The 71,651-nt window shown below is 35.4% G+C and overlaps 4 protein-coding genes and 3 long non-coding RNA genes across 8 annotated transcripts; 5 read left to right on the top strand and 2 right to left on the bottom strand.

Moving 5' to 3' along the window:
* Positions 1–9,648: 9,648 nt before the first annotated feature.
* Positions 9,649–13,800, top strand: LOC104908756 (uncharacterized). The gene has a single exon (XM_048637184.1). The coding sequence runs from the start codon at positions 9,649–9,651 to the stop codon at positions 13,798–13,800; it is 4,152 nt and encodes a 1,383-aa protein (XP_048493141.1).
* A 2,996-nt stretch (positions 13,801–16,796) lies between these two features.
* LOC104904044 (chaperone protein dnaJ A7A, chloroplastic) lies at positions 16,797–26,548 on the bottom strand. Of its 2 annotated transcripts, XM_010692219.4 has the most exons (8): positions 26,355–26,548; positions 23,802–23,912; positions 21,667–21,811; positions 21,473–21,530; positions 21,136–21,178; positions 18,489–18,537; positions 18,285–18,371; positions 16,797–17,941 (listed from the first exon to the last, which is right to left on the bottom strand). In XM_010692219.4, exons 2-8 carry the CDS (start codon positions 23,900–23,902, stop codon positions 17,117–17,119), a joined length of 1,308 nt encoding a protein of 435 aa, XP_010690521.2. In that variant the 5' UTR covers positions 23,903–23,912; positions 26,355–26,548; the 3' UTR covers positions 16,797–17,116. The 2 variants fall into 2 exon arrangements, with proteins under 2 accessions (XP_010690521.2, XP_048491923.1); XM_048635966.2 differs by lacking the exon at positions 26,355–26,548 and having other exon boundaries at positions 23,776–23,912.
* Positions 26,549–27,746: 1,198 nt separating this feature from the next.
* LOC125493465 (uncharacterized) lies at positions 27,747–29,442 on the top strand. Its single transcript, XR_007270039.1, has 2 exons — positions 27,747–27,978; positions 28,218–29,442. It is a non-coding gene; the product is annotated as an uncharacterized LOC125493465 (long non-coding RNA).
* Positions 29,443–32,611: 3,169 nt separating this feature from the next.
* Positions 32,612–35,473, top strand: LOC104904045 (lysine-specific histone demethylase 1 homolog 1). The gene has a single exon (XM_048636329.2). The coding sequence runs from the start codon at positions 32,738–32,740 to the stop codon at positions 35,225–35,227; it is 2,490 nt and encodes an 829-aa protein (XP_048492286.1). The 5' UTR covers positions 32,612–32,737; the 3' UTR covers positions 35,228–35,473.
* A 1,846-nt stretch (positions 35,474–37,319) lies between these two features.
* LOC125493288 (uncharacterized) lies at positions 37,320–43,784 on the top strand. The gene is made up of 2 exons (XR_007269802.2): positions 37,320–39,752; positions 42,838–43,784. It is a non-coding gene; the product is annotated as an uncharacterized LOC125493288 (long non-coding RNA).
* Positions 43,785–53,123: 9,339 nt separating this feature from the next.
* Positions 53,124–56,834, bottom strand: LOC104904046 ((R)-mandelonitrile beta-glucosyltransferase-like). Its single transcript, XM_048636504.1, has 2 exons — positions 56,255–56,834; positions 53,124–54,257 (listed from the first exon to the last, which is right to left on the bottom strand). The coding sequence occupies exons 1-2, from the start codon at positions 56,757–56,759 to the stop codon at positions 53,308–53,310; spliced, it is 1,455 nt and encodes a 484-aa protein (XP_048492461.1). The 5' UTR covers positions 56,760–56,834; the 3' UTR covers positions 53,124–53,307.
* On the top strand, positions 53,599–55,816 carry LOC125493292 (uncharacterized). The gene is made up of 2 exons (XR_007269804.2): positions 53,599–53,732; positions 53,949–55,816. It is a non-coding gene; the product is annotated as an uncharacterized LOC125493292 (long non-coding RNA).
* Positions 56,835–71,651: the final 14,817 nt, after the last annotated feature.

Raw genomic sequence — 71,651 nt, forward strand, 5'->3', positions numbered from 1 at the left:
AATTTTGTGAATGTTTTTGTATGTATTGACGTCCTAGTATATTGGTTTTAGTTTGTAAGTTAATTTTTAGTTTTTGTAAAGTTTCCTCATCATTTGAGTGGTTTGCGTGATTTTTACAGCGTGATTTTCTCAATTCTATGAGTGATTTGTAAAGTTTCCTCATATAAGTGATTTCTGAGTGATTGTTGAAAATTAATTTCCGGTGGCTTTGTTTGACCCCCATTTTGATATTGAGATTCCTTTTGTAATTTAGAAAGGGAAGGGGGGCAAAATAGTCAGTCCAAAAAAGGACACCGTTGCTCCCCCCTTCCCTTATGTAATAGAGATTTGTATGATGTAGTCATGACTCATGAATTTTATCCGCTTTTGCCGGCTCTTAAGTAATTGTCCAACGCTCTTAATATCTTGAAACAAATTATCATTACAGGCCCACTGTTAAAGTGTTGCAAACAGAATACAAATTATATCATATTTCCTCCTTTCCGAAAAAAGAACAAGATTCTTGAATTCGACACATGACCTATTGGACCCATTCATCCTATGAAGCTCAACATGTTTTAGGTGACACTAACACCATATTTGATAATGCACAACAATTAAAACAATCTTACTTTTACGCTTTTGGGAGGGTACTTTTTGAGTCATTTATTCCATTTACTGTAAAATAATGAAAAAAAGTAACAAATTAATACTTTTAGGTGGAAAAAGAGAAAAACAAATATAATAGTAATACTTTATGGTGGGGCAAGTACCTCTAATAAGGAAATGTAGCAATTGCAAGTAAAAAGAAACACTCATATATGAAAAATATAGCAAATTAAAAAAAAACGGAAGGAGTATACAAACAGTTATGTTACAAGTAAAAAGAAATGCAGGAAGTACAATTATAGCTATAGTTGTCCAACAATCAATACCAATAAATTAAACTAACCCCTAGTTGTCAAAATATAATAAGAAATCAATCTTGACACTCCATTTTCTTTTCCTTGTTTTTTGTCATCTTTCACCACTCTTCTATCAGTGATCCAGTTGCCGACAACTAACATCATCGTTTCGAACACTTATTTGCTTTACACTAAGCCTATCGAGTGGAAAAGATTTAATGAGTACGTTTAAGGAAGTTATAATATTTTGTAGAATAAAATGATTTCCCCATAATCTGGGTTGTCGCATATAATTTAAGGCCCTCTGCTATAAATTAAATTATAATAAGGATTGAAAATTTTTGGTAAACGGAAAGAGATGTCGGAACAGTCATTAATGGTTTTTTTTAGAATAGGGAGAAAAGAAATTGAAGGTTAGATAGAGATTAACCTATTTGAAATCTATTTTCCAACATTACTCTCAATTATATTAATTAGAGAAGAACAATTTATAATCATATTTAGTTACTTTTTTTTACTTAAAGAGAACAACTAATTGAATTGAACCCTTATATTTTAAGGGTCTTGTGCACTTGTTCACCTTCATGTCACTACTACCACCAACAACAACAACAAAAATTTATGATGAAGAAGACGAGAAAGAAGGAAGAGAGTAGGAAGTGCGATAGTTGTATTGAAATATATTGGGCTACTCAGTTGTTAGAATTGTTATTTGGTTACTACCATGAAATGTTTCTTATGGGCATCTCGTTACGAAGACCTTGAGTTTAGCACTTCAGCCCGTTGATAATCTGTATTATATAAGTGAATGGGAAGACATGGTATCCGCCTATTGAATGACTATAATACCTTTATTTTTTTAATTACATCATTTTGTTTAAATTTTTAAAATAATAATGGGTAATAAATCAATCAAAATATTTGCCATTTTCAAAAAACTAAAATTAGAATAACCGAAAATTTTAGTGTTAGAAAATATGAAAGACTAAAAAATTTGTTAAAAAAAACAAAGATAACACTTTCATTTAAGAATATCAAAATCTTCCATCAAAATAAAAGATTGTCAAAATAAAAAAAATCAACAATATACTTCCACAACATTATAGTCATGTAAAGAAATGATCATTTTAGGAATTTACATAATTTCAATTTGTGTAATTCAATTACATAGCGGATAATAAGGTCAGATCAAGACAACGTACTATATTTGAAGTTTTAGATATTTTATCAATGATAGATAAATAAGAGTTATAATTTAAAATAGTTCACAATCAAAATTCAAAAGAAGACAAAAGAAAAACACAAAGATATGAAGGTAATCTTTGCAATTATGGTAAACACAACAATATTTGAATCAAATTTGGGATTAAGAAAAAGCAAAAAAAATAGAAAATAAATATTCTTTTTTTAATATGATTTCCATGCATAAATAAAGATAAATATATTTTTTGCAATTATGAACAAATTTGCTAATCAAATTAGATAAACTTGCAAAATAAGTGATTGTGGAATATTCTTATAGACATTTTTTTAGTACTATGATTAAAATATTAAATAGAATTACATGCTTTTTTTAATTACTTTAGTTCTGTTTTATTTAACTCATTTTTGCATATCTGAACTTATTTTTGTTGAAAATAACTTCTAATAAGTTGAATAAAACAAAGCCTTTACTGAAAAAACTATCAACTTAAACTATAGTGAGTTGTCGCTACATGTATTGCGTGCATGTAAAGCTACCAACTCGACATTATAAAATATCACAATGAAAAAATTGTTGTCCCACGCATCGCATGCTTAAAAAGCTAGTTATAAATAAGTGGAGTATTGTTGTACTGGACATACGTTCAATATAGTGTTTGGTAAAGTGTACATTAAACAAAAATTAACTTAAAATAGTATATTTGACTAATTAATTTATCATTTATAGTGTTTAATAATTACATATATGATTGGGTCATAAAATTACATATCTAGAAAACTAAAACATTTGACTAATTAATCCATTATTGATGGTGTTTGGTTAGATCATAGAACATATCTAGAATGTAAAAAAAAAAAAAAAATTGTATGTTTATATCACATTATGATCTTTTTTAATATCATTTATTTATTAAATCGGTATTATATCCTATTACCATCACCTAAGTGAACAATCAATATTTAAGGTGATCTTCATCATATAACTGGGTGTACCTTGCACCCTTTTAAATTTTACTTATTTGATCATCAAGACATCAACTCTAATTCCTAAATCGACATTATATCCTATTATCATCAACTACATGAAACAATCAATATCGAGTTCATCAATCATATACCTGGGTGTAACATGTGCATGGTACACTGAATTATAATTTTGCTCATTTACTCATTTGAAACTACCTTTTTTAGTATATTTTGGTATATTTTGCTCATTTGGATAATTTAAAATGAGCAACGAGCAAAAAAATAATCTCGGGTGTACCATACTTACGGTACAACCGGGTGTATGATAAAATCAGATCGGGGTACCCATAAGAACGGGTGCTTATTGTTTGCTAATCCCCGTGCAAACTCCTGTAAGAGCATTTTCAATGGTGAACAAAAAGTTCACCAAATTTCCCTCCTTACTCATGTTTCGTTCATTTCATGAATAAAAATATCACCTCCATTCCACTCATGAACAAATAAATCATCACTATACCTCATTTCATTTTAAAAAAAATATTCCGAAATATGTTAATATGGGTAGAGTTTGTCTTGTAGGAGATCGTCTACTTTAAATTAAAATTAGGCAATGGTAATCTCAATATTAAAAAGAGAATCAGCCCAATGGTGACTAAGTTAATTTCTTTCGGTGACTAGTTTAATGCATTTAGTGACTAGGTCTATTTTTATATTAAAATTAGACCGTCTTTTTTAATAATTTTTGATATGGGTATCAGTTTAGAGAGGGACACAAATTAGGAATTTCGGTATTTTTTTATTTTTTTTGATAAAGGAAATTCCATGGAAATTTCCACAAAATTTCCCAAAGTTACCCAAGACATGTGGCAACTTGTCATTAGCTTGTTTTGTGTAGTTTAGGATGAACAATGAACAATTTGTTCATGTCATGAACAATGAACAAATTATTATTACCAATGGGAGAGGTGTTTTTGTTGTTCACTCAAAAAAATTGCAATTTCATAAACAATTGTATCACCATTGGCATTATTCTAATTGCACCTTGGTTAATATGGCTAAGCTTCCATAGGTGATAGATAACCGATCTTGGACTACTATTTTGTCTAACCATCCTTAATTCTAAACAATTAGTGTATTCCTTCCATAAGTTGGATCTAATAGAAAGAAGTTCCGTTCACTTAGAGTTGGCGGTAGAGTATGTGAGAGAGGGAAAATGGTGTAGATACTATTGGGTATCTTGGTGTTGATTGCCTCCAAAACTTCACCTTCAAGAGCATCAAATTTATTAAGAATCATGCAATTGATATAATGATTAATTCTCTTTCCATTTCCAAATAACTGCAACTATTTGATTTTAAATACAATTGATATATTGAGAATGACCAGGATTTATTTATAAATATTTAACAATTAATTTTATCATGTAGAATTTTGAATTTGTCTCTATTTACATTTATGAAATTTATATGAATTATCTTGTAAAATTTTGTACTGTTAATTCAAGATATTTAAGGTAAAAATTGTGTTAGTTTAAGAGTGTAGAAATCAATTTATACTAAAATGAATATAATATCGAAATATCAATATAATGAAGGTATCTTTATAAATGACTAGAATAATATAATGTTTGGTTTTGTTATCGAGAAAACAACTCAAATTCTCATTTGTGTATATGATCATTGTGTATTTGGTTGGTTTAATTAGGACCCCCAAATTTAAAATCCTAGATCCGCCTCTAGTGACATATTCTAATCAATCATGTGCACTGTGCAGTGGACATGAGTTAGTTCATCCGGTAGAAAATATGTTGTGATATAAAAGTTACACCCAGTTGTATTACCACAGGTCCCCGAATGGGGCCAAAAAAAAAAAAAAGTTGTAGGACTAATATTCTAGAAACTGAAAAAAGGCTTACACATTTAATAAGTCTGATGCATCTTAAATGTTGATGCATGTAACTCTATTAGTAATGTCATTAAATATGTATGTACTGTTAAGTAATCTCTCTATATATAGCTTTGCATTAGTAATCTCATTCAAGTATTGACAAAGAACCCTGTTGTAAAAGTGGGTTGAGGTGTGGTGGCTAGCATCACTAATGCTAGCATCACCACTAAACTAACCACCCCCTTCACATTCTTACTCATTTCCATCTTAATAGCTTATCACTCGGATGTTTTTTTGTTTGTGTTTTGTATGGAAAGATGGAGGGTTGGTGTCCTTTTTATAGCCAAAGGGTTACATGGGCAAATTGGTCATTTTGCTGTGGCTTTTAAAAAAAAAATTCGTTAGATAGCTGGTCTTCAATTCTTATCATCTATTGATGGTCTCTCATGTCTCAAATTATTAATTCTTTAATATGTGATCTGACTTTAATTAATTTACGTCACAAATTGAGAAATATGATTCAAATGAAAGTTACCATAATTGTAAATCATATGTGACGCAGTCACAACCCATCCTAACTACGTACTTAAATGTTTTAAAAGTAAGATTATCTGAGTCACCCAAATCTTTAGGGTGAGAAGGTTGCATTGAAATTTGAGACGTTGTATGAGAAATCTTCCCAAAGTAGCTTTGGCTCAATGGTATCATGCTCTTATATTCCTGCAGAAGCTAATAGGGTCCGATCATTGATATAACCAATACTATATATGGGAGTTGAAGGGAATAAGGTGTTGAGATTAGGGATGACAACTGGTTGAACTTGGACTAGTTTATGCATAATCTGGCTTCCATCCTACAAGAAGTCGGATTTTTAAATCTGATTTCATCTCCAACTCTAACATTCGAGTTCAAGACCTAGGGGATATGGTTAGGGCCTATTCTTTTTGCCATAAAATAACTGAATTGATAGCAACTGAAATGAACTGAACTGATTGCAACTAAAATGTATTAAAATATAACTAATAGAAATGATGGAGCTGAATTGGACTGAACTGATTGCAACTAAATTGAACTGAATTGAACGACTAAACTGATTGACCCAAATGAACTGAATTGAATTGAACTGAAGTGAAAATAAGTTGGGGAGAACAGGCCTTAGAGTATGAGACATGGTAGAATTTGCGAGCATTGTACGTAGAAAAAAAAAACAAATTACGCTTCATATTATGTATAAAAGATGTGAACATTATCTGCTTTCACTTTTCACCCTTTGAAGTCATTGTCTGACTTTCTCAACATCTGAACAAAATTAAAGTTGTAGTTCTACTGTCAAAGTGTTTCAAAAAGAAAATAAATTACATCATATTTCCTATTAGCGTACTATTTCTCCGTTTTTTAAAGATTCTCTCACTTTGACATTTTTCACTATTTATAAATTTTGATTTAACTATCGTTTGTGATTTGTGATTTTCTCTTTCATCTCTCGCCATTCCTCTTGTCAATGGTTGTCATTGCCGACAACTATCACCACTATGGCACTATCTCGCACATTTGTCACCACTGTAATCGTTTCCACCTTCGGATCTGCTTCAATCACTAAGCCAATCAAGTGGATACGATTTAGTAAGTTTCAAGAAGTTCTAATTTCTAACACCTTACAGGCTTATATGATAAAATTCAATAAATTTTAATGACTTCACATAAGTTCCAATAAGTTCAGAACGAAAAAAGAGTACAAATACACATGCTCCCTAAATATATGATTTGAAGTTTCGTTCTTTCATTTTTGGGTTTTTCTACATTATGCCCTTGTGTTTCTTCAATTTCTACGTTTTACCCCAACTTTTTAAAAATTCTACACGGTACCCTCAAACTTACCTTTTTTGATGCATGATGCCCAAACTACTGATTATATGTCATTAATTTCATTTATTTTTTTAAATTTATTGGATCTAATTTAACTTATACATAGTTTAGCCCTTAGAAAGTTATTCACTAATTAGATTCGTTCCACCGGAATATAAAAAAAAGACGAAATTAATGATGTATAATCAGCGGTAGGGGCATTGTCCGTTGAAAAAGGTAAGTTTAAGGGTACTGTGTGGAATTTTGAAAAGCTTGGGGTATAACGTAGAAATTGAAAAAATACAAGGATATAACGTAGAAAAACCCTTCAATTTTTTTATAGGTTATGACACTGCGACTTTGATTAAGGATGTTTATCTACCATCATTTGGTACAACTGTTGATTCTGAGTGTTCTTAGTAGAGGTCCAAGTATGCAATAAATACTTCTTGTTGTCTTATAATCTTGTTCGAGTTTCCTCCCCTTTATTGAGAAAGGAAATTAATAGCGAGAAATTCTCGATTCTGATTTCAGAGTTATTACAAGGAACGACCCTTCTTTTTTTTTGACGGTACAAGGAACGACTCTAACAAAGCAACTCTAACAACATTCCTAAAATGTTAATGCTCAGAATAGAGAACCCACTTTTGGGTGGACAGTACGCAAAGAATTATTATTTTTTTGGACATATTGTGGGAATTAAAACCCATTTTTGCATTATTTAAGGAAAAAAATTCAAAATAATAGAGGAAAATAAAATAAATAAAGAAAGTGAAAATAATACTCCCCCGTCCTAAAATATAGTTCCCATTTTTATTTTGGGTGTTCCAAAATATAGTTCCCATTTACATATATAGTTCCACATTAAAATAAATTTTACTCCCTAGAGAGAAATGAGAGAGTTTAGTGAGAGAAAGAGTGTCTTCCAAAATGAGCAGCCTTGGACCATTGTCAATCGCCGGAAGCCTTCATCCAAACCACCCTCAGCCTCCAAAACATGCTTTGTTGATTTCCTCCCCATTAACATATGCCAGTATGACCTAGCCAAAACCTTCGGCCGATATGGAAGCATTATCAACATCCACATCCCAGAAAACCTAAGACCCAACCGTCATCACCGTTTCGCCTTCATCCACTTTTCAATGCCAGATTCTCTTCAAAAAGCCATCCATGGTGAAAATGGGAGAAAACTTAAAGGAGGCAGCCTTCGAGTTTTCCCTGCTAAGTATGATTCTCGCCCTTTGAAAACCAATCCGAAACCAAAAAACTCTTCAAAGCCATCTCATGCCAAGCCTAATATCTCTAACTCAAACCCTCTCAAACACGAAACACAAGCAAACAAATCTACACCAATCCGTGACAATAGATCATATAAAGATGCCTGCACCGCCCCAAAGATTATACCTTCCCCTACCCCAGCGGCTAAAAGCCAACCTGGACCACCACTGCCCTCTCATAAGTCGAAGAATCAACCAATTCCCCACCAAGATCCGGAACCTATCCCCGACTGTTTCCATTTTGAACCTTGCTCAGCTAAAAGATTAAGCTCCAGATTATTAGGTGAGAATGTTGAAAAAATTAGAGATGAACTTGAAGTGGATAATTTTGAAGGGGAAGAGCTGATAGCCATTAAAGGGTTGAGTTTCCAGGGGAATGATGACTTGTTTAGCAGGAGTGTAGTAGCAGTATCGTCGTCATCGCAAACCTCTGCCCAAATCCTTGACCATATTCTTGCGGAAGGTGTCACATGCATAAACATCAAACCAATTGGGGGTTTCCTCCACCTTGTCACATTCTCATCTCTAGAAGACAAATCAGCCATTATTGAAAGTAATTGGCTGGAAAATTGGTTCGATGATATAAGGGAGGTTTATGACTCTTGTGCAACAAAATGGAAGGAGACATGGGTCAAAGTTTATGGAGTCCCCATTAAAAGTTGGTCATATGAAAATTTCTTCAACATTGGGAGTGTCTTTGGCAGAGTTATATCAATTGATTACTCTAGTTTTGAATATGCCAAAATACTTCTTCTTACAGATTGCCTTTTCAACATTAACTGTAAAATGATTTTTCAGTTAGAAGGTAAAAAATTCAGAATTTTTGTTGCAGAAGACGTCAGGCACCATGTACAGCCTGACTTTCCAGCTCAACTCAAATCTCCGCCGCCATCCTCTGACGAATCTGAAGCGTCAGAAGCATACGATCTCAACAGTCCTTTCGTTTCATCTCCCAAGGCCAAGGAAAGTAATTTCCCACCTACCCCCACTAAATCATTGAATGAAGTGCCAATCATTAATGAAATCATTACTTCTCCTCCCTCTGCTGCTAGATTATATACCAGGGGCCCCATCCCAATTCCTGACAAAGTCAATCAAGCCCAAATTTCTACCAAACCCTGTGAGCCAGATTTATATACCCACTCCAAAGCCTCTCCAACCATCTCCTCCCCTATCCCTATCCAGAATAAATTTGGCCCGCTACTCCCAAACTCTAAAACAAAACCAAAATCTCAAACCTCTTCTACATCCTCCCTCTCATCAGGGCCCATGTTCCCTCCTGGGTTCGAAAATATAATTCCTACTGAAGCAAAAAGACGCCATGCACAAAAAAGAATCCGAAAACTACAAAAGAAAAACAAGAAGAAGCCAAAAATGCTCACTTCCACTCCACCTTCCCAACCTTCACCTCTGACAATTACAACTCAGGATGTACTAAAACTTGCCTCTGACCTTGGACTTCGTGTTGAAGGCCCACTCTCGTGTATTGAAAACCTTATCTCTGCCATTCTAAAACGCCAACAAGAGGACTGGGATGCTTCTCTACAGTAGTTCTCTACTTCTCTCACCCCTCATCTCTGGTAATTATGTCAGTGATATCCTGGAACTGCCGTGGAATTGGTGCTCGTGAAAAGCGATCTCAATTCAGGAAACTAACTAATACACATAAACCCATCTTTCTTTTCATTCAAGAATCTAAATCTGAGATTGTTAATCCCAAAACCATCAAAACCATATGGCCTGAGGATGATATCGAATGGCTATGCAGTCCTTCAAATGGAAATTCGGGGGGTCTTATTTCCCTCTGGAAAAAATCGGGTTTTCAAATAGAATCGTCCACCATTCAGCGAAATTGGATTGCTATTCAAGGATTATTGCCATCCTCTAGCTTCAAATGTCTACTCATCAACATATATAACCCTTGTAGCATTGAAGGAAGGGCTGTTGTCTGGAACGACATTGTGGATTTCTGCAGAAATAACTCTTTTCCAACCCTAATTATGGGTGATTTCAATGAAGTTCTCTCCTCCTCTGAGAGAGGCAGTGGACTTTTAACTCAAGAAGGTGTTGATGACTTCAGAAATTTTATCCAAACCATGAGCCTAATTGACATCTCCTGCTCAAATGGGATCTTTACATGGTTCCATGGCAACCGAAAGAGTAAGCTTGACCGATGTCTAGTTACATCTGATTGGATCCTTCAATATCCGAACCTCTCAATCCAAATCCTCAACCGAACAATTTCCGATCATTGCCCTATTTTTGCCCATTCCCCCAACTCCAATTGGGGCCCGAAGCCCTTCCGGTTCCTAAATTGCTGGGTCTCACACCCAAATTTTCTACCCACGATTTCACTCGCTTGGGACAACTCCCAACATCTCCCCATGTCTGATAAATTAAGGCAAGTAAAATCAAGCCTCAAAAAGTGGAACGAAACTGAGTTCGGGTTCATCGACACCAAAATAAAAGAATTGGAGGATCAAATCCAATACTTTGATAACACTGCCAATGACCGCACCCTCTCAAACACTGAACTTGACAAGAGGAAATCCGTGCAGATTGATCTATGGTCCTGGCTGAAAAAAAAAGAAGTTTATTGGGCTCAAATCTCACGGTCTAAATGGCTTAAAGAGGGGGACAGGAACACCAAGTTTTTTCATACTCTAGCCTCAATTCGAAGGCAAAAAAATTTTATTTCATCTGTGCTTATTGATAACACTAACATTGTTGATTGTGCAGGAATAAAATCTGAAGCAGTTTCCTATTTTCAGAAAATCTTTCAGGAGGATGTTAAAAACAGACCTAAGTTCGAAAACCTTGAATTTCAGCAACTACTCCCATCTCAAAGGGATATGCTGTGTGAGCCTTTCTCTTATGATGAAATTGATGCGGCTGTTGCATCATGTGATGGCAATAAAGCTCCCGGGCCCGATGGATTCAATTTTAATTTTGTCAAAACTGCGTGGGAAGTTATCAAACAGGATGTTTATGATATGGTTCGGAGATTCTGGAATACAGCCAAACTTCCAAAAGGATGTAACAATGCTTTTATTGCCCTAGTTCCGAAAATTGAAACTCCCACAAGCTTCAAGGATTATAGACCTATTAGTATGGTCGGGTGTCTCTATAAAATTGTATCAAAAATTCTTGCGCGAAGATTACAAAGGGTGATGGAACATTTGGTGGGACCTCTACAATCATCCTTCATCGGGGGTCGGCAGATTCTTGATGGAGCTCTAGTAGCGGGAGAAATTATTGAATCTTGTAAAAGATTCAAATCTGAGGCAGTTCTTCTGAAACTTGACTTCCATAAGGCCTTTGACAGTATTTCATGGAGCTATCTGGATTGGGTACTTGAGCAGATGGGCTTTCCTGACCAATGGCGCGAGTGGATGAAATCCTGCGTAATGTCAGCTTCAGCTTCCATTTTGGTTAACGGATCTCCGACGCAGCCTATCAAGTTACAGCGGGGCCTCCGTCAAGGGGACCCCTTGTCCCCTTTTCTCTTTAATCTGGCGGTAGAGCCCTTGAATCTTCTCATGAAAAAGGGGCTGAATCTTGGACTATGGGATGGAATTGCTTCTCGGCCCAACGGATGCATTGTGTCCCATCTCCAGTATGCGGACGACACCATTATCTTCTGCCCCCCCTCTATGGATTATCTCTGCAACATCAAGAAAACTTTGATTGTGTTTCAAATAGCCTCAGGCTTGAGTGTGAATTTTCATAAGAGTGCTTTGTACGGCATCAATGTAGACCAAATATGGCTCGAATCCGCGGCCAAGGCTCTCCTTTGTCGAACGGGCTCGCTTCCTTTCAAGTACCTTGGGCTTCCAATTGGAGGTAATTACTCTAGGATTGATACTTGGAACCCTATTGTAGATAGGATGAGTAAAAGACTAGCATCCTGGAAGGGTAAAATGCTTTCGATTGGGGGACGTATTACTTTGATAAAAGCTTCTTTATCAAGTCTTCCGTTGTATTTCATGTCCCTTTTTCCCATTCCCAAGGGGGTCATTGCAAAGCTCGTCAAAATTCAGAGGGACTTTCTTTGGTGTGGAGTAGAAGGAAAGCGAGCCTTTCCTCTAGTTGCTTGGGAGAAATTGGAACGGCCCATTTCCCTTGGGGGCCTGGGTATTGGCAACTTATTGCAAAAAAATGTGGCCTTACTTTTCAAGTGGTTATGGAGGCTTTTTAGTGAGCCCAAAGCATTTTGGAGAAATTTTATTATGGATAAATATGAGTATCCTTCCTCTCTCACTTTTAATGATGTTAAAATCCCAATTCGTGGTGGGCCTTGGAAGGCCATTTGCAGCTCGGTCTTAAAGCATCCTTGTGCAAGGTTATTTGGGCCTCAAAAAATCAGGAAATTTGTGGGGAAAGGAACTCAAACTTTCTTTTGGAAAGAAGTGTGGATTGGTGAACTGCCGCTAAAAGATCTTTTCCCTCGGTTACATCGGCTCGCTATTAACCCTTTGGCTACGATATCCTCACTGGGAATTTGGGATGGGCATGAATGGCAGTGGATTTTGGCATGGCGAAGACCTCTCAGGGCCCGTGATATAGAAGAAAGGGATCACCTTTATGAGTTGCTAAAAAGCGTTGTTCTTGATCTCTCATGTGATGACTATTTAGTATGGGCTCCAAATAAATCTGGAATTTTTTCTGTGAAATCCGCATCCCTCGAGCTTGCCAAGGGGTCAATTTCAACATCCCACGATATTATTAAAGGGGTATGGAGAGGTCTAGTTCCCTATAGAATTGAGATATTCTGTTGGTTGGCTCTCTTGGAAAAAATTAATACAAAATCTAAGTTGGGCCGACTTGGAATTATTCCAATCGATGAAGCGAACTGCGTGTTCTGTAATGCTGAGCTTGAAACCACCAATCATCTCCTTCTTCACTGTCGGTTCTCTTGGAATCTCTGGTCTTGGTGGCTGAATTTATGGGGACTCTCTTGGTCATTTCCAGAAACCATAAAAAATGCCTTCCTTCAATGGCAAATTTACGGGAAGGGAATTTTTTTCAAGAAAATCTGGCATTCTATTTTCTTCATCATCATATGGTCTCTTTGGAAGGAAAGAAATTCAAGGATCTTCAATAACTCTGCCTCTTCTCTGGAGGAAATTCAAGACTTGATTCTATTGAGGCTATGTTGGTGGATTAGAGCTTGGGATGATAGATTTCCATTTACAAGTTCTGAAGTTATTCGCAACCCAGCTTGCCTCAAGTGGGTTCAGTCCGATGGCTGCAAATCCGGTACTGCTATTGTAGTAAATCCGCCGATGGTCCCATGGTCTCCTCCAATGGTGAATCAGTTGCAGTGGAATGTGGATGCTTCTTTCAAGCCAGAGTTGGATCGTGCAGCTGTAGGTGGAGTTCTGAGAGACGATAAAGGCTTTTTTATCTGCCTTTTTTCCAGCCCCATTCCCAAATTGGAAATCAACTCTGCTGAGATTTATGCTATTTTCAGAGCTTTAAAAATATCTTTCAGCTCTGACCGAATTAAGGGCCATCATCTTATAATAGTGTCTGATTCCGCTAATGCTGTAAGGTGGGTTAATCAAGATGATGGAGGACCTTGGAATCTTAATTTCATGCTCAATTATATACGCAATGCAAGGAAGTCCTGGATATCTTTATCGATAGTTCACAGGGGCAGAGAATCAAATGGGGTTGCTGATGCCCTTGCAAAGCAAGGGTTGAGTAGAGCAGATGAATTCCTAGCCTGGTTATAACCCCCTCCCATTTATCTCATCTCTCAAAGTCTTGTACTTCATCTTCTAGACTCTCACCTGTATCCTTTCAATATCTAGTGCCCCTACTGTATTGGGCCTTGTAATGATTTCATGAGCACTCAGCTCCTTTAAATAAAATCGTGAAACAAATTATCAAAAAAAATATATAGTTCCACATTTTTTCGTAATTTGTCCAGAAAAATTGTGTCCCATCATTTATTTGCTTCTTGAATTTTGTTTTTTTCCTTTATTTATTCAACCACAATGTTACAATTAATGCTCTTTCACCAATTATTCTCCATTCTCTCTCTTAAAATCATCTTTTCCCATACAACATTTATTTAAATAAACAAAAAAATCTTTACTACCCCTCTTATATTCTACTTGCATAATTACCATAAAAAAAGAGAAATGGACACTTTATTTTGAGACGGAGGGAGTATCTAATAACCCAACAATTCTATTTCAATTACCGAGGATGTCTTAGCCTAGTGGTTAAGATTGAGGTGCTGCGAACGATAGATCACAGTTTCAAATGTCCCTCCCCTTCTTTGTACTTTATACTGCCTTCGTGGCTCATATGGATCAAAAAAAAAACAATGCTATTTCAATTAAACCACTTTCTTCAACCTATCATTTCTCACCAAGTAATTTGTTTTTTTAGCATAAGAAAATAACGAAAAATCTTATACTATTCACTAAGTAGATAATTCACTAAAAATAAATACACATTAACATATGATAAAGTGGAGATTGATATACATCTACCAGTTGGGTAAGCAACCCACTAGAAATAGACAATTAAAAAATTATTAAGTCTTCTGCATTGGACTCATCAATCATATAAATATATATAAAACAAAATGATTTTTGCCACATGTCATTACACATTTATTTGCACACGTGCCATTCTTACAACTAGCTTTTTAAGCACGCGATGCGTGCGATGATAATTTTTTCATTATAATATTTTGTAATATCGAGTAATTAGTTTTACATGAGCGCAATACATGTAGCGACAACTCATTGTAGTAGTTTAAGTTGACAATTTTTTCATTAAAAGCTATGTTTTGTTCAACTTATTAGAAGTTATAATAGTTTATAATTAGTTTATAATTAGTTCTCATAATTCTAATCTTATTTAATTTCTCCACACTTCAAAAGCTCTATTAAAACGACTCTCTCTTATAAATGACCGGAAGGAAGAAAATGTACAATTCATACTTTCACTTAAGAGTTCTACAATATAATCTCAGAAACATGATTAGAAATTTTAGTTATGTCACTTCGGAAACTAAAAACATGCACTGTTATTCTCTCTCTTGAAACCGTTCACCTTCCCTCAACCTCCCTTAAACCCTTGCTTTCCCTGCGGCGGCGCTGCCGTCCGCGTTACTCTTTCCGGCGTGCGTCGCCGTAGGGTCATCCCCGGTTTTCATCCTCCTTTCACTGTTAACTAATGTCCCCTTCACTTCCTTCCCCACTTCCCTAGTTTTCTCTCTGCTTTAATTTCCAAAACCTCTCTCAATCAAATTTCTCCAATTTCTTCTATCCGGGTTTCTACCATTTTTAGGGTGTTTTGTTTTTGTTTTGCTGCTGCGAGACTGCACAGGAGTCAAGGGAGGTGCTCGATCGAAGTTCGAATATGGAAATTCAAATCAAAGGTAAAACTTTTCATTTAGAATTGAGTAATGGTTTTTTAAAAATTGGTGAGTTATACAACAATCGGAAAAGGTGGATTAATTTTCCAGTTAAATTGATTGATTGGGTTTCTGTTACACTTCAAGATTGTTCAGAATTGATTGAATTTGAGCATTGTAGACGATTTGGTTGTCTTTGGTGGAAAATTCAATCTGGTTGTAATCGTTGGGGGTGGTTTTTGAAGTTAAGTGTGAAGATTAAAGGTTTATGGTATTTAGTTTTTGTCCCTGCTTTAGGTAGTGATAATCCTTGGAAAATTTTTATTCATGCCTTTTTTCATGTTGCTCAAGAGGAATTGAAGGTTTTTGGTTTTGATGGTGACTACCATAATGCCTGTTTGGATTCCCTTTCTATTCTTCAGCACGATATTTCCCCCCCTTCTCATGATAGTGAGCTTAAATTAGAAGTGGATGCTCTGCTCATCTTAAAAATATGCAGATTGGTTCAAGTCATCCTAATTTAGAAAGTGAAATTCTTCATGTTAAGGAACCTAGTATATTGAACTGTGTCCCTTTAGAGAATGTTGGTGTTATAAAGGAGAAGATGTTGGCAAATCCGGAGAGGTTGCCGGGAAGTGTTGGTGTGAGTGGCATTGCTAGTGCTCTTTCATTTGCAAATGAGATGTGCATCAATGGAGGAAGTTCATTTTGTATTGACGGAGATGGAGTTCTTCTTGTGCTAAAGGAAATGGCACAATATTAGACTCAGTTGGGGTTGTCAGTGAGATTTCAATTTTATCACCGAATTTAATTATGAGCAACGTTGTGCCGAAGTCTTCTGCTCGGAGGCTAGCAAAGAAAAATCAATGTTCATTGCTTAATCATCTTGGTTTCAATCGTAGCATGGAGAAGAAAAATGGAATTCAAGTATCAAAGAGGCGGTGTATGTAGTTATCCCAATGGTTAATTTGGTGTCGTTGATTCGAAATCGTCTTATGGAGTTCATGAGTTCTTTGATGTTGTATTAGTTTGTTGTTTTTCAATCAATAGGCTTGTGTGTTTCTCGGTTCTTCAATGTGGTTGGGGTGTTGTTTCTTGCTTGTTGTGGTGGTGATATTGTTGTGTGTTTGTTGTGTTTGGAGCGTTTTGGTTGGCATTTTCATGTGTTTGTCTTTCAAGATGTTGTAATCTTGACTCTTTATTGTATGCCTTTTAACTCTATTTTGAGTTTTAATGAAATGAACTAAATTATAAAAAAAAAAAAAAAAAAAACGACTCTCTCTTTGCAAATTCGATCCTTCTTACCCTGCTACATTGTTATGAGGTTTTGCTATAAGTTATATTGACGAGTGTACGACGACCAATCAATTGTCACTGTGTAGATGCAATTATCTTACAACACAACAAAAATGTTAATGCATAAAAAATTATGGAAAGAATGATAGGAAAGAACTCCAGAAAAGCCCCTATTAGTATCGGCTATCAGGCTATCACGGTATATCCCAGCATCCAAAATTCCAGATCACATTCACTTGTGGCCTGTGGGTTGTGACTTATGAGCTGAAGATGTTTAAGCAATTCAGTCATCTTCTGGTGAAAATTTCTTATTTACTGTAATATTCTGTTAACCGACCATATAAACCCAGAATGCAGACCCAATAATCGTGAACCTATCTTTAGCTGCTTGGAGCTTTGGCCTTGTTGATGTTGGCAAGTTTCTCAATGAGCTTCCTCACTTCACCATCCAACCTTTTTGGGATCTCAACTTGCACTTTTACCAACTGATCACCTCTCCTGTTCATCCTATTGAGAAAGGGTACTCCCTTTTTTGCCATAGATAATGTCACATCAGGTTGGGTGCCGGGCGGGATCTTCAGATCAGACATTCCATCAACTGTTGGAACTTTTATTACCGTCCCTAAAATCGCATCAGTGTAGGAAACTTTGCACGTATAGAAGATATTATTTCCATCCCTTTTCAAAACGGGATCCTCACGAACTTTAAATACAACAAACAAATCACCAGGGGGGCCTCCTTTTCTCCCGGAATTTCCCTCGGCTTCAAACCTCATCTTGTTCCCAGTATCGACTCCTGCAGGAGCTTTTACAGTAATTTTCTTGGGTTTTTTAACTCGCCCTTCACCGCGACATTTGCTGCAAGGGGTGCAACTCTCGCCCATTCCATCACAGTCAGGGCAGGAGAGTGCCTGCTGAACTATACCGAATGGTGTTCTCATTGATGAGATAACCTGCCCATGGCCATTGCATGTTCTGCAAACATAAGACTTGGAACCTGGCTTAGCACCTGAGCCTTCGCAAGTGGGACAATCTTCGAGCCTAGTTATCTCGATATCCTTATCTACCCCAAACACTGCCTCTTTAAAATCAAGCCGAAGACTGTAGGCCAAGTCCTCGCCCTCTGAGAATCCATTCCTAAAGCTTCCCCCCATACCCATGCCATCGAAGTTGTTCAGTAATTCGTCAAAGATGCTGCTGAAACCCTGCAATACATAAAATGCCATATGAGCAGAAATTATTAAGCAGGAGACGTGAAAAAAGTCAGACAGATCAGCTTCAGGCAGGGATTTAATTGTCATGAAATGGTGATTAAAGTTATAACTCTGAACTTCAGGTTAGTTTCAGGGTGAAATTTCAAAACATACTATCTTTCAGTCAGTTTCAGGTTAATCTGCAAGCTATTTCATGTCAAAAGTTTTGTGTCTAAAACCAACTCAGACAAATTTAGGCAACCCTATTCAAGTCGATTTTAGACAAATCGGAGAGCTGCCTTTTGCCAGCTCTAGCAAGACAGACAATTTACCCAAAAAGATAAAAGAATCTTACCCCCATCCCTGGGCCACCTGGCCCACCTTTAAGACCATCTTCTCCATACCTATCATATATGGAACGCTTCTCATCATCTGATAACACCTGCAATATTGCATTGCGTTATCAATTAACTACAGCCACCAAATAGATATCCCAAAACTGACATGTATATCAGATAGATCAGCTTAAGCAGGAACTGTACATAAAGTGAAAACTTACCTCATAGGCATTGCTAATGTCCTTAAATTTTTGTTCTGCTCCTGGCTCTCTACAGCAAGGGGGGAGGACGGAGAAAACTTATAATTTGTACTATACAGAGAAAAGAGATTCTAGAAAGAAGTAAGAGCAACACCAATATAGATATCAGTTAAGGTACAAAAGGATATAGGAAGCAAATGCATAAGAATAAAGTAATTTGAACATTGTAGTCCCAACTAATTGGAATAAGGGGATCTAAGCAAGTGCAACAGATCTCTGTTTATCTTTTTTCATCTTATTTTGATCTACTGAGAACAGTCTACCACAAACTAGACCCATGGGTGGTTTACACGGCAATGGGAATAATAACTTAAACCTAAATAGCCACAATCAGTCCCCGTGTGGCCATGTCTTAAACACAAAAGTTCGAAGACTTCTTAAATGTTATTACTCCCTCATTTTAAATAACTCAAGGCCTACTTTACTCAGACCCACGGGTCCGGTACAAGTAAATAGTTTAGTCGGTTCAGAACTTCAGAAACAAGACCCTGACATAGAATTGGACATGAGTGCGGAAACATGGCATTCATGAACCTGATCCTGATTCTAAGATTTTGTATGTCTTTTCATCACATAAACACATGCGAATATTTTAGATTGACTTGTATTCTAGTTCTGGTTAAGTAACTTATCTCAAGCTCGTTATTGAGCACATCTCGGATCAATTTCTCTTCAACTTCCTTCTTTCTGTAATTTTTTTCTCTACAAATGTACGGCATAAACATAATTGGAATGCCGGGAACTCAGGGTTAAGATTAAAGTGACAGGCAAGGATACCGTACCCTTTCCGGAGGGTTGGATGTCCAATACGAGATTATTAGAAATTAGAATAGTCAAATTAGCATAGCTTAAGGCCTATTACAATATATTTTTCTTATTTCAAGATATAAGTGAAGAACAACGCAGAAGTATTTAATACTACAAATTTTCTAGAAATACCTTCCTTGGTTCTTCTATTTAGCAGTTAATGCAACATTCAAGAAAGCTTTAGTCAACTAACCTTCTTTTTCTGAAGAAATCAGAGGATTATGATTTGTCATTACAACCTTAAATGTCCTATAACAGTATATTATGAAGTAAAGGGAGTATTGAATCACACAAACTATGACATTTCTTGAGCAAATTGACACCTACATAACCCTTGCTCCTCAATAACATGCATGTCTCATGTTCTTACTGAGAATGCCACATCTACCCTATAGACATAGACAATAAGAATATATTTTATGTAGTTTTGTTGGATACTACTAATCATTTATGTCTATCTCTAGTGGGTGATTCACCCACTAGGTAGATAAGAGTTTTTTCCATGTTTTACTACTACTTTTCCTTTATACTCCCCCTGTTTGTTCTTTCTTTATGATGTCTTAGGCATTTGCACGAGGATCAAGCGTTGTTGTTATGGTTGGCTTCTCTCTCCTACTAACACTAAACCTAACCACATACAATTTTTTTTTTTCAACCTCTCCTTTTTATTTGCTTCCCCTAAAGTGGGAGGTTGGACTAGTTATGGCTTCCATAGGGACTCTAATGACAAGGAGTGCCAGATTTATTTTCTGAAACCTTAAAACATCGTTTATTCAGCAAAACTCTTTGATTATAATATTTTGATTATGAACCCACTTGTCTGAGGTGAACTCTTTTTTTTCTGTAAGAGGGTTAGGTGATTCTGATGAACAATTTCATACTTGTTGATCTGCAAACCCCAGCTTCTGAGCTGAACGAGGGAAAGTTTTCAAGATTACCATCATAACGCAGTTGAGGTTTGAGAATAAAGAAAATTAGTATTAATTGGGTTTAGAACAAGCTACTGTTACTCACCTTATATGAAAAAAGTGACATGAACAGCCCGAAGTATGGCCCTTGTTTTTGAACATCCCCAATAATTGATCAACTCACAATAATCCCAACTTTTGGGGGGTGTCTTCCCAACAGGCCAACAACAAATTAAAAAAGGGAGGTGTTAATAGCCAAAAGGGGAAAGAAAGCAGGAAAAAGAAAAGGGTAATCATCCTCAACATAGAAGATTTTTTTCCATGCTCAACAAGTTATTACTTACTAGTAATAATACCATGACTGTCATTCAAAGACACTCCTAAAGTCGGGAATATTCCAAGTTGATCAACATCTGGGACTAAACAACGAGAGGCCATTGGTGAGAGAGTGAGATTCGAGATTGTTCATGTCATTAATTCCCACATAATATTGTTGCAACAGAAACTACATTGTTGCAGAATAAGATTAGCATAATTTTAAGAACTATGAAAAAATTTACAGGTCAGAATAAACGAAACATGTAAATTATATGTGAATATGTCGGATTGGGTACCACAAAACTGAACCAACAATAATTTCAAAGAAACAGAATAGAAATTGCTTTATGTGAGTTTCTAGTTAGGTCCATTGCTACATCTAGGTCTTCTGAAGGCAGCCATTATGGGAATCAAATAATTCTAATAAGTTTTAAGCATGCAGTATTGCAGATCAATTCAGAAATTGGCTTAAATTATTATAGGATTTACTCAGATAGCCTAATGCAGGACTATACAAGAAATAGGGTAGTACATCAGTATACATCATTGTGCAGGCTGGTTAAAAAATAACTTACTTGTTTACATCAGGATGGTAAGTTCGAGCAAGCTTCTTATAAGCTGCATAAATGAAGGCCATCAACCATATGTGCTTAGTTAAATTACTCAGAGAGAAACAACAAAGTTCAGATATACAAAGCACAACATGTATACTAAGGAAATTCTCAATTCACTGCCTCACAGCGCCAATTATAAAGCAGCTTTCTGTCTAGGAGCATACAAGCAAGGGACATGACAAACACATGAAGGCACTAAAATTTGAGAACCAAGCAAGGTTTGTTAAAGTCATAAGATTGAAATAGTATTGCTGCATCAGAATGCAGGGCAACCAGCATCCCCTACAGAGGTACTCACCAGTTTTTATTTCAGACTTCATAGCATTTTCTTCAACCCCGAGGACAGAATAATAATTCTGCAAGTTCAAAATAGTCGTTCTCAATATGACAATATATGCCTGCTTACTGAAAAACAATTGTGCACTGCCATAAATACTATTGCAAGGAAAAAGAAAAAAAAAACGAGCAAATACATATCAGAAGAAATTCAACCCTTTCGGCTCTGGCAATGAGATGGGAATGGGATCGCTTGTAATGATATGAGTCTTTAAGTTGTCTCGAACATAAAAATGAATGAGAATAGTCTGCGGAAAATATGGTTGAGCATGATGAAGTAAGCATCCCCTTCCTTGTGCAACTGCAATAATTATAATCAATATAGCGAATTTTTCAGCAAAGACAACAAATGAGTATGCCAAGCCATATAATGATGTCAGAAATTGCATGCCGTCCTTTTACCATGAACAAATAACATTATCACATACACTAAACTTTTCATTTGGAAGCCAAAGCTTCTACCTTTTTTATGTTTAAAACGTTTGCTAGGTTCTATTTCCTGATAGAAAAGTTTTAACTAAATAACTATTATTTTTAAATAGAACTAAATAACTGCTTCTTGTTACCTCCCTCCGATTCCTTTTCCTTTGGGCCCGGGGGGGGGGGGGGGGTAGAATTGTATCGTTGAATCGTGATTCATCTGCAATCTGGTTTACCAAATTAGCATCTGATTCAAAAATGCTTGTGACACAATCCCACTGAAGTGATAGGGGACCTCCAAAGGATCAAGGTAAGTGACCTTTGAGCCTTACACATATCATTGACAATATAAAGAACGATATCAACAACAATTAGTTATAAAAAGAGTTAGAAAATGGTGAACAAAATTTTGTTCTGATTCGATCTGCTTAATCAATCCACAGGTGATTCAAATATATGGTAAATTAGTGAATTCATATCTTACCTATGGTAAATATGGTGGCATACTCTGCAGCCCTTTCCAAGACAAAAATTTAACACGTTACACTCAAAATACATCAAGATAGATGATTCAAATATTCATAACTTGGATTAGGTGTTAACAGTGTTTATGTGTTTTTACAATCAATTTTTACTTTGCATCCACGTCTATCCATCTAGCTCCTTTACAATAACAGAACTGAAGTCAAGCGTATACCAGTGTCATCAGATTCAAATTCTACATCAGATCTAAGTTCAAGCACTTGTTCCATCATATAGAAGCGAAGAAAGGAACATACCACCACCACCCCCTAGCAAAAAAAATGAAGGGAAGAGGAGAAAGTACACAAGAAAGTCAGGTTTCTTATTCTGGAGACTTTGAAGTCTTTCTATAGCCAAGTTAATTCTATTATTAAAGCTAATTTACCTTATCCTACATTATTATAAATAAATATAGATATTCGCCATAGCTTTCAACATCTTGGTTCCTCACTTTTCCTCCTTCAGGATGCCTAGCACAATAACTAGTACACTAGGTCGATTTCAAACATTTTATAGTCTTAAGGCCCGGGAACGATTTCACCGAGGAGTTCTCTAAAGCTCTACAATCTCAAAAAAAAAAAAAAAAAAGTGTTCATGTACAATGCCTCTGCTTCATGATCTTTCCATTACATCCTTCTTTTTCATTGAGCCCTTGCTTCCTTTGCCTCTCTTGTTGTGCCATGCCCATCCACAACCTCTAGCATTGAACAGTCTCTATGTCAAGATGCTTTGCTGGTTACATAGTACCTCCAAACTAATATTAAGCGCAAAGTAAGATCCATATAGGGCCAAATTGTGTGCACAAATTCAATTTTTGTAAAACTTGAAGCAAGATCAGAGCAAAAACTCCTTAGTTCTAATCTAATCACTTATTTTATAGCACTCTTGTCCCCATATTCTAGTCTCTGCCAAAGCCTCAATAGCTAGCAAGAAAGCAAGACTTAATGCTGTACACATCATATCAATTAAATATAATGACCCATATGCAAAGCTATTGCTTTATTGACAGTGTAAATTTTTTTTACTGTATTAAGAAGACGTAACTAGGAAATTTTAAAGGTTAAAATATGTTAGTTGATTGATTAAACAAGCCCACTGTCTATGTGATCCATAAGGATGTCGAACATAAAAATATCTACTACTGAAAGGCTTAGTATAGAAAAATCTCAAATTTAGGCTTTATATAATTATACATATAATCCATGTCCATGTACAAGAGGTATTTACACAAAAATGACCCAAAGTAAGCCATTGTCACTTTTAGGAAATCAGACCTAAAACAAGCCAGAGAACAGTGATAATAAGATACCAACGAACAAATACCTTCCAGAGAGGCAGCAGGTTCTTACCAATGTGAAGACCGCAAATCAGAGATTGTAGTATATATTCCAGGTGTTTTACTTTGCAAACCACAAGAAGGGACAAACGTTCCACATGGCATGGTCGCCATGTACGAAAACCTATATGTATACAAGCAAAATTATCGTGTTGTGAGTTGTGACTATCAGAGGTTCAAAGTTAACACTTCTAATGTAATTTATCATAATGCATAGATGTAAGACAATGTTTAGCAGCACATCCATGATCCATATGTCCCTTAGTATTCATGCATAGATTCCTTCTTCGTTGCCCTGGAAAAAGAACTTCAATACCAAGTACCCCCCCCCCGAGAATCACATCAACCCCTTTGTTGTCTTTTCCCCCAACACTCTCTTACTTCTTTCTATATCTATCTATCTATCTCCACAACCAAATCTTTTCTTCGCATATAACATCCATTCAATATTTGTACTACACCAAGATGTGAAGAATATTGGAGGATGGAGATCATCAGAATAAAAGGATCACAAGGTTATTGATAGCAGGCCGTATATATACAAGTTAACAGTAAAGAAGCAATAGCAAATCATCTAGAGTACAAGTATCCCAGTGCAATACTGCAATCACCTGTAAGCTTCATGCAACATACATTTTCTCATAGAAAAATAAAAGGTTATTTATGCAGATCGAGAAAAAGGCATAGCATTTTACAAATAAAGAGCATTGAAGGAGTTTAACATAGAAATTTGTACCAAACGGTTGAAGGGCTCCATTTCTCTATTGCTAAGTGAAAAACAGGTATCTCAAAGGATTGGTAAACAACGTGCAAAATCTAATTCAGGTACCAAAGAACTTACAAGTTATCAGCTTGTTAAGTAATGAATACTAACAAAAGATGCCCATCAACTCAGAACAATGACTGCTACCAATACATTCCAACTCCCAAGTAAACAAAATGATTTACAGTTCAGATGCTTTCTCATTTTGCTTCATTCAGTTTCAAAACTCAAGCATAATAAGACTATATACATATGTTCTATTGAGTATTGACAATGCAGGAGCATCACACATGAAATGTCTATATCTTTCAGTGCCAAAGAATAATCAATGAAGTTCAGGATGAACGTGAAGTTAGCCAAAATCACTACTGAATGCAGAGAAAATCCAATAAGTTGCAAACTCATAGCCATATGGAATTCACCATTTTGAGAGGATTATGCCTTTGATGAGGGTAAAAGTCGCCATCAAAGAGCTTTTGGCATTATTGATAATAGCATAATGCTATGTTTGCTAACCTCTGAGCCCCATTTATGCAACAACTAATCATTTCAGAGGTGCTTCATTGGGTGCACGTGGAGAAAGCAAATAATTAGTGGAAATTTAAAGCTAAAACAGGATACGAAGTCGCGCAGTTTATTTACACTTCCAGTAGCCCTTTAATGCTAAAAATCTTCCATCGTCACGTAGGTGCATGAACCTACGGATCCATTTTAGCATCATTAGATCAACCTATTACCCTCAACTCCCACAACTTTGCATTTACTAAAATCATGGCACCTTCTAAATCCACTCAAAAACTTTCTTCCTCGATATCCTCTACACATTTACCTCAAGAATATCAATTACATATTACTTAACTAACCAAAAATTCTTAAACATACACTTAGGGAATGTTTGGTTCAAATAAAGGAATGGAAAGGGAATGGAAACAAGTAGAGGGGAGGAATGGTAACATAATTGTTACTTTTATGGTGTGTTTGGTTCAACAATGAAAAGGACCACTTGTAAGGGAATGGAAAGGATTTTGTTACTCCTCTAATTTGAAGGATAACATTTTGGGGGTTCGGGTTATCCTCAAATAAGGATAATGGTTAACCCACTACCCAAGTCAAACAAGGAGTAAAGATTCAAATTACTGAATTCCTTTCCATGCCCCGGAAAAGCTCACCCAAACAAGGCCTAAGTTGAAAAGGAAGTTCCTAGACATAGAAGCAGCCAAACACTTGCCCATCTCACCAGATAGTCAAAATTCTGCCGCAAGAGCATCAATCTCAACATATGCCTTAAAGATTAAACATTCAACAGTTCTTTCTAAAACTTCATATAAACTCATACCACCGCCGCCAATTACTATCGGCGCATTGGCCACCAAACGAGCCGTTAGTAGTTCTTTGTACTCAACCTTATCACTTTTCCACCCTACCATAGTCCATACATATAACCAAAGATTCATCTCAAGCAACACTAATTTGTCCCACAATTTCATAACCTAATCTACTCCCTTTATCAAATTATACAAAAAGGTCTCATTTACAAGTAAAATGTCTAAACATAGGCCAAATGACTCGTAATTGAAGCTTGAATCATCTTCATTCACATTAGCAACTACCCAAATCATATAAATTTACTATTCACAATTAAAAATCATAACTTCTATAAAAGGAAATAAAGGTCGTGCTATATTTCGAAAATTGTTAGAAAGCAATGCTAAAATTTGAGTATATAATAAACTAAAGATAGTTCTTATTAGAAAGCTGAGCTATTTAGCAGAAACAGGGTAGAAGAAAGAGAGATGAACTCACTTGTTGCAACCAAAGACAGCTCTGAAATCTACTCCTATGCTAATCTTCAACTATACTAGAGATTTAGGGAGATAATTTCCATAATCAATTTAGTTTCCCACTGAATTTTCTGCACTCAAATGCCGACGCAAATGTTGGGGGGAGATATTTTTCATAGCCCTGGTTTGGTAAATAGAGGTTTGGATGTAAAATTAGATGTTTTCCATCATATTAGAGGATTTGACTGGTTAATACTCCCTCCGTCCCATAATATAGTGCTTGTATTTCTCTTTGGGTGTCCCAAAATGTTATGCCTATTTCTTTTTTATCAATTTATTTGGACTAAATTATCCTTCATTTCTACATAAAAATTTCCAAAATACACCTACTTTCTTTTAAAATATGTGCCCCCATTTATTGTTTTACACCCTTCCAATGTATATTTATTGCTCTTTCATTTTATTTTAAAGGAAAAAGAAGAAAAAAACTAATTTCAAGACAAAAATACCCAATAAACATTTACTTAAATATATATTTTTGTGAAATCCTAAAACTCTTTCCATTTTTCTTAATTCTTGTGAAAAATGAAAAATGAGCCCTATATTATGGGACGGAGGGAGTAATTTAATTCGGGGTTTGGTAAAAAGAGGTTTGAAATAACTTTTTGAGATAAAAAAAAAACTCTTTTTGAAAAAGTTAGAAAAGCAGTTTTTGATATTAAATGTTTGATAATCAAATAAAAAATTACAGTTATGTCCTAAAAAAAATTTAAATTACTAGCATTATTCCTTACCTAGATATCCATAAACCTAACATATTAACCCAATGTTCTTATTAGTTATTTTACACAATCAATTAACAATTAGCTATTAGTTACTGTATCTACCAAACATCTTTATACAAATAGCTAATACAATTAGTTAGTAAAATCAGCTAATACAATTAGTTAGTAAAATCAGCTAATACAATTAGTTAATACAATCAGCTAATATGCTAATACAATCATCTACCAACTAATACACTCAGCTAATAGCTATCCGCTAATTGCCAAACAAGGCCATATAATTTGGCGAGATACGGATGATAAATGCGTTTAAAACGTACTTTATGGACTCCTTTTAGCTCATTTTGATCCTCTTTCTTCCCTTTCTTCCCTCTTTCTTCTCCCTTTCCCCTTCTAATATTGTAGTTGTAGTGGTAACCTTTGTACTCCCAAAAATAGTATAGTGAAGTTTTGTCTCTAGATATCGAGACCGTAGTTTTTCCCTAGTTTAAGAAGATTTCCACGTAAAATTCTTGTATGTTGTTTTTAGATATTTTCGTACTTAATATTTCTTCCCGTTATTGTGTTTTATCTATTAATCGTTTTCCAACCCATTCTTAATTTATTAGGGTTTTTATCATACCTAACTAACTACCTAATAGAACAAATTCATTTCTTGAAATTAAAAACAAGAAGACATTGGCACGCCTTCCTCTCTCTTATTTCCTCTGTTAGCATTCTTTTTCCTCTCTCTTATTTCCTCTGTTTTGTCAACAAACAACAGTCACAACGTAAACTTTTTTTTGCTCTCTTTTTCTCTGTTAACAGTCACAACTCCCAAGTTCATATAACAGTCCTTGCATTTACGTTGCCAGCGTAGAGGTAATGCTGCTTTTTTTTTCAAAAATTTGTTTATCAATTTATGGACTTCCTCAGTTTTTGATTTTAGATGTTGTTGTGAAATTGAAATTAATGTTGTGAAATTTGAAATTGTGAAATTGACATTAATGTTGTGAATGAGATTAGTTAATTTCAAAATTTGAAATTAGAAATTGTGAAATTGAATTGAGGGACCATGGAATTAATCTCTAATAATAACGTGTTTACTGTATAAATGCTAGATTTGGATGATGAAAAACAAAAGCTTAGAATTTTTTTGGAAGGAAGGTGGAGGAAAATCACAAAAGACTTCAATTTCATCTTCTCCAAAATCGAAGGAACCTCTAATTGAAGAAAATAACCGTGAGGAAACTAACCATGACGTCCCTCCAATCCAAGAGGAAAGCGAGGATGAATTTACGCCTCAAAGTAGTTTTAGAACTAATACTTCAAGTGTCGTATATGATGTTGATCTTCTACCACATGATCCGGGAACTAGGAGACCAATTTCATCATATCCTTCTAATGATCGAGAGGCTGTGAGAAGAGGATACATTGCTAAAAAGCCTTGTCAACCACGTACACATGATTTTCCTCAAAGGGAATTAGGAGGTATGCGTCGCTTTAGTGTTTCTTGGTTTGACAAGTACGATTGGCTTGAATATAGTATTGAGAAAGATGCGGCTTTTTGTTTTGTTTGTTACCTGTTCAAAGATAAAACTAGTTGTGTGGGGGGTGATAGTTTTGTTAATGGAGGATTTAGGAGTTGGAATAAACCCGAAAGATTTGAGAAACATATTGGGAGTGTTGGTAGCGGCCATAACCAAGCTCAAGAGAAATATAATTTTTTCATAAACTCGAAAACATCAATCACTCGATTTTTTCAATGAGGTGAAATGGAGTTGTGGACTTCTTTTAATCTTCTCAGTTCTTTGAGAAAAAGTTGGTTAGACTTGCTGAATTTTATAAAAAGAAGTTCTTAACCAATAATTTGGTTACTCTTTGTTTTGCACTTGAACTTTCTATCGATGACATGTGAAATGAGGAAATGTTCCACGAAGAGAAAGATCTTAGTGAGCTTTTGGTGAGTTTTCTGCTTGTTGCGGCTGAGAATATTACATATGAACTAGTCTACTTGCTTTTAAGACTAAATATTGATTCTTTTTGTGGCAACCGTAAGTATGGAAAGAGTATTTCCTCGATGACTATTGTGAAGAACAAGTTGTGAAATAGTGTAGGTGATTAACTTTTGAATGATTGTTTAGTCACTTCAATTCAGAGGAATTTTTTTTTTTTTTGCAAGTTAATGATGATGTAATAAATCGCTTATAATTTATGAAAGGTCATCAGTTGAACTTGTAATTTTTTAATTACTTGGAACTTATGTATATCCGTTGCTTTGAATGGTTGATTGGCTATTGCCATTGTATTTTGAGTCGTAATTGAATCTAGCATAGAACTTTGTTTCGTTAAATGTTTATCTTATCCGTACCATAATCCCATAATTCCTAGAGAACTCATAATGGTTGGTCCTTGGTTAAGACAAGAGCACAAAGACCATACTTGAGTCCACCCTCACCATTGTGGGGTGTTGAGGCATGTATGCATGTATGGGGAAGAAAGGATGGGTGTTCACTGCTATGCCAACCCATCTATTTCCCTCTCATACTTTAAGTATATCCTTACCATATACTCTCTTTCTTATCCAATTTATTTTTTATATTCTACACTCTCCTCACTTGCGATGACAATTTCTCGATGCCTGAAATTCAAGGACCAACCTCGCCATTGTGGGAAAAAAAAGTGTGGTTTAGGCGAGGGTTGAGACAAAATTAGTGGAATCTATACTAACATATTAAAAAACATTCATAAACAAGGAACGATGTCGCGTGACGCTTTCCCTTACAATGTTTTTCATGTAATTTACATTCAATAAAAAAATAAGAAATTAAATTATATAAGATTTGATCCCGTGACTTTAAGCTTATATACTAAAGTATAACATCTATTTTGTTACGAAAGAAGTATAAGCAAGAATTCGACACTACTTTCCTTTTTATTTATGCGATCACATAGTACCAAACATCATTCTCGACCACTTTCCTCCAGCATATTATCACACTATTGGATACTAAATTTGTTGTATCTTACTTAGGTCGTTTTAGCTATTTGTTAGAATTATAGGTTCATCTTTTGGTAGTTATCGTGCTTCCATCTGGAAAAGTTGCTAAAGTTGTTGTCCCTGAAGGATAGGAGATCTTGCAAGCCTGTTTATTATACCCCTATTGACACAAAAAGGTTAATGTCACTAGTTAACATCACTACATTATTTAATTGCATCGGTTATATACTTACACATTAATGTAAAATTCAAAAACCATATTGTATTATATTTTTTATAATTAATTATATATTTACGTATTTGTACTCTTTTGAAAACGAGGGTTATATTAATCAATCATCCATATAATAATTTACTATGTGGAAAACTTAAATGAAACTGAAAAATTATTTCACGAGCACAATCTAATGCATGTAACACTTTATTTTTACTTATCTCAAGTGTTTGATTTAACACTTCGAATTCACATTGTTAAATGATCCATAACATTTGCCCAAGTGTACAACTAGTTTATATCTTATACTACATTTTCGGACCTCTTAAATATAGTCTTCATCTATTCTCCTATCTCTCATCCTCAATTACTGTTTAATTTTAATAAGATACTCCAATTCAAATGGTGGTGTATGTCCTTGCACCCGCTTTTTCAATATTTTGGATATTACTTATTTATACGGAATACTATAGTACTTATACGAATCTATATAGTAAATTTAAGTGGGTAGAACTATGTCATTTTCGAGATGAAAATTTGAATCTTAATTCAACCACTGTTGAAGAATTGAACTTGAATTAACTTGATAAGTTCAAAAAGTAATATCGCAAGTACTTGTTGTCGGTTGTTAGCATAGACTTTGTAAATACGGGTTGATCCACAAGGAGAGGATTTATATAGATTAATATTCAGTGATTTAACTATTTCAGGAAAAAAGATTGTCATAGGATTAATAATTAATGCTAAAATAAACTAAATCGAAAATGGATGTAAATCAAATAATTAAAAACCTAGGACATTCGTTATGTCCACCATGGTCCATGCTTTTACCAATTCAATCAATACAATACTATTCAATCAATACAAGGATTAAGGGATGAGTAACTAGAGTCTTTCGTTGATCCTATAGTCGGGTCTTGACACTTTCATATCAATATATGAACTACACTCGCTAACATAATAAGAGCTAGCAATTGTAACAAGCCTCTAACGAGTACGATCTTTCGATTCTAAATCTTATTAGCTATAACTCATGGTAGATCAATCAATACAATACTATTCAATAAATACAAGGATTAAGGGATGAGTAACTAGAGTCTTTCGTTGATCCTATAGTCGGGTCTTGACACTTTCATATCAATATATGAACTACACTCGCTAACATAATAAGAGCTAGCCACTGTAACAAGCCTCTAACGAGTACGATCTTTCGATTCTAAATGTATTGCGCAATTACATGAATTAAACAATGATAATAAATCAATAGGAATTACTCCAGTCTTAATCCAAATATTGAAAAATTTTAAATCATAACCAAAGAGGTATAAACATGGCTTCCCTCACTTATCCCTAGAAATAGACTACTTATTCATAATATTAAATAACATAATAAACACAATCATAGTAAAGGAATTTATCAAATTAAACTAAGTAAGAAGTAATACCGAATAATTGAAAAACAATGGAAGCGAAATCAACGATCTTTATGATCCCAAAAGTAAAGAGTGCCCACAAAACTAGAGAGAAAATTATGTGTTTTTGACCTAATAAACGAGGAATAAAAGATAGTTCAATCGAAATTAGTACAATCTTATATATATTGTGTGGAAAAACTACGAAAAAAACACTAAAATAACTCATCCCGATAAACCGCCTGATGAGGCGACGATGATCTATTTCTATGACTTTAGTAGTTCAGTTGGAAAATCATCCGGTCAACCAAGCAAGTTCACCCAGTTGGGCTCGCAAGTAGTTTTGGGGTCTCTTTCGCCCAGTCAACCGGGCCAAATGCGCATAAATGGACTTAGCTCTCCTGATTGGGCCAAACCGACCAATCGACCTAGGAAGAGCTTTTCTCAAGCTTTTGACGCATATTCTTCCTCTAAGCCTTTTGTAGGACTTCCAAGATTTGCTATAGGCCACATGTGAAGGTTGGACTTACCTTTCGTAGCTCAAATTAAGGTCTTACATGCATAACCTGCACAATTATAGTTCAAGAACGGAAACAAGTCCAATCATATCAAATCACAAAAATACGAGATCAAAAGAACTCAAAACTGTACTCAATGCAAGGGAATGAGGATGAAGATGAAAACTCTATATAATATAGACACTTCATAACTCAATTAAGAAATGCATCAAAAAGACTTAATAATAATATCAGTCCACTTATTCTATTTTCAATTCGTTTCGTATATTCTTGTTGTCGTTTAAGTTTAATTTTTTTTTTTAGGGATCGTTTAAGTTTAACTTTTGTTAAGAGGAAGTAAGCACTTTATTAGTTTACTCATTAGAGCATTAGGCAAAACAACACCAAAAAGGGAAAATAAAACTCTCATTGGAAACAAGTCGAACCCTAGTTTAAACTTCCAAAGTCGAAACATTCAACAAAACTCATCTACTTTCACAACTCTTATACATTGAACATGAACCCCACCACCACCACCACTACCACCACTACCACCAACCCTCTCTCCCCACCTCCCCCCTCCACCTCAGAAACGACCAACAACACCACCACCACCTTAACCGACACCACACCCACCACTTTAACCGGCACCACACCACCCACCATCACCACCAACAACAACAATGCAACCTCCGACGACGTCTCCACCCCATCAAACCCACTCTCACCTCCTCAACCCGACGATGACACAACCACCACCACCTCCGAAATACCCATCATCCCAAAACGCCGTCGCAAGCGTAAACACTACCAAGGCACAATTTCCATGGTTCTCCGTCCTCACTCCGCTACTCGTTCTTCTTCCTCTCTCCTCGAAACACTCTCTCTCTCCCTCCCTCGTCGCCGCCGTCGCATCTCCGACCTCTCCAAAGAATCCCCTCCCCTCGATATCGACGCCCTCATCGCTATTTCCGTCGGTTTTCCCGTCGACTCACTTACCGAGGAAGAAATCGACGCTTCCGTTGTTCCCACTCTAGGTAGCACCGACCAGTCTCACTACATAAGTGTCAGAAACCTTATACTGTCGAAGTGGAGGTCTAATGTTTCCTCTCTCATCACGCGGGATCACGTGATGGAGTCAGTCCCCATTGAGAAGCGTCCCTTTGTTGATGCTGCATTTAGGTTTCTTGATGATCATGGGTATGTCAATTTTGGACTTACCCCTGAGATCAAGACAAAGAAAATGTGTGATAATAATTGTAGTTTTGGTGCTAATGTTGTTGTTGTTGGGGCGGGGTTGGCGGGACTTTGTTGCGCCCGCCAGCTTCGGTCCATGGGGTGTAAGGTTGTTGTTATTGAAGGACGGGGGCGGCCTGGTGGGCGGGTTCGCACTCGAAAGATGAGTAGTGATAAGGAAGGAGTTGTAGGTGCTGCTGATTTGGGTGGCAGTGTATTGACAGGGATTAATGGGAATCCACTTGGGGTATTGGCGAGGCAATTGGAGTTTCCACTTCATAAGGTGAGGGATTTGTGTCCTCTTTATTTGCCAAATGGAAAATCAGTTGATTCTGAGGTTGATTCTAAAGTTGAGACTGCTTTTAATAAGTTATTAGATAGGGTTTGTAAGCTTAGGCAGGTTATGATGGAGGAAATGAAATGTGTAGATGTGTCATTAGGAACTGCATTAGAAGCTTTTAGGAAGGTTTTTAATGTTGGTGAGGGTAATGATCCACAGGAGAAAATGTTGTTGAATTGGCATTTAGCTAATTTAGAGTATGCTAATGCTTCATTGATGTCGAATTTGTCCATGGCGTTTTGGGATCAGGATGACCCTTATGAGATGGGTGGGGATCACTGTTTTATTCCAGGTGGGAATGAGAGGTTTATTCGCGCTTTGGCAGAGGATTTGCCCATCTTTTACAATCGCACAGTGGAGAGCATTAGGTATGGGGACGACGGGGTGTTGGTTTATGCAGGTGGGCAGGAGTTTCGGGCTGATATGGTTCTTTGTACTGTCCCGTTAGGAGTTTTAAAGAGGGGAGATATTGAGTTTGTGCCTCCTCTACCTCAGAAGAAGAGGGATGCAATTGATAGATTAGGGTTTGGGCTGTTAAATAAGGTTGCAATGTTGTTCCCATATAATTTTTGGGGAGGGGAGATTGATACCTTTGGGCATTTGTCGGAAGATCCTTCGAGGAGGGGTGAGTTCTTCTTGTTCTATAGCTACTATTCGGTGTCTGGTGGTCCGCTTCTTGTAGCTCTTGTTGCTGGTGAGGCAGCGATTGAGTTCGAGAAGGTATCTCCTGTGGAATCATTGGAGAGGGTAATGGATATCTTGAGAGGGATATTTCACCCAAAAGGAGTGGATGTTCCTGACCCTGTTCAGGCAGTTTGCACTCGATGGGGTCAAGACCGCTTCACTTATGGATCATACTCATATGTTGCAATTGGGGCATCCGGTGATGATTATGATATTCTTGCAGAAAGTATCGGAAATGGGCGGGTTTTCTTTGCTGGAGAGGCAACAAACAGGCAATATCCGGCTACAATGCATGGTGCTTTCCTTAGTGGGATGAGAGAGGCTGCCAATATATTGAAGGCTGCCAAAAGGAGATCATTGATTCCAACCAATAAGGCAGATGATGTTAGTTCAGAGGATATTGAGGATTTGAGTCGATTATTCTTGAAACCCGACTTACAATTTGGGAGCTTTTCTGTTTTATTTAATCCGACATCAGATGATCTTGAATCTCATTCACTGTTGAGGGTTGAGTTTGGTGGCGAGAAACTTGAAACTGGTGCTCTGTATTTGTATGGTCTGCTTTCAAGGTGTCAAGCCTTTGAGCTGAGCAAGTTGCAAAGCGATGTCGATAGGTTAAGTATATTGAATCAGAAGTTCAATGTGCGATTAGTAGGCGAAAGAGGATTATGCTCTGCTGCAGAATCACTTATTGCAGCTGTTAGAGCAAAGGCATGCTCTAAGGAAGGATCAGATGGTAAGAAGTAACAACTGTAAGTTATAAACAACTGACATAGAAAGTTTATTGCTGTACATTAGTGTTTCTAGGATGAATTGCATATTACTTTTATTAGATTAAGCAAATTCTTATGTTAGGATAGAAAATTTATGGGCATTAAGCTGACCAATTTGTTTTGGTGTTGTGACTAACCTGTTGGTTGCTGATGGCTATCGAATCCGACGTTGTGAAATTCACCGATCAATGGCCTTTCCTACTTATTAACCCCTTTGTTATTTTTCTATTGCAGAATTTTAATGTTGCCAATACACAACTTTAACTATTAATATTTTCAATTACCTTCTACTAAAAGAAATTATACAAAAATTTGATATATTGAAAATATATTGAGACGAATTAACGAGGATATTGAGTGAATAGCGTAAAAATCCAATTGTTGCAATAGAAAAAGAAGGGTTGCTATTTGACGCTCTAATATTTCCTACTAACGCTCTAAATACAGCATTTTTATATCGTATATTCATACCTCCATTTTTTTTTTCTCTCTTTCCCCTCCCCCTTTTCCTTCACCACCATTGGAGCCGTCACCACCAACACCACACCAACACTGCCGCCACCACCACTAGTTCATTGAAGATTCATATAACACAGCTTCATTTTTCTTTCTCCCCTTCTTTCACTTCCCATTCCTTTCTTCCACACCACCACCGACACATCAAAACTTGTGTCTCCGTCGTTGTACCACCATTACCACCACCACACATCACAACTACCATCACGGCCCCACAGTGCTAGACCACTGACGAGGAGACTGATTTTTTTAAAAAGCGCTCCATTAAAGGGTGAGGCGCTTGCCATGGACACCTTTTTTTTTGAATTTTTTTTAAAAGAAAATTATGGAGAGTCGTCTCACCTTGTGGTGGAGCGTTTGCCATGGACGCCTCCCTTTTTTTTACTGTGAATGAAGAAGAGAGAAGAAGGGTGTGGGTGATAATGTGGTGGGGTTACGGCGGTGGCGGTGTGTCGGTACTGGTGCCCAGTGGATATGTGGAAGAAGATGGGAGGGAAAGTGAATGAAGAATGAGAAAATTTAAAAATGAGAAAATACGGTATATTATTCGTATTTAGGACGTTACTAGAAATTTTAGGGCGTCATTTAATAACTAAAAAAATGGATGAAATTGTACATAATATGAATGTATTATCTTTTATCTCTATTATATAAGGGAAGAGGAGAACAATGGTGTCCTCTTTGAAATGCCTATTTTGTCCCCTTCCCTTTCTAAATTACAAAAGGAATGTCAAAATCAAAAATCGACACTCAAAGAAAACTACCGAAAATTAATTTACAACACTCACTCACAAATCACTTAAAAGAAGAAACTTTACAAATCACTTATACAATCGAAAAAATCACGTTATACAAATCACGCAAATCACTCAAATAATCAGGAAATTTTATTAAAACTTAAAATTAACACATAAACTAAAACTAATAACCTGGAATGTCATTAAATACAAAAATATTTATAAAAATTTACTTACAAATCATTACTCTAAATAATCATTCACAATTACATACTCACAAAAGTTACCTATAAACACAAGTCTGAGAAAAACATAAGATTTCGACGGCGATATCACACATTCATCCATCAGCAATTTGCGAACTTCCAAAAAGGTACATAATTTTTTTATGTAGTTAAAAAAATGGAGATGATAACAATGAGTTCAAAAGGGCCTTTATACAATCAGGCTTAAATTTAATTCATTTTCGTATAAAATAAATTTAATTTTTTCTAAAAAAAATGTCAATATTAATATTTTTACCCAAAACTTTTGCAAAAAATCCATGTTCATAAATAAACTTTGAAAACCAAAACAATATCAAACTTCATCTGAACAACTTTTGCAAAAATTCATTTTAGAAAAAAAAAAACTACATTAATTTGCGAAAAGTAACAATTTTTGTTTTTCTAAAATAAATTCCAATATCAAATTGTCTATGAATAATTTAAAATTTCATTTCAAATATAATCGAAGCTCAAAGTGTTAAAATTTTGAAAACGACAAAATTTAAAATAATGAAAATTTTAAATATCAATGTGTGAAAACAGAATTTAGAAGTTAGACAAGGAAAAAATAAGTGAATTTAATTTTTACTTTTCGGTTACAATTTTGGGATCATGGATCAAATTTTACCCCTGCTAATACCTAAAAACGGTAAAATTTGTGTTTTAAAAAAAATGAGGCACGCATCATGGAGAAAGGCTTGGTAACCAACGGTTTGAGTCCAAAAAAGACTCAAACACTCAAAATAAAACACAATGGTACCATTATAACCTGACGTTGGTATCAAATTGTTATCAGGACTGGTACCAAGGTATCAATATTTTCGGAGAATGGTACCATTATAACCTAGCATGGGTATCAAGCAATTGTCAGCCACACGCGAGTAAAATCTTCCAACGCATAAAATGACCAAATTACTCCCGTTTGAGTCCCCTAAGAGACTCAAACGGTTGGTTGCCAAGACAAACTCCGCATCATGTGCGTAAATTGCTAGTTCCATCTAGCGTCCACTGACCATACCACTACGCCTCAGGTGTTTATAAAGCAAGCTGTTTTGTCTGTTTCAAGAATGCTATTTTCCACTATGCAAATTACTTTATGATTATGACATGACATGACATCCTTGCATTAAAGAAAGTATTTTCCACTGTAATTCGAGAAAGTATCCAAGGACTGATCATGATCGCTTGGAGTTGATTGGCATATGTTTAGAGATGAAAACGGTAGGATCTGTTTGTGACACCTAATTATCATAACTTATGGCAATCAATCCTGATTACAACTCATAAATTTACTCCTTTTTTCTATTGAGAGGTGAGTCACATCTACAATATGAATGCAAAATTTGGAAATCAGATCTATTTGAATATAAGATGGTTTAATTAATATCTCTTGTATAGCTATTTTCTCAGAATTCTTCTCGAGGGGCTAACTATATTAATAGCTGATTTAAGGTAGTTGCTAACTTGCTACTACATTTTTGAAAAAAAGGTTTTCTAGCAATTGATGGGTGAACATACTAGGGTTGTTATTTATTTAGAGTTCTCGCTGTTCTTTGAGGAATGAGATTTTCAAAGCTCACTTCTTGTCTCGGGAGATGTCTCGAATTATTAACCAATATGTATTTGAAGTTTTAGATCAAAAACTTGAGTGAAGTGATTTTCCAATTCCCTTTAAATAACCGATGCAATTCAATGGTGTAGTAGTGTTAACTATGGAGCCATGGAGGTGATAAAGATTTGAAGAACTTATTTTTGATATAAGAGAACTGTAAAGTAGGACACACTATTATTAACATTAGTTTAATGATTATTAATATACTTCCCCCATTCCTTTTTCCTTGCAACGTATCTAATCACAAAATGCTACATCTCTCTCCTCAATCCTCACCTCCTCAAACCCCCTGCCATGGCTGCCAACTCCCTACCCCATCAACAACCTCCACCATCATCGCCACCCCATCAACAACCTCCACCACCACCTTAGTTTTTCGACGGCAACCATTTTTTCCGACGCTTTCGTTTTTGATAACCTGCATCTCCGTTTGCTCAAGTCTCCCACATTATGGTCGTATTCGACCATTAAAAGCTCCAAATCTTGAACTTTTATGGTTAAATTCGGCCATCAAAGCTCCGAAAAATGGTTCGAATTTTGTTGTTTTCGGTGATTTTCTCTCCTCCCTCTTCTCTCACCATGGCCAACGAAATCGAAGTTTTTAGTAGCGCCAGTTTTAAATGGATTGGTTGAAGTTATGACTTGGTTAGTGGGGGCGAGAGAGATTGCGTCGGTTAAGTGTTTAACAGTGTCGGCATAAATGTCGGATGAAAACGCGGCGTTTCCTTTGGCTTTTGCTTCGTCTGCCATTGAAGAGAGATAGAGAGGGGGAGATAGGAAGACGAGAGAGTTTGCTTTATGGGGAAGGTGAAGGGGTTCTTGTTGCGGTCGTGGTCGAGTGGTAGTGTAGGCTGAGTGCGATGGTGGCGGTAGCTGGGTATGGGAGGGTACGACGAGCCAAAATAATGTAATTGGTGATGGTGGCGATTTGTTTCATTGTATGGCTAAGAGCCTAAGATTAGAGTTTGAGATATGTAATTAACTTGGGTAAGTGATGGGAGTACAATCCCTTTCACCTTCTCTCATCTTTCTTAAAATTGTTCGACTCGTAAGTTGCAAGTAAAAAAAAATCGAGGAAGTATTTATTTATATTTAATTGTTTTAAAAACAGAAATATTATTTTGTCTTCAAACAATTAATTTTCCTACAAAAAGCAACATGAGATTGTAGACTAGTTGGTTAATGCATTTGTAATTTGAATGAGAGGTTATGGGTACAAATTCAATATTCTAAAAGTATATATACGGAGATGAATCTAACAATAAATAGTTGGTGGTGAGTAAATAGTGTAAAAATTCAAATATTGTAATAAAAAAAGAACGAAAAAGTGGTGCATAACAGGAAGGTATGATCTTTTATTCCATCCAGGTAGTGGTGTCAAAAACAGATCTGACCGCTGGGTCAACCTGATTCTGACCTGACTTGAACCTGGTTCGACCTGTGAGGGTCAGTCCTCAGACCTGACCGAAACCTGACCTGGGATTACCCAGACCTGACCGGCACCTCTGGCAAGATTATATGTTGACCTGACCAGACAGACCTGCATTAAAACTCAAACCCGACAATACTTAACCAGATATTACTAAAATTCAATTACTTTTTTATATCTATAAAATCATTTAATATATAAATTTATAAATTTTGTTATACTTAATAATTAATTAAATAAAAAAATAAATTATATTTAATTTAAGAGTTAAACTTGAAATATCATTTACTTGTTTATATTATCTATAATTATCTAATGTCCCCATTTTCAAATAATATCAAAAAATATCTTATTAAATCCTATACACCAAATTTATTATTCCATTTTAATATTCTACTAAATTTTCCTCATTTTTCTACCAAATTATCCAATTTTAATATTCTACTAAATAATATCTCACATGCTCGTAACACTATACTAAACAACAACATATGAGCTCATAAAAAATCTGCAATTATAATAAATTATATTAAAAAAATCAAAGTTTAGTGAAATTAAATAAAAAACACACAAAAGAATAAATGTGAAATTATATAAATGTGAAATTATATGAAATTACATAAAAGTCAATAAATCTGGGGACAAAATTGAACATATTACACAAAAACAAAATTAATCAACACAAAAATTAACAAATCAAACTAAAAAATCGAAAAAAACTTGAACAAAACTAGATCTGGCCGACAAGTGAAGACTGACGACGACAAGTGAAGACGACGACAAGTGAAGACTGACGACGACGACGACAAGTGAAGACTGACGACGGCGAGCGACGAGAGAAGACCGAAGGCGACGAGCGAAGACGACGACGACGACGAGCGAAGACGAGTGAAGACCGACGACGAGCGAAGACGATTGAAGACCGACGACGAGCGAAGACGAGTGAAGACAATTTTGTCAATGTGCAGCAGCGAGAATGATTCAACAAGGATGATGAGAGGCGAAGGAACACATTGGTTGTGGAGGATGAGAGAGGCTAGAAGACGAGAGTGAGAGATGAGAGAGAAAGAGCATCGAAAAAGGATGAAGGACAAAGCAATGGAACGAATGAGCAGCAATGGAATAGCAGCACAATGGAAGAAGCAGAGAAATAGGATTTTTAGGTTTAGAATTAGATGAGAGATAGTAGAAGTTAATAGGATAGGAGAAGATCGACGGTTCATATTGTTTTATGACATGTATCAACGGTTAATATCCATGATCTGTGTGCTCTATGTTATTTTCTTGTGTGCCATTGATTATGATGATCTAACGGTTTAGATTTTGCTCATTAGATGAATTTGGATTTTGCCTTAAGAAAACAAATAATCCTACCAAATTATTATTCATAACAACTAATCTTCATGCTCCACATCCCTAAACCCCAAATCTCATACCTTATAACCCCATTTTCAAATAATAATATAATTATTTATAGTAGTAATCTCATATCCACTAATTGATCTATATTTGTAGTTAATATATAATACTCATTATTATTATCATTAGTTATATGTTAGAGCATATTAAGAGTTTATACTCATTAATAATCAATCGCGTAATTAGTTAGAATGATTCCAATATATTATATCGTATTAAAGTATTTAAGTCTACTGATAAAATAGTTTGTTTATAGTCACTATATAGTATTACAAAGTTAAGAATGATTCCAATTCATTATATCCATTTGTATTACTTTGTGTTTACACTAATGTATACTAGCTAGAAATGTAATACATTGATGTATACACTATCTATACATTGACATATAGTCGAAATGCAATACATTAATCTCTAAACTAATCTAGTTTATATGGGGTAATATAGGATGTAATTTACTATTATTAGTATTGTGCAACATATGAACCCGCGTTATAATCACGTAGGCGGTAGACCTCATATAGTCATATGAACCGTCGTTGTAAATCTATGAATGTATGATTATCATTTGTTATTGTTATTGTTATTGTTATTGTTATTGTTATTGTTATTGTTATTGTTATTGTTATTGTTATTGTTATTGTTAATGTTATTGTTATTGTTATTGTTATTGTTATTGTTATTGTTATTGTTATTGTTATTGTTATTATTCCTCTTCGTTTATGTATTACTATAATAATAAATCCTTTATATGAAATTTGGAACTGATCTTGTACTCGTTATTATTGTCGTTGGTTATGAATTATGATATATAATATTAAAACATATGAAGAGTCGCCTCTACTCCTTTACTCATTAGGGTGGTTTTACGCAGTTGATTAGTCGAAATAAGAGTTAACTAAGAGAATACACTAACATCACGATAATCAATATAGTGTTTTTATTGGTTTTTCGTTATTATCCACATATTAATCGCACACACACATATGTATGTATATGTTGATCTTAATACTTTTATTAATACGATTCATTTATATATATATATACAAAGTTAAGAGAAGACCACACACACACATGTGTGTGTGTATATATATATATATATATATATATATATATATATATATATATATATATATATCGATCTTAATACTTTATTAATATGATTCATATGCAAAATACATAACAAAATCAAGATGATCCGATCAGGAGTTACCCGAAGTTGAATTGGCGTTCAACAGCGAATGGACCCGATGTTTCACAATAATCGAACTAAGATGAGTAAGATCATTACTAATTCAACCCGAGTACATTTCACTTAACTCAACCGCACATGGAACCTAAATACGATATTCGCAAACCCGGCTAAAAAAATGTCAAAGGGCAATTATACCCGAGAATGGATCGACTTGTAAACGGAATGTTCAGACCTGTCCGGCACCCGGAAATCCAATGATTCAAATGTGTTCGACCCAGTTGAACAAAACCTGACCAGTCATGACCTGGGGCACTGACAATCAGAATCCTGACCTGTCCGGGTATGACCTGGTTCGCCGTGGGTATACCCAGAACCTGTTTACTAACCTGTTTTGACACCACTACATCCAGGCCTCAACTTAGCCTTTAGGTGCTTTATAAACCAAGCTGTTTTTGTTTGTTTCTAATAATTTCTGCAAGAACACTATTTTCTGCTATGCAAATTTCTTTCGAGAATTGTTAAATATCGTCCCACAATTACTTAAAATCTTTCCGGGATCATCAAACATTTTCAACTTTACACTTCCCTTTTTTTCTTTTCCATAGCCACACCTCCAATCACACGACCACCACCGAGGCCACGTACACCACCAACTAAACCACACACAACCACCAACAAAACTAAAAAAAAAAAATCAGTCGTGTCCACCGCGGAAACGCCCGGCCTACACGTTTCCGCTAAGGTGGAAATGTCTTCCTTGGACGTTTCCGCCAAGGTGGAAACGTCTTTTGTGGACGTTTCCACCAAGCGTCTGCCCTAGACGTTTCCGCCAAGGTGGAAACGTCCCAGGCCGAATGTTTCGGCAGTGAACGCGACTGTATTTTTTTTGGGTTTTTGCGACTTGCTCGTGGTGGCTTGCACGGGGATGGGGGATGCTGGTGGGGGTGGGGGAGGGTGGGGGTGTTGGTGGGTGGTGGTGGCAGGCTATGCAGCACAGGTACTTCTCCGGGGTGTCGATTCCCGTACCGGGGACGGGGATTTTACGGGTACGTCAGAAATACGTCCCCGGCGCGTCTCTAAATAATGGGGACGGTGAGCCATGTGGGGACGACTAGGGTTTCTTGACGGGGACGTCTTGGGGACGGTTGAAGTAACTTTAGAGGCATCCCCTTGCTTTTCCAGCAAACAAAGCACCAGCAGCTACGATGGCATTAGAGAAGGATGAACTCGTGAGTCTCAGTTGTATTTGAGTTTGAGAGAGGGGAAAAGAGAGAGGAGAGAGGGGTAAGTAATAGTTGTTGGATGTATCACGTGATTTCATTTAAACAAAAGTACTCATAGTTGTTGGTTGTTGCCAGCTGGTTTCCTCTTCCTTTTTTACCCTTTTTTTTAATACTCTCTTTTTTAGATTTTTACCCCCTAACTTTACCGAGTTTGTCTTGTAAAAGACCGTCTATTTTTAAATTAAAATTAGGCAATGATAAGCCCAATATTAAAAAGAGAATTAGCCCAATAGTGACTAGGTTAATTTCTTTCGATGACTAGTTTAATCCATTTAGTTACTAGGTTTACTTTTATATTAAAATTAGACGGTCTCTTTTAATAATTTTTGAACTTTACCATGATATTAAAAAAGTACAACAATATTTATCCATTTTTACTTTGAGAATTTGTCTCTTTAACTCATCAAAAATAAAGTAATTTTGCAGTTTTATTTTTTTGCCCAATCCTTGCCGTACCAGTTTTTCGAATATTTGATTGCCGTTTTTCGTCCCCGTACTCGTACTTGTACCCGTCTCCGTATCCGTTTTTGTGCTACCTAGGTGGCAAGAGGTGGCTGGTGGTGGGGGTTATGGTTTTGGGAAAAAAATGAAAAAGGTTAAAAATGTAATTTCAACTTTTTTTTTTTGGACGATTTTATGTAATTTTGAAACGGTGAATAGAAGTTCTGATTTTTTTTCTATGATTATGACATCCTTGCAAACCGTATTGGAAAAGCTTTAGTTTGTCTATAATTCCAGAAAGTATCCATGGAGTGATCATGGTCGTATAGACCATAGAGTATAGAGTATGATTGGCATATGATCAGACATTTAGCGATCAAAGCGGTAAGATCTATTGTCTGTGATTATTATCTGTTCAAGTCTTTAATTATGACACCTAATTATCATTAACTTATGGCAATCCTGATTACAAGTCACAAATTTACTCTTATTTCTAATGAGTGGTGAGGCACATTTACAGTATGAATGCAAAATCTGAAATCGAATCTATCTGAACATAAACTGGTTTAGTTAATTAGATCTATAAAGCTAAGAAGACAGGACTGAGATGTGGTGAGGCATGATGATTATGAACAGAGTTGGGACTTGGGATCACTATGTTCTACTGCTATTCCTGTCTCAGTCGAAGAATTTAATAACTAAACTATGGAACTGCCGTTGTTTTTGTATCTTGATGTTTGAAGCTCGGCTCGATTCGATCTTAGCTCGTTGTGGCTCGACTCAAGACGTTAATGAGCCAAGCTGAGTTATGAAAAGCTTGACTCGAAAAGCTCAACTCGAAAAGCTCGTAAACCGGCTTGGTTACTTTTTTATATATGGAAATAATGTATTGTGTATGTATACGTAAATATATTTATTCTAAATATTACACAATAATAAGTTAATAGTTTTATTGTCAAAGAATAAATACAAAAAAAAGTATTTAAAAGAAGAAATATAAAGAAGACGAATAAACTAAAGATAATTAGGTCAAGCTTGTTTGTGAGCAGTTTGATAACGGCTCGGCCAACACTTGGTCAAAGCTCGACTCGGTTGCACTTCATTTGGTCATGTTTCGAGCTCGACTCGAGTTTGATAAAATTAAATGAATACGAGCTGAGCTAATGAGTTTGGGCTTGACGATAAGCACCCCTACCCGTCACCCCCACCATTAGAGAAGGTTAGCTCACTCTTCATTGGCTTGCTCAACGTTCACACATCTCCCAAGAGACGGGAAAGAAATAGGGAGTTGATAATGGTGAATTTTCAGTTCTTGAACCAGTGAAAGTGCGAACTGTGAAACCCACCAACATTAGATCATATTAAAAAAATTCAAGTAGCATTTTATGGTGATTTAAGTACAAAAAACAGTCTGAAAAATATGAGGATAAAATCAAATCTCAAAACGATTGTAGAGTTCTTAATTTTTTTTTATTTTAGTTCATCGAATATAAAACCAAAACTTTTTATACTTTTCCTTTGATTATTTCGACCAAAACAACTAATCTAATTAAGTTTAGGGTTAAATAATTTCATCAATCACCCAATTAGAAAAAAAAATGATAGGTGGGTGACCGTTTTAGATCTGGTCAAGGTTAAATATTTTCATCCATCACCTATTTATCACCTGACCTGTAATAAATTTAATATTATACTATAAATTAAATACATATCAAATTATTAGTATATACAAATGATTAATAGTAGTTTTAGCCAAATGAAATTAAAATTAAAAGATTACTTACATACATATTACATTTGAACTAGGAAGTTGTGTAATCATTAACATTTGAAAATTGAGTTATTTTAATAATATATAATATCTTTTTTGTGGTCGTATATGTTTGCAGTACATTTTAATTTTTTACCCGAGAATCACACTATCAATTAGATTCACATGTGGATGATGGATTTTGGGTGACGAATGAATCGTGTTTCAAATGGATTTGGTGGAGCGGATTACACCGGATGACGGATGAGGGTGATGATCCACTCAATCAAAACGTGGTCTGTTGATAATTGACATTGCTACTTTGGAGTAGCTTAAAGAGACAAAATAGATAAGAGAGACCGAAAGCTCTTTCAAAAGTCATACTTCCTCCGTTTCTTTTTACTTGCAACGGTTTGACTTTTATACTATTCACCAACTCTACTTAGTTTATGTTTGGTGATTTATAGTTAAAGAAAAACATATTCATGCGGGATCTTGTTAGATTCGTCTGAATGTATATTTTCCGAATATATACTTTTTATAATTTTTATTTATCGGTAATTAAACTTATTGATGGTTAAAATTATGCATTGGCAAGCGTGAAAGTCAAACTGTTGCACGTAAAAAGAAACAGAGGAAGTATACCATTATGAAGTATACTCTATTGTTATAAGGATGATGTCCGTATATTTGTGAGTTGTGACATTAACCTTCTACCACCGCCAATAATTTAAATCCTCCGTTAGCTAGTGTACTATAGAATCCCCTCAAAAAAAAAAAAAAAAGTGTACTATAGAAATTGGGGGACCTAGCCCATATGATGATGTCTTATGTCATGTCATTATAGTGATACTATTACTATAGGCAGATATTATCCTAACACAGGAAATAAACTGTTAAAACAACGTGATTAGCTAGGGCTTCCCTTGCTATAAATATGCTTTGCAGAATTGTAATGCATCACTAAGTAATCAAGAGAGGCACAAATTAAAGTATTTCTAGTAATTATAGCCGTGAGATGGAGATGAAGAGAATGAGTGCAAAGTGGGTGGTTAGTTTGGTGGTGATGCTAGCGTTTGTGATGCTAGCCACCAAACCTCAAGCCATCTTTGCAGTTCGTCCCCTCTCAGATATTATGTTTGAAGGGATTGGTATTAATTCTCAATCTCTTGCTTGTGTTGGCTATGATCAACCATGTGGTCCTGCTTATTGGTGTTGCGGAAAATGTTATTGTGACTATGTCTTCTCTTCTGGAGGATTTAGGTGTACAAATGTCGCCTTTGATTATTCAGGTCGATGTTAATGAATAGTTCAATAAGCTAAGTATGACAAAGTTTATTGTGTTATTGATTATCAAGTATTTGAGTATGGATGTTATTTCATTTCCTAGTTGTAATATAATCAAATAAAGTTGTCAACATCGTTATAGTTATTGTGTGTCTAGAATATAAATAAACATTGAAAATGAACGGTCCATTAGGTTGTTATATGGTTTGAATTATCAAGTATTCAAGTATGGATGCTATAAACCTAGTTGTAATTAAATAAAGTTGTGAGAATCATTATGATTATTACGTGGTTTGGTTTATTAAGTATGGAGATGATAGTGTCTTACTGTAACCAAGCAAATTGTCATCTTTGTTGTTACTATGTAATTTGGTTTATTAAATATTATTCGATCTAATTATTTTTTTTATCCTTTGATCCTTTTTCAAACTTTTCATTACTCTTTTATAAGTCAAATTAAAATAAGCAGTTTGATTTAGGTGCGCCCATATTGCCTTTGGTAAAAATTGGTGGAATGAACTAGATCGTTCAAAAGCTAATAATGATTAAGTTATCAATATGGTTTGGATTATCAGATATTTCGTATGAAAGCTATTTCATTTCCTAGTAGTTGTAATAGTTATATATAGTTTTCACCGCTCGTCGTTATGGCTACTGTGCGGTTTGATATAATAAAGTGGATGTGTTTTATTTGAGTTTAACCAAGTAGTTGGTCTTGTAAGAGACCGTCTACTTTTAATTTAAAAGTAGGCGCGGCCCAAGCCCAATATTAAGAAGAGAATAGATCATATTTCTTAATATAGTGACTACTTTAATCTATTTAGTGACCATTTTAATCTATTTAGTGACCAGTTTAATCTATTAATTAATAACATTCTTTAATTCATTTAGTGACTGATTTAATCCATTTAGTGACTAGCTTAATCCATTTTGTAAGACTGACGGACTATTTTTAAAAATTGTTTGTTCTGATTCGAAATTTAGAAGGGAAATAAAAAGAAAGGAGAAGAGAATGGACGATTAGGATGGTGCAAGATACCTAAAAATAGTGTTAGGTTAGAGAGAAATTGAATGGGCTTCTTAGGAGAACGTAAGTTTACATTGTCTAATTTTATATTAAAATTAGACCGTCTATTATAATAATTTGTGTAACCAAGTAAAGTTCTTTCTCATTATTGTTACCGCTTTGATTTATTACGTATTGATTGTTTGATTTTAATTATCTTATTCTCCCTATCACCTTCTAATTAACTCCCCATATCTCTTTTTGAAGTCAAAAATTCATATATTTTGATGATCAATTCTGAAGATGTCCTTTAGAAAACAATTTTTATGTACAGAATAAAACGTGTATTGTAATCCTTCTGTTTTTTTTTTAAAACTTCCAATTCAAAGAAAATACAACCAATAATATCATACAACCAATTAGTCTAAATATAAAATCACTCAAGAATAAAATTTCATTTTTAACCATCTGATTTTTTTTTTTTTTTTGACACAAGCACTTCCTTCCTTAACTTGACCAAGTTCTTGTAAGAAGATCCCCCAGATTCTTGTAGCTTCTTCAGCCTTACTCTTCCACACTATTGTTCTCCTTTTCATATCCTTCCCCTTATTACAATCCATCAATTCTCTTACCAACTTCTCAATCTACTCTCTCTTTTTAGTTCGTTTGTATCTTTAACACAATCTCCCACTTGACACAACTATAGAGATAATTAGTCTGTTGCTAAGTGAAAAAAAGGCCAACTTATAATAGGCATTCCTCCAAAAATAGTCTCTAGTGTTAAGTTCTATCTAGAATGAGTCAAAAACACTCCTATTACCTTATGATTAAGAACGTCCTTTTGACGGCACCAATAAGCAAATATGCCTCTTTCCTTAGTTTCAATCACAAATTCTGGAGGTAAGCTAGGCTATTTTCGTCTACAACGATATCCTTCCTAATCATGCACACAAAATGCTTCTTGCTATTTGCTAAATCCCATGCAAATTCTATGAGTTATTTTTGTGTCATTTTAATGATGCTTCCAAAATTTACATACAAAATTGCATAATCTTTTAGGTGATGGATGAGGGTGATGATCCACTCGACCGCTCGACCCAAAGCTGATATGTTGACACTTGAAATCTCTACTTAGAAGTAGCTTGAAGAGAGATAATAGATGACAACCATGTATCATTTTATATGCTTTATGGTTATAAGGATGAGGTCCATTATATTTGTGATATTATTAGAGATATGAGATATAATCAGTATCGGAAAATATATGTATGATATATTTTTCATATTGATATTATTAAGAGAATAATATACTTATGTTAAGATATTATTTAGTGAATAATCAATGATTATGTTCCTATATCTTTTAGGAAGATTGTTTCTTATATTATGTTAATTACCTTAGGTTTTGTATAAATACCCTACCTATTGATGAATAATATGAGAGCCACATAATTAACTCTTTACCCCAATTTTGTCATGGTATCAGAGCAAGTTAGATCTTGGGAGAGCTCAGAAAAAAAAAAAATCCACTGCCGGCGGGTTAGAAAATTAAACCCACCAGTGAGATATACATTTAGTCAAACTTATAGATTTTATTTTTCTTCAATCTACTTCCGCTACGAATATGATGTTTTTAGGCTCTCCCTATGTGGTAAGATAGGGTTTATTGGTTCTCCTTGTACCTTGAGATAAGGAATATTGATTCTCCTTGTGCCATGAGACAAGGTTTTTAATTGATTAATTTGAGTGTGGTTTGCTTTGAAAAACCAATATTTGAATGGAGCACGGTTTTGCTTAGGAAAAACCAAAATACGACGAGTTCGAGAAAAGAGACATTCTCGTTGTAATGTTATATTTACAGGTTCGAAAAGAATGACGTTCCCGTTTGATTGATGGGTTCGAAAAAGAGGAACGTTCTCATCATTATTTTTTTTAAAAAAAGAAGAGAATTTTTTTTGAAGGCGACATCACCAGATTCGTGCATCTCGACTTCAACAAAGAGAAGAATTTCCAATTGCAACGTTCGTATTACTGCCGTTACGATTGCGGGAGGGTATTAGAGATATGAGATATAATCAGTATTAAAAAATATATGTATGATACATTTTCCATATTGATATTATTAAGAGAATATATAATATACTTATGTTAAGATATTATTTAGTGAATAATCTATAATTATGGTCCTATATCTTTTAGGAAGATTATTTCTTATCTTATGTTACCTTAGATTTTGTATAAATACTTTACCTATTGATGAATAATATGAGCAATAAGTAGACGGTGGACAGAGGTGTAGGATGAGCATCCTACACCAGCTCCAAAACGCAAGGAAAGAAGAATAAAACGCACCATTCAACATGCAAAAAGTAATTGGTTTGACAGCCAATGTACATTCCCCTTACATCCAATGTACATGTCGAAAATTCAAAAAGTAAATGTTTTGACACTTACTGTTCACCATGTAATAACTGATTTGATGTCAACTGCCATCATTTCCCCCCATATACTATTCACCACTTCTCTCTTTTCCACACTCAACCTCCTTTCATGTTTAATGATTTCGTTTTTTAAATTTCATCCTCTAGTTACTAAATTTTTTTGAGGTTGCAAGAACAGAAAATGAAGAAATACCATTGGCCACCCTTTTGAGAACAAAGGAAAAAATTCTAAAGAAATATGTGAGCCTCTACTTTGAATGTCTGTAATCGTTCATTGTGTGTTATCACATTGTTCACTATATCACAAGGATTGTACTTTGGATGTCTATTATTGTTCATTGTGTGTTATTGTCAATTTTATGGGAGGCTTTCATTGTACATTTTGATTTTGTTAATGAACAACCAAGAAGCCAAAAATGTACAAAGAAACATAATAAAATAAAAGTAACCCAATTCCTAAAGCTGATGTCAAGTGAGTAATTTGCAATCTTTGTACACTAGTGTTGATGTTTGTTCACTAATGAAATTCAATATGTACAATTACAGTCTCATACCTCATAGTGCTCCAGGTGCCACAAAAAACAACTCAATATGGGTATTAAAACAAAAGGTCAACACATAACAACATGATTGTAACCCAATTAATGTACATGAATGTCAACAAAGTGTACATGCAAGGTACGTGCATGTACATGCAACTGTATGTGGAGTTAATAATAAAAAAAGGTACCGCAACCAACGTAAATAAGGATAAATCACAATGTACACTGATGGTCATTACTTTGATCACTGAAAATAAGGATACATTATTGTTTGATTGAATGTTCACTGGATATGACTCAATGTACAAATGTTCTAGCAAGATTGTTCAATTACTAAGCCTGAATGTATAATGGTGTTATGACTGGACGTTCAAGTTATTTTATAGAGCTGACTTTGTTCTGTGAACATTAGAGTTGCGTTAATGTTCACTGTGTATGACTAAATATACATTAGCTTCACTAACATGCATGCATAACATATTCTATAGACAGAAACAAAACAAAAAAAAAAAACTCAATATGGATACTAAAACAAAAGGTCAACACATAATAACAACATGATTAGTTAATGTACATGAATGTTAACAAAGTGTACATGCAAGGTACGTGCATGTACATGCAACTGTAGGTGGAGCTAATAATAAAAAAAAGTACCGCAACCAACATAGATAAGGAATCGTGACACTGATGGTCATTACTTTGATCACTGAAAATCCCCAAATGTACATTCGTATATTATTGTACATCAAATCATATGCATTTGTTCATTAAAAAAAGTTTTAAAAATACAAAACAGAAAATAAAATCAAATATCAACATTTGGAAATTTATAATAGAAATGAATGAAAATAAGGGAGAAATAAATGAAGAACAAAATAAATGAGAGAGAAAATTGAAATAGTTCTTGAAAAATAAATGAGAGAGAAAGGGAGGGAATGAGTGAGTGATGAGAGAGAAAGAGCTGGCCCACTTTCAAAAATATTGCCAAAAGCCTGCCAAATTTTGGCTCCTCTAAAACCATCAAAACGACGTAGTTTGGGAAAGGTGTAGGATGCTCATCCTACACCTCGGTACAGGATCTAATTTGCGTAATATGAGACCTACACAATTAACTCTTTACCCCCAAATTTGTCAGACATTAATAACCTTCATTCACCTCACTATGTCCCACGTATTATTATTGACCTTATCCTTGGGGCATCTCAAATAAGAACCTCGTCCTATAGGCTATAGTGGACCTAGCCCATGTGCTTATGTTTTATGCTTAGCGCTTCCCAGCCTCTGCTATAAAGCATGCATCTTCGTAGAATTGTAGTGCAGCACTAAGAAATAAAGAGTGAGGAATATATTAAAGACTATAGCCGTGAGATGGAGATGAAGAAAAATATGAGCGCGAAGTGGGTGGTTAGTTTGGTGGTGATGCTAGCGTTTGTGATGCTAGCCACCAGACCTCAAGCCACCTTTGCTGTTCGTCCCCTCTCAGATATTATGTCTGAAGGGATTGGTATTAATACTCAACCTCTTGCTTGTATTGACTATGATCAACCATGTGGTCCTCTTTATTGGTGTTGTGGAAGATGTTACTGTGACTGGGTCTATTCTTCTGGAGGATTTAGGTGCACAAATGTCGCCTTTGATTATTCTGGTCGATGTTAATAAATAGTTAAAGAAGTTAATATGATGAAGTTTTTATTGTGGTTCGTATTATCAAATATTTCGTATGGATGTTATTTCATTTCCTAGTTGTAATAATTATATTAAGTTGTCACCACTCATCGTTATGGCTAATGATGAGGTGTTATATATTAAAGTAGGTTGTGTTTTATTCGAGTTTAATCAAATAAAGTAAAGTTGTTTATCGTTGTTGTTACCGCTTTTGTTTGTGACGTATTGATAGTTCAATTCTAATTATCTTATTATCCTCTATCGCCTTCTAATCTCTCCACTTTTGAAGTCAAATTTCATATATATTAATCATAAATTCGTTGTCCTTTAGAAAAACAATTGTACTATGCGTTTTTTAAAACTTTCCAATTCAAAGAAAACACATCTAGGAATATCATACAACCAACTAGTCTAAATATAACATCAATAATTTTAAACCACTGAAGAATAAAATTACATTTTTAACTACTTAATTTTTCTTGGCACAAGCACCTCATTCATTAACTTGATCAAGTTGTTGTAAGAAGAGCCCTCAAGCCTTGTAGCTTCTTCAGCCTTACTCTTCCACACCATTGCTCTTCTTTTCATCTCCTTCCCCTTATTACCATCCATCAATTCTCTTACCAACTTCTCAATCTCCTCTCTCTTTACTTCACTTTGTATCTCCAACCCAATCTCCCACTCGACACAACTATAGCGACAATTAGTATGTTGTTCAGCGAAAAAAGGCCAACTTATAATAGGCACTCCCCCAGACATACTTTCCAGTGTCGAGTTCCATCCAGAATGAGTCAAAAACCCTCCTATTGCCTTATGATTAAGAATGTCCTTTTGAGGGCACCAATTCGCCAACATGCTTCTTTCCTTAGTTTCAATCACAAATTCTTGAGGTAAGCTAGGATTATTTTTGTCTACAACAATATCCTCCCTAATCACCCAAAGGAAATGCTTCTTGCTATTTGCTAAACCCCATGCAAATTCTATGAGTTGGTTTTGTGTCATTTTAGTGATGCTTCCAAAATTCACATACAACACTGAATCATGTTCTTTTGAATCTAACCACTTTATGCAACTGAAATCTTCTTTCCATAAACTTGAATTCACAGATCTTATGGAATCATGTTTTGGGATTATTTGATCAATAAGAAGCTCAAGAGGGCCGATTGAGTAAATAGGAGGTAAGTGTTGCATGGAACTTAATGAACTTAATACTTCTTGTTCTAAGGCATCAAATGTGTTTAAGAAGATTGCCGACGATTTGGAAGTTTCTTCCACTGAATTAACCATGAATTTGAACATGAAATCATTTGAATTTGTTGTTCTGATGAAGCTTGGAAAATCTTTTAATCGAACGTTCTTCATTCCTGGTAACTCTATTGGAGTATCCAAGTATCCATTCGTTATACAACTTGCATCTGATCAGTAGCAAAAACAAAACTATTATTATGCCGAATATCAAAAGAACATTATGTAGGAATACTCACCAACAAACCAACATAGACATATGTACTTAATAGATATACACACATTAACTTAAATACTTCATAGATAAAACTCCTTAGAGTTGGAAAGTAAGGGTTGTAAGGTAAATCTCTAACCCAAAGTAAAGCATAAGGTAATAAGGATGATGTATACTCCCTTCGTCCCAAAAAAATAAATCTTGTTTCTTTTTGTACGGTATCCAACACGTCTCTTTGAATTTTGACCATCAATATCTTAGTTGCGCATTAATAAAATTTTTAAAAGCTGATATTATAAAACTATACATTGAGGCAAATCTAACAAAATCTTATATAAGTATGATTGTTTTTGTATATATCAATGAGAATATTTAGTCAAATATATACACTAATAATTCTCATATGTAATATTAGAACGAAAATATCCATTCGGTAATGAATTATTGGTTCTAAGTCATCTTTGGCTATTCATTAACAATTCAACGTGCTTTTCTTGCTTATTCGTGATATAGCCAGTGGCGGATCTTGAAAGATTTCGTTATAAAAAAAAGACATTTATAAGTTGTACTGTCACATATTTCCCATATTTTAAACATTACAACAGTATATAATTGAAAAAGATCTAGCACGTTATCATGAGATATTTCTATCTTAAGTTAGCTAAACAGAGCCTCTCTAGATCAAATTTGTATAATAGACGTACTTTGTTAGAAGTAACGAGGAAAAACATTAGGTGACTATTCGAAGGAATTTTACGATTTAGACGTTATAATAGTGCACAATCCATGACGTTATAATGCGTGCGATGACATTTTGTGTACATTGCACACAGAGGGGTAGATGAGGGTGTGCAAGGAGCCAGGGCCGTCTCAAACTATATGGAGGCCCTGTGCTATTTGTTCAATTTAAGGCCCCAAAAATTTATTTTTTAAGTGACGTCTTTACTCATTTTTTACTTTTACAATTAGATGAAATATGAATATCAATTTTAGCTTACAAAATCACATTCATTAAATCATTACAAAGTAAAAGCAACATTTTACCCTCAAGATTGATTCATCCTCAATCACACAAATTATCAATTAGGAAAAACAAAATAGATAATACTTTTCAAGCTTTTAATCCATCACTTAATCTAACATTCTCCATAAAAGCCTTGAGAATTAAAGGAAAAAAAAAATTATCTATAATGCTGCAAGTTAAACTGAATCTTATTTGATTGCACTTATTGAAGAATAATTATGATTTTCATTTCTTATTAATTAACAAAATTCAAGAGTGATAGTTGAAGAATATTGTTAGTTGTTCATCAAGAGGAGTTTTGAGGAATGGATTCTTCCATTGATAGAAAGAGAGAAGGTGAAGGATGATTCTTGAAGAAAGGTGGGAGAGGAAACTTAATGGAAATGAAGGAAAGAAAAATAGTTAAAAATTATAACAGAGAGAAGGAAAAGAGTTGAGAAGTGAATTAAGCATGATTTTTGGGATTTGAAAATTTGCAAATATTGCTATCAGTTTGAGAAGAAGACATGACGCAAGTACTCCATTAAAGTGAGTGTTTTTGGGGATAAAGCAAAGGAAAACGGCTGAAAATTTTGGCAAATTGGGCCCTTTTGTTGATGAGGCCCTGTGCAGGAGGTCTGTTTGCACAGGCCTTAGCAAGGAGCCCAACAGCACAGGGCCCCCAAAATTATAAAGGTCCAAAATATATTATTTTGAAAATTTTACTTTATATTTGAAGAAATCACCCTTGTTTTCGTGCCTTAATAAATTTGTCAATGATTTATCTTTAGATTTTCAACTTTTCATCTTTAGAACTCTAACCTTTCATCTTTATTTTCTATAGATTTAGGAGCCCAAGTTTCATGTTAGAACCGGGACCCCAAAATATTCAAGACGGCCTTGATTGCACAAATAGACGTAGTTTGTTAGAGGTAAGTAAGGTAACGTACCTTTCAAAGGAGTAAATCCTCGTTTAGCTAGTGTACTGTAGTGGACGTAACCCAAGTAACCGCATCCACTCATCGTCCAAAACGCCACTTCCGGTATCCCAAACTCCTCGGCAGCCTTCATTGTGAAGGACATCACACCATCAGCCACTATGCACGTCACACGTGGGCCCTCACTATTGAGTTTTTCAATAAGGTCCCTTAGTGGGCCCAAGCAGGTCCTACTCGTGGACTTACATAGCTCTTCAATATCCTGGGTGGCCGCCACGCCGCCTTCCGAAGGCGACGTGGTGATCAGGCCATCCGGGATCGACTCGAATCGGAACCCGGGGATGCCGTCAAGGGAGTGAGGCCCCCGGGAGTTGAGGAAGCGATTGTGGTTGTAGATGGTGTTAACAAATGTTATGTGAAAGCCATAGGAATGAAGGAGCTTAGCAAATTGAAGCATCGGGGTTATATGGCCTTGTGCTGGGAAAGGGACACATATTGCATGCCCTTTACTACTCATTTTTTTTAGCTTTGATATAATCTATGATTTAGCTTGTGGTTTTGAAGCTAGTTATTGATTTAGCTTGTGGCTTTGAAGCTAGTTTATTGCGACTTGCAAGGTCTATATATAGTCAAGGCAGTGGTTGATTAGGACCATCTATTTGTTTGGTTTTTACGCAATTTCCAATACACATTTTTCACTAATTATACTTCTTTTGCTTTTTTTTAATTGATAAACTAGGTCCGGGCTATGCCTCGGGTAAGAAAAAAAGTTCATTTATTAATATAAAACTTTATTATAATAACACTAAATATAACTTAACCTAGTGGTTAGAACGACTTTAGTATATGTACTTGATGTCTCGAGATCAAACCCTACATATACTATGCCATTTCTTAATTTTTGTATTGTACATGGATTACATAAACTAAAACTCCCTAGGGAGAGCGCCACGTGGCACAGTTTCTTGTTCTCGCGTGCCTTTTAATATATTTGTATAGATTCCTAATTTGGAAAATCAAGCATGAACTTTGATCGATTATTTTGATTTTTTATAAGTGAAAATTTAATTATGTGTGATCTTTTTGGATTCTTTTCGACATGTAGATTCATAATATCAAATTCTTACCTAAAAGCAAAAAAGAGATATTAAGGGTTAAAGAACGTCTTGACAGCTGCAATAACGAGAAAGTAGCAGCGCATACCCGGTATGGCCAACAGTGTCCATACCGGGGTATGTTAGTAATTTTGCCAGAAAAAGACAAAAAAAGTTGACTTAATGGCAATTTAGACAACTCTGATCATGTAGGAGAGAAATCAGGTCAACTACAATGTGAATCAGATCAACTACAATGTGAATCAGATCAACTACAATGTGAATCAAATCAACTACAATGTGAATCTGATCAACTATAATGTGAATCAGATCATGAATTTATGTAAGTAAATCTCAAAAAAAAAAAAAAAAAAAAAAAAAAAAAAAAAAATATAAAAAAAAGTTGCATTTATTTACAACTTTACCCGGTATTTACAAATATCGGGTATGCGCAAATCCCAACTCCTGCAATAACAGTGTAGCAAATTAAATTGGAAAAAATCCATTTGGTAAGTTACTTAAGAAAGCAATCTAAAGAAGACAGAAATAGAGATGGATAGAGAGTACATAAGACCCATGTGATAGTATGATATGAGAGAGATAAAGAAAATATATTAAATAATTATATTATTAATAATCATATAAGTCCGTGGCAATTTCTCACCATAATTTAAAAAGTTTTGACTTTAAAAAAGCAAAAGAAAAGTCTATTAAAGGATGGAATGACTACATATTGTATTCCGTTCCTTTTTAATAGTTACTAGTCTTACATGCACGCAATGCGTGCGATAACGTGTGATAACAAATGAAGTAGAAAATAAAATTAATTGGGTAGAAAAACTGTCTTTATATTTTATTTTCTTAAAAAACTGATAATCAGTTTAAATGTCTTATTTTCCCCCAATTTTTTCATTCAAATAAAACAGTTAGTAATCCTCCATTTTTCTTTTTCTTTTTTTCTTTTTTCTATCTTTTGGTGTCCCCATGTGTTGCCTTATATAATAGAGATATTCATACTTTTCACGTATGTCGATGCACTACTTTGAGCTTTTATATCTCTAATTTTGTATTTGTAAAAAATATAAACAAGTTTAAATTTTGAAAGTACATATCGAGACGAATCAAACAAAATCTCACATGACTATATTTTCTATTAACCGTAAATCACAAATGATAGTCAAAGGAAAATTTGTGAATAGTGCCAAAAGTTGAAAGTGTAACTATTAAAAAGGAACGGCCGGTCAAAAAAAAACTATTAAAAAGGAACGGAGTTGGTATGAATTTGTATCGTGTACGTTATTCTAGACGCTGGATAGTAGCAACAACAAACATTGTGTTATTAAAGACAAAAAAACTTTAGAGAGAGAGAGAGAGAGAGAGAGAATGCCCCCTCCCCAAACCCCACAAACACAACCCCCTCAACCTGAACCACCGGACAAAGGCATGGACAGCACCGGTGAGAACCAGAGCGTTCCCGAATCTCCGATTACGAGGCAAAAAAGCAGTTTCGCAGCGTTGTTTTCAAATTCCGAAAAACCTACCCAAACTACACAGACTAAAAACCCACCCTTGAAAACACCCTCAGCCACTGAACCACCACAAAACTTTAACCCAGACTCTGAAATTTTTATCCCAATCTCCCGCGACGAATACCACGAGCTGTGTCAAAAATGGAATGACACCATCATTGTCAAGCCGGTAGGAAAATCCTTCTCCTCTGAATTCCTTATAAACTCGATGAAAAAAATATGGAAGCCAAAAGGCCCTCTCTCAGGTTTCCCCATTGGGAAAGGGTTCTTTATATTCAAGTTTGGTATTTCAGAGGATGTTGATAGAATTGTAAAGAACGGACCATGGTTCTTGGCAAACATATTTATTCATATCCAAAAATGGTATCCTGGTTTCAAACCCTCTCTAGCGAAAACGAATGAATATCCGGTCTGGGTTACCTTACCTGAACTACCTGTGGAATTCCAAACCCCTAGTTTCCTGGAGAGGATAGGGAATAACTTAGGTACCTTCATCAAAGCGGATCTTTATGCGCTAAAAGAAGAAAAAATGAGGTTTGGAAAACTTCAAGTGCTGTTAGACATAGAATCACATCAGAAAGAGTACATCTGGCTGGGCAACGTCAAACAAAAAATTTCATATTTGGACTGGCCGTTAAGATGTGAAGGTTGCAATAGTCTTGGCCACGTACAAAAGAACTGCAGAATAATAAAAGCAGATGAATCAAGTGAGAAAGTGGACCAACGCGCCGGGAAAAAAATCAGGGATATGCCGGAGGAAGAAGACGGAGAATGGCAACAAGTTCAAAAGAGAAAAAATACATTACAACCAAAAACAGTAAGTTCCCGCCAAGTGTGGGAAAAGAAGAAGCCCCCCACGCCACTTTCTGGGAATAGTGCCAATAAATTTAATGCATTGGCAGAAAGCCACGAACAGGGTATCGACACCTGGACACTTTCCATTGAACAACCCCACAAATCACCCCAACCATTGGATCTGATGGAAAAAGATCTTAGCCACCCAACTGAAATTTTTAAACCTAACACATCCTCACAGCCGTCTTGTACCCTAAACCTCAGACAAGCTCCAACTTTTCACCCAAATCTCAAACAAACAAAAATCCTCAAAAATCCAGAAGAAAATGAACTGGGAAAACTCCTTCGCTTCAATGGGTCACAACCGGCAGAAAATCGAGGAACTAAACAAGTTCCTCCAAGATCCAACCACAACCAAAACTTTCACAATCCCACCGATTCCATTACCATCCAATCCTCATCTTATACCATTACAAAGATCCTCTCAGCTCTCTATAACGCCACCATCTCCTACCCTCCCAGACACTTGGATCAATATGACAGACTTTTACAAACCTTTGAACTTGAGGCCGGGGTGGGCAATGATCTCGAAAAACACGATCCGAGAAGCACTGCTATTACCAGAGGAAGTAACGCCACCATTTATCAACATGATGATGGCAATGCCTTCAAACCCGGGAGTTCTAGCTCCAGCGCACATACCGATGCTCTCGGACATCGAAGACTTAAGCCCAGTTCTGTTTGTAATGATGACGTGGTACATAAAGAAACTCCAGAAGTTACAGAGCATGATAACAATTCCATGGGAGCTTCAAAGTTTCGTAGATCCAGTTCCCGTAATTCCGCAGCTAAGAGAACTCCTCAATATTACTCCAAATTGGCTAAATATCGCAGGAATAATCAAGCCAAAGCGAACAAACACCCTGAAGTTAGCAACAATAACAAGGGTAGAAAACCAACTGTCGGTATCTCTGAAGTGGGGGAAAAGAGCAAAGAAAACAGGGAGACTTTGTGTGATGAAGATAAGGGCGAACCGAAACTCCTTCTTCTGCTTGAAGACGCAAGAATGGAAGGAGAAAAAAAATCTGAGCAACGAAGAACTCCATCCGGAGTTGAAGAAACTAAGCCCTATTAAAAAAGACATGAAAATTCTTGCTTGGAATGCTAGAGGCATTGCAAGGCCTGCATTTCGTAGAAACCTTAGCCAATTAACCATTGACCATGATCCTGACCTTGTGATTATCTCGGAAACTCGTATCGGAAAAGAAAACACGCTGAAAATCTGCGAAAATTTGCCTTTTAATGAGGCAGAATTGGTCGAACCTGTGGGTCTCACAGGAGGAATCTTGATCTTATGGAACACAGGAGTGCTATCCTTCACAACCATAAGGAAAGAATTCCGGGCTCTCCACGGCATTGTCCAGGTAAATTCCCTAAATTTTAGTTTTGCACTTACTGCTATTTACGCACCTACAAAACATAAAGGTAGGCTTGAATTATGGAAGTGTATTGAGAATATTGCGGAGACTGTGAATGGGCCGTGGGTTTGCATCGGAGATTTTAATGAGATTGTTGTACCATCTGAAAAATGGGGAGGGAAGGAACCAAAAATCTATAGAATGACTGCCTTTAATGAAGCAATGGAAAAATGCAACCTAATAGATCTCGGTTTCAAAGGACCAAGATTTACTTGGTTTAACAAGAGAAAAAAGAACCCTATTTTTGAACGCCTAGATAGAGCCTGGATTAATAACATGTGGATTACTGCTTTCCCAGAATCTACGGTACACCATTTGCAACGAATGAGCTCAGACCACAACCCCATCCTACTAAACACGAAACCAAGCATCACAAAAAACAAAAACCTCAAAAAAACCTTCAAATTCGAAACCATGTGGCTACTTGATCCCGACTTCGAAAAATTAATAAACCAAAATTGGGCTTCGGATAACTCGGCTTTCCATGAAAAGATTTTAAACATTTCGATTTTAATGAAAAATTGGGCACAGGAAATTTTTGGCAATGTTTTTAAAAAGAAAAAAATTTTACTTGCTAGAATCAAGGGTATCCAAAAAGCAATAGATTATAACCCAAACAAAGTGCACCTCTTAGATCTAGAAGAACACCTAAAAAAAGAACTAGACCAAATTCTAAATCAGGAAGAGGATTTCTGGAACATTAGAGCAAGATCAAACTGGATTTTAGAAGGTGATAGAAACACAACGTTTTTCCACACCTCCACAATTCTTAGGAGAAAGCGAAACAAAATTGAGTTCATCAAAACGGAGTGTGGGAAGGAACTTTGGGAGAGCCATGAGATTGAAAACCATATAACCACTTTTTTCAAAAACCTTTTTACCACTGAAAAAGTCACTCTGAGTACTTTCCTTTAGCGCAAAGACCTAACACATACCAACATTTCTCGTGTGCTAACATACCTTCACCGACTGAGGTTAGAGAGGCCCTTTTCAGCATAGGCAGACTAAAAGCTCCTGGAAGAGATGGTATTCACGCTATCTTCTTCCAAAAGTTTTGGGATACTATTAGCAAGGACTGCATTGAATCGACACAAAAGTGTTTCCACTCTGGAAAAATCTCAGAAGAGACTAACAGAACAATAGTATCCTTAATTCCGAAATCTGACAACCCTGAAAAAATAACTCAGTTCAGACCCATCAGCTTGGTAAACACTAGCTATAAAATCTTAACAAAAATTCTGGTGAATAGAATGAGACCTATCCTTTCAAAAATTATTTCCCCAAACCAAAACAGTTTCATAGCGGGGAGAGGCACGGATGTCAATTTTATCATTGCATCTGAAATCCTCCACTCAATGGAACAAAAAAAAAGGAAAAAAAGGCCTGTTTGCGATGAAAATCGATCTGGAAAAAGCGTACGATAGGCTAGAATGGGATTTTGTTAGAAATAGCCTAATCACACTAGGTTTTGATGACAAAACTACCAACTTGTGCATGGAGTGCATCTCTACAACCTCCACCTCAATCCTCATAAATGGAATCCCTTCTACTGAATTCAAACCATCACGAGGGATCAGACAAGGAGACCCCCTTTCCCCATATATCTTTATACTATGTATGGAAATGCTTTCTAGGTCTATTCATGATAGTTGTGATAAAAAAATGTGGAAAGCTTTTAAAGTAAGAGGGGGAACTACGGAAATTTCACATTTAATGTTCGCAGACGACCTCATACTCTTTGGGGAAGCTACAAACCAAACACTCAATGCTGTAAACACCACCCTCAATGGATTCTTCGAAATCTCGGGTCAAAAAATGAACAATGCTAAGAGTAAGATTTTCTTTTCACCCAATACCCAAAAAGATATAATTGACGATTTCGAACAAGAACTAAATGTGATGGCTGCAAAAGACCTTGGAATCTACCTTGGGTTTCCTTTGTCAAGCAAAAGACCAGCAAAACAACACCTTCAAAACGTCGTGAATAAAATCTCAAATAAGTTAGCCCTTTGGAAAACGAACTGCCTAACAAAAGCAGGGAGAAGCATATTAATCTCTTCTACTCTTCAATCCATTCCTAGGTATTTCATGCAAGGAATTTACTTCCATAAATCTCTCTTGAAAAAAATGGATAGCATCTCTGCAAAGTTCTTTTGGGGTTCGCGCGGGAATTCACGAGGGATAAATTGGATTGCGTGGGAAAAAATTTGCAAACCAAAAAACATGGGTGGACTAGGATTCAGGACGAGTGAGGAGCTAAACAGCCTAGGGTTAGTTAAACAATGTTGGATTATGGATAACCAAAAAAATTGGGCAGCGAAGATTATGAGGGAGAAATACATTAGGAAAAATGGTGATCCTCTATCCTTTAAGAAGGGATCGTTCATTTGGAGGAACATAGGAAAGGGATGGGAAATATACAAAGAGAGTCTTATGTGGAACCCGGGAAGGGGGGAAAACATAAACTTTTGGCATGATAATTGGATAGGCCTTTACTCGCTTCGAAGTTGTATTAACGGACCACTAATGGAAGGAGAGGGGGAAAAGACTCTAGCACAAAAATTTATGAACGGAACTATTAGTCTGGACCTCCTTCATCATGAACTACCCATAGAGATCAAAAACACTATCCTCTCTGTCTCACTGCATGACGAACCTGATTTCCTTTACTCCAGTTGGTCAAAAGCCGGAAAATTTGACAACAAAAAGGCCGCAAATTTCATCCAAAATTTACATGTAACCAACTCTACAACAAACACTTCCGACTGGGACATCATTTGGAATGCTCCAGGTCATCCTAAAATAAAATTCTTTCTTTGGCAAACTTGGTGGGAAAGAAACCCAACAAACGAAAATTTGTGGAAAAGAAATTGCTTAGAAGCCCCTGAATGTCGCCTGTGTTTCCACCCTAAGGAAAACATGATTCATATCCTTCGTGATTGCCCTAGGGTTAGCGATCTTTGGGAAAAACTTAACAAACCCACTTGGACTCAGAACCTTAATCTGCATGAGTGGTTGAAAGAAAACTTGGCTTTGAACGAAATCAGATATGGTTTTATTCCCTGGAATGTTTTATTTGTGTTTTCATTGTGGACTATTTGGAAAAGAAGAAATGATTGGATTTTTCATAAAAAAAATGAGAACATTGAAATTGTGTTAAAAAACTTACTATGGTTTGCTCAAGAGTGGTTCTTTGCCCAACCAAACACAAACACACTAACCACCACAAAAAAAACTGAAATACCAAAATGGATTCCTCCAACCAGGGGGACCCGAAAAATAAATGTGGATGCTTCTCACTCAATCGCCTCCCTTGAAACCGGATTCGGGGGTTTATGCAGGGATGGAAATGGTAACTGGGTAAAGGGGTTTAGAGAAAAATGCTATTGTAGGGACTCAAAGGAAGCAGAACTAAAAGCAGTGATCATCGGACTACAATGGGCAAGAGATGAAGGGTGGACGGACTTTATCATTGCATCGGATTGTAAACAAATAGTCGAGGAAATCAACTCATCTGAAGATAATAGAGACCAACTAACACGATTGACAAATCTTTGCAGGACGTTCCTTGGGCAACTACGAGGAAACTTCAGGTTTGAGAGAAGAGAAGCAAACGCTCCAGCGGACGAAATAGCAAAACAAGCCAGGCTGGATAGTAGAAACTTCTTTCATTTTGAATGTATTCTGACCCCTTCCCCGGTCTGTATGAAACTAATTAAACAGGATAACAATTTAGAGCCGGAAACTCATAACACTTATGGCTCAAGCTGTAGACAAGCCACCAATATGGGGGCTAGACACTTAACTTGATTAATCTACGTCGTTTATTGTCAAAAAAAAAAAAAACATTGTGTTATTAGGTATTACAGGGGAGGTTTACTGGTTTTAGTCCCTGATTTTTTTTTTTTTTTTTGATTAGGAAATTAAGTCAGCCCAAGCGCTAATTCCTACAAGGCTACATAGCCTATAGGAAACACCAGCGAAGGAAATGCTCCAACATAATGCTAGGAGTAAGGATCGAACCCTTGACCTCAAGGGCCAAGAGGGAGCGCTCTACCCACTTGAGCTAACTCCTATCCTTGGTTTTATCCCCGATAGAAGTAGAGATTTTACATTATCATTTTATGGCATTAGATATTCGTACTTATTTTGCCTCTTAAATTTAATTTGGCTCGGCCTTGTGTTAGTTATGTTTTAGTACTTGTTGAAAGAAAAAACTCCATTGTCTTGTTGGAAGATTTCGTTGCAAATGAGAAAGAGCATCGGGATGTAGCTTCCTTATTGTACTCTTTATCTCAGAATGAAGTAGTTTTCACTTTTCATGCTGTTGATAACATATATGCATTTTCATAATCAACAAATTTTACTGATCAAATTGTTCTTCGCGTGATACCAAATCAGACAGTATTTTCATCCTTTTTTCCGGAATTTACTCAGATTTTCAGTTATAAACTTATAACAGAGTAATATCTGTTTTAAGAACTTTCAGTTACATCAATTTAAATCCTCATGATACCAATTGCCAAGTAGTAATTAGGGGGCGTTTGGTTCACATAATGGTATAGGTTTGGAATCAGGAATGAAATCAAGGTGTTATAACCTTATAGGTATGGAACTTGATACCTACTACCATGTGTTTGGTTTTATTTGGAAATGAAACTTTTTCTTCTGTTTAATACCTAGAGGTATTGGTATCCTGGGTTTCTAAACCCCATACCTTATGGGTTTGAGGTATGGGTTTTAAATCTATCAAATTATTAAACAAACACTAGATATGAGTTTTGCTCATTTTGAACCTATACCTCATACCAAAATCATATGAACCAAACACTCCCTTAATCTTTCTCAAAAACAAAAAATAATATTTGGTCTAATAGTAAGATGTGTATCTTACAACCTTAAGGTTGTGAGATCAAATTTCACTAGAAGCACTTTTAGGGTCGGATTTCTTTACCATTCGCCTAGAGATGATCACATAGCGGGTCGGACGACTTTTTAAAAAATTACCCATTAGTTGGGCCAGACCAAAATTCGGGATGGTTTTTTTGTGCCCAAATCCCGATTTTTCGGACCGAGATCATATATGCGTTTTTTAACGCTTTTTCGGACTTGTCCAAAACTCGTCCCAAATCAAAAAAAAAATCTGCTCAACCCTGGGCATTTCCCGGGCCAGGCCCACAAACTGGAATACCGTTGATCACCTCAACTTTCGCCCCACTTCCAGCGTAACCTGGACATGGGCCGAACTGGGCATGTTCACGGCTCGGCCTGCGCGCTTGGGGTAATGGCGAGGCTGGCCTGGCCTGAAATTTCTAGATTTGTCCCTGGCCTGTGTTTTACGATTTTTGATTTTTGGATTCATAACACCTTTAGACTAAAAAATAAAGAGAAGTGACGCTCGTTCCACGGGTCATATAGGCAGGTTCATGCTAGGCTGGGCATGAAAGAAAATTTATTGATCGTAACAGGAGGACGGACCACGTAGCGGACAACATGTGGGGCCAACCCATACCGTGTCGGGCTACGTCAGTGGGTCTGCGTGGCGCATGCCCACCTTTTTACAGAGGGTCTTGCATGTGTAGCTGGATAAATGGGTTGATCAGACTAACCTATGTAACGTTTCGATACAGTAGAGTACTTCTCCTTAAAAAAGATCAGATCATCGTAATTTTTAGTGAAATGCTAAAGTCGCACCAAAACTTCTTAAAATCGCCCAATCCCGCCAAAAATTTCTAACTTTACCCTTTCTTTTTTCTTTTTTTTCCCAAACCACCACCTCATGTCACCATCACCCCCGATTGACACCACCTCCAGCCCAACAACCACCTCCTCCACCACTAGGGATGGAAATGGATCGGATTCGGGGCGGGTGGAACATCACACGTATCCACCACCCGCAATTGTTTACTCCACCCGCATCCATCCATCCGTCATCCATTGGGTGAAACGGGTGGGTCGGGTGCTAAACGGGTGATGATATTTAGTATATTTTTAAAAGAAATTATGGCATAATATAAAATAATTATATCAAAAACATAAAATATAAGTAATTTACATGTAAAATTTAATAATTGGGTTATAAGTTTGATGTTAAACGGGTGATAGATCGGGTGACGGATGAAAAAGTTCTCACCCACCACCCACTTTCCATCCATTTAAATTCGGGTTTTCATCCATTAAAAATACCGGGTTAAGCGGGTGATGGATGATCCATCACCCATTTCCATCCTTATTCACCACCCAACTTTCGGATCCTTATTGGGGACATGGGGCTAACATCGGGCCTGGACGTTCTCCCCAATTCCCAAAAAAATATATGATTTTTTACGAGGTGGATGGTGGAGGAGGTGGTGGTGGCAGTGGGCGATATTAGGTGGCGGATAGTGACAGGTGGTGCCGGAGGTGGTGGATAAAAGAAAAGGGATAAAATTGTAAATTAAAAATGACCGTAGAACGTTTTTTTTTATGAAATTTTGGGACTTTTTCATTACCAAATATGTATATATTTGGTTTTAAGAACTTTCAGTTACATCAATCAAAACCGCCATCATTTTGTTACGAATTTATGGTTTTAAAAACTTTCAGTTACATCTATTCAAATCGCTATGATTTCATTACTAACTTTGCTTACTTGGTTCAAGAACTTATATCATCAACTTTCCACCTATTTCCAAACCCCTCAACAAAAAATAAATATTTTCTATCGCAATTCGCACACATAACATGTGGTTATGTGACTGGAAAGATAAAGTAAGTTTGTCAAGATAATAAATGAGAAATCTTTTCACGTACATTCAAAATATATGTGGGGCAGAAATTTAATAGATAACCGGAGAATAATCTTGGTTGTTGATTAGAGGTGGGCATGGATCGGGACAGCGTACGGGCCAGTTTAGTCCGGCACGGTTTAAGACTCGGCCCTTCCCGTTGTTGGCGGTGGACCTGTACAATCAAGAAATTTTATTTTAGGACCGGTCCGACAAGATCCCGTCAATATGATCGACAGACCGAACGACCATTCTCTTCTTCTTTTTTTTTCTGGTCTAACACTACTCAAAATCCAAAAAAAGTACGGCTAGTCCCGTAGGAGGCACGAGCCCGTTTACAAAATCTGAAAATTTTAGGCTCGACCCGACTTCCATTGTCCCAAGCACACGGGCCGAGCCCTTTAACAGGGCTCAGTCGATGCCCAGATATAGTGTTGACTCTTATGCGGTGTGTATAAGTTTAGTTACACTAGGCCACATAAAAAAATATTGTAATTTACTACCTCCGTTTCCTAAATATCTTCCTTGTTACTGTTATTACAAATACTAATGAGAATTAATTTGTGTGTGGAGTGTGGGGTGTGTAAAGTAGGAGAAAGAAAGAGGTTAAGATAAATAAACAAATAAAAAGAGGTTAAAGTAAGAGAGAGAAAGGGAGTAAAATTGAATTAATGATGTAATGATGAACCATATGATAGGGACATGAGAGTTGAAAAAATCGAAATGAGTAATGAAGTAAAATAGGGAAGATATTTTGGAAACGCACTTAAACGGAAAGGGGTTCGGATTCGGTGGAGTTTGATGAAAACTCTACATAGTGGAGTTGAATCCTACCTTATATTTTAAAATCAACGACTCAGATTTTATGAAGAGATAAGAGGGGAGGATTTTGGGGAAAATAGGGGGGAGTTTTGGGAAATAATATATAAACCATTGATTTTAAAATCAATGGCTATGATTTGTTAAACTCTACGTGGTAGAGTTATTTACTAAGGGTATGTTCTCTTCGGCATAAAACAGCTGAACTGAACTGAACTTATTGGAGCTGAACTGAACTGAACTTATTGGAGTGGAGCTGAACTGAACTTATTGGAGTGGAGCTGAACTGAACTGAACTGAACTGAACTGAATTGAATTGAATTAAATTAAATTGAATTGAATTGAATTGAATTGAATTGAATTGAATCGAATAAATATATAAATAATATTTTAAACAATAATAATATGAATATTAAATAATAATTATAATGGTAAGTAATAATAATGATAATAATAATAATAGTATTTTGGTATTTTTAAATAATAGTTATAAATAAATAAATTAATAATCATAATTAATAATATAATAATAATTAATGATAATAATGATAATTAATAATAATTATTTTATTTGTATTAATATATTAATACTTGATAATGATATATAATGACAATAATATATAAGAAGTAAATTAATATTACTATTTTAATTATTAGATTTAACAATATAAAAATATTTAGTAATAAAAATAATGATTGGGTTGGACCGCAAAAATTACATCATAAAACGTCTTGACGCGATTTGATTGGTTTGGGCTAAAAAAGTGGGTTTATTTGTGCTTTGACCTAAACCATGTTCCTCTTAATAATATAGTAATAATAATGAGTAAAGGTATAATAAACAAAATAATATATAGAAACAACAATAATAATAATACTTAATAGTAATGATATATATTTAAATAATAATAATAGTAGTAGTAAGAGTAATTAGTAAAATAAATTATACCAACATAATAATAATATTTAACAAAATAGTTATAAAAGAATGGAGCTGAGCTGAACTGAACTGAGGTGAATTGAATGGAACTGAACTGAACTTATTGGAGCTGAACTGAACTGAACTTATTGGAGCTGAACTGAATTAAAAATAAGTTGGGGAGAACAGGCCCTAACTCTACTGGATCTAAACTCAACGGAAAGAGGGGAGATCTTTAGAAAACAGAGGGAGTATAGTTTTATCCATAAGGAATTTTTGTAAAATACTAACTTATAAGAATAATTTCTTGTGAGGATGTACGTTTTTTTTAAAAAAAATGGCACCAAAATTTTTTTTATGATTCTTTTTTGCAAAATTCTATCTCATGCCTGATTTTAACATTTATCTTACTCCCATTTCTTTTAATCTACCTACTTTCATTTTTAGTCTGTGTTTTTTTTTATTCTTAGTAATATATATCATCTACTTACTTCTCCTTTTCCTCACATGTCATCCATTTTTTAATATTTTAACTCATTTTTTAGTTTCTTTCTTCACTATTTCACTTACTAATACTTTTTCTTTTTTTAGTTGCAACAATTCATATTTATAGGTATTTTTTAAGTGCAATATTTTCTTTATTAGTAAAGATTTCGGAGATAATTTAACCATTTTATCATCACTTTACCTACCCTACACATAAAAAGTATAGTCAATTGAGTTGAATCTTAAGCTCTCTCATCTTTTCTTAATATCGGTGCACAAAAACCATTTGTAAAAACTATAAAAAAACAGAGGTAATATGTGATGAATACTTTTCTTTGTAGTCTGATTCTACGTTATAAAAATCTTTTTCTTTTATAAGATCCAATATGAAGTATGTGTTTCTTTAGCAAGACACCACTTTATTTTTGCAGGATTTTCTCGATGAACACATGATACATGATCGACAACCTTTTGTTTTTTCACTTCATTTTACGAACAGTGTCGATGTGACGATCTGTGCCTCCGTGGTTCCTTCACTGCCTTGTGCTAATATTTTGAAATGTCATCCATAAACTGGATGTGATATGACACATCACTCGCTTCCGAGTTTGGATTATTAGAGTTGTATTTGGCCATATATTTAAAATTAAGGGCTCATATTGATGGAAAGAATAGATTTAGGTGTAACATTTTGATGAGATAAAGTAGGAGAAATTCTAAAAAGAGAATATGTGTTATTAATTTTTTATTTAATGGTTGATATTATTTAAACTCTAGATTATATGGTTATTTAAACTCTAGATTATAGGGTTATTTTCTCGATATCAACAGGTTGGAATTTTTCTGAACACCCCTATCACCAACTAGCGTTTGGGCCCAACCTATGCTATAATAATGCTATAATGGTATCAATTGTCCTATCATAAAAACAAATACTTCTTATCAAGTAACCTTTTGTCCTTCTTTATGTGTCTCATATTCTTTTTTTTAAAATAATTATCTCGTGTTTAATATGATTATATAAAAACACAATTTTATTCTTATATATTTACTCTATTTTTTCTTTGGTAAATATCTACTGTATTTAATTTCATCATTTTTGTCTTTTATTAACTCTATCCAACTAAAAATAAAAAATAAAAATCTAATAGGGCAAAGTCGCAAACAAATAAGGAAAAATAGAGTAGATTCACTAACAATCGACAATTTTGTTGAGTTCAGGGGTATTTTTGTAATAAATTAGAACTTCAGGTGCTCATTTGACACCAAATTTGCTCATATGGACATTTTGCTCATTTACTCATTTTGCTCATTTACTCATTTTGCTCATTTTGTAATAAAAGTGTTTGATCATTTTCTTAAATGAGTAGAAATGTTTGCTCATTTGCTCATTTATTCATTTTGCTCATTTGCTCATTAATTCGCTCATTTTGTTCATTTGAAGAAAGTAGTCTTGGGTGTACCATGAGCATGGTACACCCAGGTGTACTATAAATATTCTTCATTTTATTTTATCTTAAGG

Source organism: Beta vulgaris, chromosome 9 (genome assembly GCF_026745355.1).
Source record: "Beta vulgaris subsp. vulgaris cultivar EL10 chromosome 9, EL10.2, whole genome shotgun sequence".
NCBI lineage: Eukaryota > Viridiplantae > Streptophyta > Magnoliopsida > Caryophyllales > Amaranthaceae > Beta > Beta vulgaris.

Coding starts and splice junctions, on each gene's coding strand:
- LOC104908756 (XM_048637184.1), top strand. CDS start 9,649: ATGTCAGTGATATCCTGGAACTGCCGTGGAATTGGTGCTCGTGAAAAG.
- LOC104904046 (XM_048636504.1), bottom strand. CDS start 56,759: ATGAGTAGTAAAGGGCATGCAATATGTGTCCCTTTCCCAGCACAAGGC. Junction 54,258..56,254: donor AGGATTTACTCCTTTGAAAG/GTACGTTACCTT, acceptor GCTACTGATCAG/ATGCAAGTTGTATAACGAAT.
- LOC104904044 (XM_010692219.4), bottom strand. CDS start 23,902: ATGGCGACCATGCCATGTGGAACGTTTGTCCCTTCTTGTGGTTTGCAA. Junction 21,812..23,801: donor GATTTGCGGTCTTCACATTG/GTAAGAACCTGC, acceptor TAATTATTGCAG/TTGCACAAGGAAGGGGATGC. Junction 18,538..21,135: donor TACCATCCTGATGTAAACAA/GTAAGTTATTTT, acceptor CCCTTGCTGTAG/AGAGCCAGGAGCAGAACAAA.
- LOC104904045 (XM_048636329.2), top strand. CDS start 32,738: ATGAACCCCACCACCACCACCACTACCACCACTACCACCAACCCTCTC.